Below are 72,089 nucleotides of genomic sequence, written 5' to 3'. Positions count from 1 at the left end.
AAATAACATATCACATAGCCGGAAATGGCAAGAGTTGGAGTTACAAGTATGGAAAGTTACATCCGGGGTGTTACAACACTCCACCACTACAAGAGGATCTTGTCCCGTGATCTAGGATGGCACTGGAGAGAAATGGAAGAGGAAGAGAATAGGTAGAACTAAGTTGCTTCTTCGACCAATGAGCGAAACCAAAGAACCTTGAGAGGTTGAAAAGTTCAAAGAAAGAACATAACAGAGTTGAACACAATTGAGAGCACTACGGTAGAAATAGAAACAAGGAACACCATGTGAACCTTGGAGGTTGCATAGCTATGAATGACGAGTACAATGGACAAGAAGGAATTGAACCCGCTCTGGTTGAAACGAGATAAACAAGGAACAAGGAAGATCAAATTCGGACAACACTCCGGTTAAAAAGAGATGCAAGACTTGATAAGATGAAAAGAACTTGAAAAGAGGATGCACCACTCCAGTTAAATGGATAAGCATGGAAAAGAACATGATCTTGACAAAACAAGATGATGAGTGAAGAGAGCAACATCACAATGCCTCCAGAAGAAAGAATAGAAGATAGATCATTGGAATAACAGAATGGAGAAGAAAATGCCAACTTCTGCCACAAATGAGCTTGGAAAGCACCCTTCCAAGAAGGTTATACCGGAGTTGTTGGAAAAACCAACAACGAAATGAATAATCTTGTAGTGGGCTTATGGAAAACATCTCAATATTATGAGGTGACAACCGGCCACTAAAGGAAACAATTGCTTGCTTGAGATCAACGAAGAGATGAAAACTTCTTTCGCCGAGAGGATAGGAGAAAACTTGGATCATTAATAAGCACCATAATAGCAACATTCCTTAGGGAAGGCTTTAGGTGAAACATGACACAAGATAACTCCAACGAAGAGATTGGTGGATTTAAAATATCTCATTCTTGACAACATGTGAATCGTGAAACACGAACTCAAATTGTCAAGAATGACATAACACCACCTCAAATGATAAGGTAGAACGAATTGCACTTTGGAATGCAAGATGAAGATTACTTGAACTCCTCAAAACAAAACATGTGTTGAACATCATGTTTATTTTAGAGTATAGCTTGGCGGATCATAACTTCGAGAGAAATCTTGAAGAACAATTGAAGAATGAAAAGAACCCTTGATGAACCACCATGTAGAGCCTTCATGAAGAACTCCGGTAATAAAAGGATCATAAAAAGAAAGAGAAGTTGAAAACACAAGGTGAACCCTTGCAATGATTTAGATGGAGCTTCGCGACAAGATAAAGCGTAAAACTTGGAACTCCGGAAAAGAAAAGATGAAGCATCTCGAACCGAGAAATTTGACATGATGAACAACTCTGGAAAGAAGAAACTAGATCACTTGGATGAAACAAAAATAAGAATTATGTTATGCGTATCCTTCACCAATTTAAATTGCTGACAAGCAACGGATAGGCGTGCTACTTATTCTCGTTGAAAGGATTACGAGAGATATAGCGTAAACTTGAGAAGGTATTGATGGAACCACCGGTGGGATTTGAAAACAACGAATGAATTGATATGATAACGAAGGAAGTGAAATCTTGAACGAACCACCGAAAGAATTAAAAACGAAAGTAGCAAAGGCACAATTCACCGGGAAGAACTGGAAAACGAATGAAGATACTTGAGGGGATTTAGATCCATGAGAACGAAGAGATCATGAACTGATTAGATGATATTTGAACGATGCATCGGAAGAATTCGAGAATGAGAGTTGAAAGCTGAGAATGAATAATTCTGAGATGATAGGCTACGGAGAATCAATCTGAAAAGACTCTTGAATTGCTCCGGATGGGTGAAAAGAATTCTCACAATCGAAAACAATTATGAGAGGATGGCGTCAAGCTTGAACTACGCATCTTTAAAAGAACGGAGCAAGATTTAAGAGAAAATCTTCTTCAGTCTTCAAATGCAGAGAATGACGATGAGAAACACCACCACGAATTGTTAAGGCACTCCGGAATGATAAATAGAAAGATTGAACGAGCGATGAAAAGAATTTGAAAGATCTTGGAGAAAGACATTTGACTAATGATAACCCATTCTTACGTCAAACTTTGCAATGAAATTGAGAACAACTTCGAAAAAGTTAGAAGAGTCAGGTAAGATCCTGGGAAAATACCTATGGGTTAGGGCCCACTCGAAAGAAACATCGTTGAAGGACTGCTTGAAATAGAGATTGCATCGGTAGAATTAAATAGCTAGAATAAGAGAAAAACCTTGAAGTAACTCGAACGGATTAAAAATGGAAACATGATTCTTCTAAGATATCTTGGGCACTCCGGATAAGAATAGAGAGAGATGAACAATTAAGAGGTGCACCGACATGGAAAAACATTTGAAACGAGGAAAGGGATATGATCAACACCGAAAGCTTGAATTAAATCCACCGGAGAAGAAAAATAACAAAGAATGGTGAACTTGAAACTCCTGGCCAACTTAATGATAATTACCAGGTAAGAACATTGATTGAAAAGAATGAAGAGACTTCACATGAATAAAGTGGATAGTTGACTGAGAAATCTGAGTCCTTGAAGAAAAGGGTGGGAGGGCGGGAAAAAAACAAAGGCAACTTGGGGCAGATGGAATGGATACCGTTGAGAAAACTTAGAATTGATCTCGCGAATGTTGAAATGATCGAATCCACTTGAAGGGAAGCACGCCGGTTGGAAAAGAATTGACATGACGATCTCGATGATCGAAAGGATTACTACTCCCATAGCAATATGAGAACACCGTTTAGGAAAGGTATGGATTCAACATTTGACTTCGAAGCAACTCGAATAACACAAATAAAACAAAACAAAGGATTTGGCTTGCAGAATAAGCCGGAAACAAACATATGATAGAGATTTCGTCCGAAGTTTTCATGGTGGGGCCCACACGGGCTCGATCGTACAGCACCATCATGTACAAGGCAGTGCACATGACATAAGAAGTGTCCCCGAACCAACATAGCCAAGGGCTCTTTAAGACACAACGAGACCACTGTAAAAACGACCGTGGATAGGCGGACCACTAGACGTCGAACCCCAATCTCATATCATGCATCTGTCGAAAAGAAAAAAAAACTAGAGCTACTTGAATTCCCACCTATAAAACTCCCGAAACTTTCTGGTTATGCAATCTGGTGTTGGGGATACAGGGGAAGCAATATATCTCACCCAAACTAACAATCCCTACATCCAGCTATATCCATCCGTCAACACATAACCAAGAAAACTTCGGAAATCGTGTACCTCAACCTTTGAAAAGCATCCGCTATACGAGCTATGGTAATACTCCCGAACTCCCCAGTACTGGGTGGCGTCGAGGTTATCTTACCACTAGCTGCATAAAAGAGATTTTCGATGTCGGCGAAACTCGGGTATTCAAAACTGCAACGATAAAATTCTGACGACAACACCTCGGAGCTCAACTCCCTGGGACACTGTCACAACCCCTAAATGTCAGGAGGCGCCAAGAACAATGTTCTCGTCATAAGAATATCATAACGATCCCAAGATACCCGCGTGATCCTAAAAAAAATTAGTGAAATTTAAGGAGAGGAAAGACAAAACATCTACGTCAGGAGGCCTCACCAGAGCGACGAAGGGACTGAGGAGTAAAAAGAATCCTACTCTCCGATATATATAATCCTAAGACTCAAAACATTTTTGTTCTAGACTCAACAACGCCAGCGATTCGATCAAGCAGGGGGCTCCTAAGTCGGGGATGGCTCTGATTACCAACTTGTAACACCCACAATGCGGCTATATCTCCCACGTGTCGAGGCACGACTTGGAGGCATAACCGCATGGTGGTTTTGTCGCAAGAAGGGTCATCTTCACACAATCCCATGTAATGAACAAGAATGGGATAAAGAGTTGGCTTACAATCGCCACTTCACACAATGAACATATAATTCATACATCATTCAGAGTACACACATAGTCCGACTACGGACGAAGCCAAAAGAAAAGAAGATAACCCAACTGCTAGATCCCCGATCGTCCCAACTGGGCTCCACTACTGATCAACATGAAACGAAACATAGCAACGACCAAGATCTTCGTTGAGCTCCCATCTGAGCTCGGTTGCATCACCTGCACTGGTATCATCGGCACCTGCAACTGTTGTGATAGTATCTGGTGAGTCACGAGGACTCAGCAATCTCAAAACCCGTGAGATCAAGACTATTTAAGCTTATGGGTAGGAAGTGGTAATGAGGTGGAGTTGCAGCAAGCACTAAGCAAATATGGTGGCTAACATACGCAAATAAGAGCGAGAAGAGAGGCAACGGAACGGTCGAGAAGTTAGAAGTGATCAAGAAGTGATCCTGAAACTACTTACGCACAATCATAACACAAAGACCGTGTTCACTTCCTGGACTCTGCCGAAAAGAGACCATCATAGCTACATACGCGGTTGATGCATTTTAATTAAGTCAAGTGTCAAGTTCTCTACAAACGGATATTAACAAATTCCCATCTGCCTCATAACCGCGGGCACGGCTCTCGAAAGTTTATACCCTGCAGGGGTGTCCCAACTTAGCCCATCACAAGCTCTCATGGTCAACGAAGGATAATCCTTCTCCTAGGAAGACCCGATCAATCTTGGAATCCCGATTTACAAGACATTTCGACAATGGTAAAACAAGACCAGCAAAGCCGCCCGATGTGCCGACAAATCCCGATAGGAGCTGCACATATCTCGTTCTTAGGGCACATCGGATGAACACTACGTACAACTAAAACCAGCCCTCAAGTTTCCCCGAGGTGGCGCTGCAAGTGGCTCTAGTTTGGACGAACACTCGGAGGAGCACTGGCCCGGGGGGGGGGGGGGTAAAATAGATGACCCTTGAGTCTGCAGAACCCAAGGGAAAAAGGCTTAGGTGGCAAATGTTAAAACCAAGGTTGGGCCTTGCTGGAGGAGTTTTATTCAAAGTGAACTGTCAAGGGGGTCCCATAAATCACCCAACCGCATAAGGAACGCAAAATCAAGGAACATAACACCGGTATGACGGAAACTAGGGCGGCAAGAGTGGAACAAAACACCAGGCATAAGGCCGAGCCTTCCACCCTTTACCAAGTATATAGATGCATTAATTAAATAAGAGATATTGTGATATCCCAACATAATCCTGTCCATCATGGAGCAATCTTCAACTTCACCTGCAACTAACAATGCTATAAGAGGGGCTGAGCAAAGCGGTAACATAGGCAAGCAACGGTTTGCTAGGAAGGGTGAAAAGGTTAGAGGCTGACATGGCAATTTGGGAGGCTTGATAAACAAGTGATAGGTAGCGCAGCATAGCGATAGAACGAAGCAACTAGCAAGCAAAGATAGAAGTGATATCGAGGGTAATGGTCATCTTGCCTGAGATTTCGCTAGGAAGAAGACTGAAACCATGAAGAAGACAAACGGATGTAGTTGAACGAATCCTCACAACTCCAGAACGAAACCAAAGCTACCGAGAGAAGCAAACCGGAAAGAAGCAAACAACATGGTAAACAACCATCACATAAGCATGGCACGATGCATAACCAAGTATGATGCATGTCCGGTTTAAAGAGGCATGGCATGGCAAAGTGCACAAACAATACTACAAATTAAGTGGAGCTCAATATGCAACAAGTTGCATATTAACCTAACACCACATTCGAGTTATTTAGTTCGCCCTCGTTTAGGTACCCAACAATATTAAATGTTGTTAAACATGGCAAGTGGTGAAGCATAATTAAACTAACTATTTAGGCAAGTTTAAATGAGGCCGGAAACAACAAACAACAATTCCGGAAAATCCCCATGTCCAGATTTCGAATTTGGCACCGTTCTGCCTATTACACGATTTTACAGTTGTTAAACAGTAAAACAAAGTGCACAAAGTTAATCTATGCATTTTTTCTAGACAATTTACATATATAGTTTATTTAATTTGGAGCTACGGTTATTTAGTTATAAAATAAAGCATTTTAACATGGCAGTTGAGCAAATTTAAGCAAACAACATTATAAACATTTTTAACATAGATGAAAGTAGCAGATTATAAAACTAGATGAAAAACTAAGCATTTTTCATATATAAATCATTTTAATCCGATGCACGGTTGTTTAGTTATAAATGCATGAACATGAGGGTGCAATCTGTAAACATGCAGTTTACTTGATAAATAAATAAATTCGCAGCAAGGGAAAAAACATGCACGGGCCGAATCTGACTAGGCCAAGTGTACAGGAGAGGGCTCGAGGGGGCTGCTCACCCATGGGCCAAAGCCCGGTTGGTGCAGCAGGCCGGCTGAGGAGGCGCTGCGGCAAGAGGTTGCTGGGCCACACGGCGTTGGAGGCGCGGTCAACGCTCGCAGGCCACGCGCGGTCGCGCTCGAGGCGGGGGTGTCGACCTCCTGCTCGAAGCAGAAGCAGAGGAGGAAGCGGCCCGACTTGCAGGTCGGCGCGCGAGCCGGCAAGGAACTCCGGCGACGGGTAGCTGATGGGGAACGGCAGAACGGGGCGCCACGGAGCGGATCTGGATGGACTCGAGGGCAGGGAGGCGGCTTGGCGACACGGGACTTGAGGCGCAGGGGCGAGGCGAGCTCAAGCAGATCCGGCGGGTGGCGCTGCTCGGAGGTCACCAGGCGAAGCAGGACGACGGCGGCAGCGGCATGGAGCGAGGGCGAGCTCCTGCTCATTCCTGGAAAGGAGAGAGAGAGAGGCCACCGTGAGAGAGAGAGAGGGAAAAACAGGAGGAAGAGAGGAGCGGGACGGGGCCGGTCCTGGGGTCGAGGTCGCCGGCTGGCATGCTCGCCGGGGCGGCGCGATGACGAGGGGCTAGTGCTCCTGGACGAGAGGACGCTCGGGCCTCGGGAGCAGAGGAGGTGGCGATGAAGGCTTCGGTTGCTAGGGAAGAAGCAGCGGAGGAGCTCAGGAGGTCTCTGTTGCGGGTAGGAGCGGCGCTGCAAATCAATGGAGATGGTCGGGGCGAGGTGGATCGAAGGGGGTGCTGGTTGGCCTGGTGCTGAAAACGAGGGACGGAGAGAGTGGATGCGGGTTGGATCCCGAGGAAGAGGAGTGGCGGCGGCGAGGAGGATTGGTGGATTGGGCAGGAAAGGCTAGGGTTTGACTGTTCAAATAGCTAGGGGACTAGGGTAGGGGTTAACTCGGTCCGTCCGATCATAATCGGGCGGTCGAGATTAAATAGGTAGGGAGTCCAAATACGAAAACGAAGATTTTTTATAGATGTTTGCGGATGATCCGAACCCAACGGTGATGACTGAGCGGGTCGGGTTGGGACAAGTTTTCGGGCGCGCGCAAGAGGGGGTGGTGGTTGTGCAGAGAGGCTAGGTGGTTTGACAAGAGGGAGTCAAAACCCGGTTGGACTCAGAGCGGTCAACGAAGGCAAGGGGGTAACGCGGCAACTACGAACGGATGCAAGCTTTATGAAATGATGCTATGAGATGAGATGCATGACATGAACAAAATGCAAAACGAAAGACAAAAACCCAACCACGAAGGAAATAACATATCACATAGCCGGAAATGGCAAGAGTTGGAGTTACAAGTATGGAAAGTTACATTCGGGGTGTTACACACCTGTCCTTTCAGCCCCCATATCCAAATCACTTGCGGGTACTCAACGAGCCAACCTGACTTTAGTCACCATCTGTATAGTATGTATATATGTATAGTATATACCCGTGATCACCTCCCGAGTGATCACGGCCCGATAGTATAGCAAGGCAGACTGACAAGAATGTAGGGCCACTGATGATAAACTAGCATCATATAAGCATTTAGGATTGCGGGTAAGGTATCAATAACTGTAACAACAATGACAGACTATGCAACAGAATAGGAGTAACCGAACAATAACATGCTACACTACTCTAATGCAAGCAGTAGAGAGAAGAATAGGCGATATCTGGTGATCAAGGGGGAGCTTGCCTGGTTGCTCTGGCAAGGAGGGGTCGTCAACACCGTAGTCGATCGGGGCAGCAGTGGCGTCGGTCTCGTAGTCTACCAGAGAGAAGAGGGGAAAGAAACAATAAATATAATAGAGCAATCAAAGCATCACAAAGCATAACATGACAATACACGGTGCTAGGGGTGACCTAACGCAGTACTAGGTTTTACTCACGAAGGAAGAAAACATCCAGGAAAGTATTCCCGGCGTTTGACGTTTTCGGGCAGATGAAATGGAGGTGGGTTGTTGCATGCTCGCTATGCTAGGTATGTGCGGCGGACGAACAGACTGCGTACTCAGATTTGTCTCGTCGTTCTGAGCAAATTTCATGTACAAAGTTTTTTCATCCGAGCAACGGATTATTTTATATGATTTTCTGAAGTTTAAAGGATTTCCTGGATTCTTTCTAATTCGAAATAAAAACAGTGAATACCTTTTGTACACAACACCTACCCACTATTTATGACCGGTGGGGCCAGGGGCTGGATTGACTCAGTCAACAATTGACTAGTCAACCAATGAATAGTACAAGTGGGTTGACTCAGTCAACTAAACAGACTTTTAGTTAGGGTTTTTTTAAGAAATAAGATAGGCCCACATGACATAGACTACATCTAGACCAAATCAATCAATTTAGTTAATTTAGGGGGATTAGCACTAATGGGGACTAGTTCCTAATCTCAACAGGGGCCGACCCAGGTGGTAGTGGCCTAGGCAGCCACACACACGAACACACACCACACACACACGACGCATACACACACTGGCCATGGAGGAGAGGAACATCACTTAGCTAGCAAAGCATCAGCCAACAACAGCAGTATTGGCTACGAGCGGTAGCAGCGTAGAGCAGCAGCAGGAGGGCACGGGCGGCCAAGGCAGCAGAGCAGAGAGCACCAGCAGCGGCAAGCAGAGCAACTGCAGCGGCACAACAGCAACAGCAGGAGCTGCAGCGTCAAGCTGAACCAGCGAAACAGCAATGGCAGTAGGCGGAGCAGGGACCGTGGGCCGCTGCGGGCGCGCCTTGGACGCGGCCAGCGCCGGGCGCGGCGGGGAGCAGCACGGGACAGGCAGGCGCGGCCAAACGCTGCCCAAGGCGAGGCAGGTCGCGCGGGCGACGCGAGCTTTGGCCATGGCGGGCGAGCACGGGACAAGCCAAACGGCGGCCGAATCAAATGGAAAAGCGGGGGAACGAGGAGAGGCGCTCACAGCGGAGGTCGCCGGCGAGCTCGACGAGGCCGGGGTGGACCGGAGCGACGGATCGACGGCGAGGTCGTGGCGGCTGTGCGTGGGGAGGAGCCGATGACGAGCGATGGCGGCGGCCTGGTGTCAGGACCCTGAAGTTCAGACGCAAGACTCTGAAGAAGTGAACATCTTAACTGAAGAAATGAACAGCCAGGATGAAGCGTTACGTACCTGGGAAATGGAAGGCCAGGATTGGAGTTGGTAAGTGAAGATCAACGGCGCTCCTCACCAACGGTCACTGTGCTTCGTCACGCCGTTGCCGTCAACAGCTGGATCTCAACAGGACGGAAGCAGAGCACGGCGTCGCTACCTGCCCCGCCAGCTATATATCCCCTCCACCAAGCAAACGGATCTCATCTTTCCCCATTCTACATTTGTATCCCCTAGCGTAGCTCTAGAACCCTAAGAGTACTTGTAGAATTCGGGATTGATCCTTGATCAGTACCTGTACCAGCTACTTGTTTCCGCTGTTAATCAAATCGGGGCTAGTTCGAGTGGATTTGTGTGTTTCCCCTTGATCATAGTCCTGTCAATTGGTACCAAGAGCCAGTCGTTCCTCAGAGGCGGATCGCTCGGAACAAGCTGTGGTTGGGTCTCGGCTTGGTAAAATCCCACAGTCTGTTGCCGATCGCAAGAAGGAGTGCTCAGCGAAGGCGAATTTTTCGACGGAAGGGAGAGGTCGCCGGCGAGGGTTTCAGACTCGTTCCGTAGTAAAATTCCGGAGCAGCGCGTGACGCTATGCCTACCCGTACCAAGCACATGGATGAGATCGCTGAAGAAATCGACACGCTCCGCGAGGAGGTGGGCGTTTTGAGCCACAAGCAGGACAAGATCCAAGATCAAATCGATCAGGTCAACACCAGGTTACTCTCTATCGAATCCCTGGAAAAGCAATCGGGTAAGGTCGAGTTGCTAGTGGAAAAGAATGCAGAAGTCCAGCAAGAGATTTTCTCCATCTTGCGCACCATGCGGTCTGAAAATCCCAGCCCACCCTCCCCTGAAACTCAGGTTGCAGCTTCAGCGACAACACTTCAAAACCAAAATCAACACCAGCAAGCAGAACAGGGAGAGCCAAGAGTGGAGTAGCGTGTGCAACAGTCACAGATTCAAAACAACGCTACTAACACAACAATGCAGTTTCAGGCAAACCACACGGCACAGTACCAGTCTGACCGTGCTGCTCAGTTCATGAAGAGTATTTCCAAATGGCCCAAACTGGATTTTCCTTGTTTCAATGGAGAAAACCCCCTGGGTTGGATTCGGCAGGTCACCAAATACTTCCAACTTGCTCAAACACCGGAGAAATGTAAGGTGGATCTGGCCTTGACTTACTTCACAGGAAGAGCAGACAATTGGGTTAGGAGCACTCAACTGGATAATGTAAAAACAACATGGGATGAATTTTGCAGGATGATATGTGACAGATTTGCTGACCACAATATCTATGAAATACTAGAAAAGTTCCACAGCCTCAAACAAAATACATCGTCAATTGCTGCTTATACTGACAAATTTGAGGAAATTATGGCCATTATCAGAGCTGAACATCCTTACTTGCAAGAGCAATATTATGTAGTCGGTTTTGTCAATGGACTAAAGCCCAACATAAGATGTAACTTAAGGCCACAGAGACCTAAAACCCTTAGCCAGGCTTATTGGTTAGCAAGGGATTATGAAAGTGGAATACAGGCCAACTACCAATCCTATGTGAATCAACAAGAGAGATTGCAAGCTCACTCTGGCCAGCAAAAGCACACTATAACACCAGCTCCAAATTTACAGATTCCACCTGCAGCTCCAGCAGCAAAGAAGCCAGGTATATGTTGGAGGTGTAATGGACCATGGGTGCCAGGCCATAAGTGCAAACAAGCACCTTCAGTACATGTTATAGTTGGACCTGACAGTTCTGAAGAAGTAACCCCTGAGGAAGAGGCCCAACTTGCAGTTCTCACAGCTGAAGGCCAATGGACTGAATCTGATAACCAATGTATGCACATCTCTGCCCAAGCAATATCAGGAAACACTTCCCCTTCTACTCTAGCAGTGAACATCATTGTAGGAGGAAGACAAGGTGTAGCTCTGGTGGATACTGGCAGTACTAATACATTCATTGACAGGAAGTTTGCTCTCAAAACTAACTATCAGTTGTTAAATACACCAACAAAGAAGGTGACAGTAGAAGGTGGGGGAACATTAACTTCAGGTGCTTATGCCCCCAAAACCAGTTTCAAGATCTGCAATGAAACATTTTCCAATGACTTCATAGTGTTGGAACTGCAAGGTTATGATGTGGTGCTAGGTTGTGACATGCTCAAGCAACATAATCCCATAGCTATGGACTTTGAGGCTAGGACTGTTACCATGACAAAAGATAAGCTGACTCCAGTCACATTTCCTGATTATACAACTACTGCTGTTCCAAAAATTATATCAGCAGAAAAGTTGGAACAAATGTGCTCTAAAGGTGCAGTAGGTTTTACAATGAGCCTTCAGTTCATGTCAACTGCAAGCAGTAATTTCATTGCTGCACAAAAAACACCAGAGGATATACTGCAAGTATTGGGACAGTATGAGGAATTATTCAAGGAACCTACTGTGTTACCCCCTCTAAGAGAATGTGATCACTCCATTCCTCTTAAGGAAACTTCCACACCCCCAAATGTGAGACCATACAGAGTGCCCCATTTACAAAAAGATGAAATGGAACAGCAAATCAAGTTATTGCTCTCCAGGCACATAATTCAGCATAGCCTGAGTCCTTATGCATCACCAGCAATTTTAGTCAAAAAAAAGGAGGAACTTGGAGACTATGTATTGATTACAGAAAGTTAAATGCACAAACAATCAAAAACAAGTTCCCTATACCGGTTATTGAGGATCTACTGGATGAACTCCAAGGAGCAGCAGTTTTTAGTAAGTTGGACTTAAAATCTGGTTACCGTCAAATTAGAATGAAAGCTGAGGATGTGCATAAGACAGCTTTCAGGACTTACTCAGGGCACTATGAATTTTTGGTGATGCCATTTGGATTAACTAATGCACCTGCAACCTTCCAAGCATTAATGAACAAACTCTTTGGCCCATATCCGAGGAAGTTTGTTTTGGTTTTCTTTGATGATATTTTGATATTCAGCAGGACTCCAGAGGAACACAAGAAACACCTAAAAATTGTCATGGATATCTTAAAAGAAAACAACTTACTTCTCAACAAATCCAAGTGTACTTTTGGCACATCCACGGTGGAATACCTGGGCCATGTCATATCTGCTCAAGGTGTGGTAACTGACCCTGAGAAAATTACTGATGTGCAGCAATGGGCCTTGCCTGCCAATGTCACTGAATTAAGAAGTTTTTTGGGCCTAGCTGGATACTATAGAAGGTTCATTAAGGATTATGGAGTGATTTGCAGGCCACTGCATGATCTGTTAAAGAAGGACTCATTTCTTTGGACTGAACTGCAAACTGAAGCTTTCAACAAGTTGAAATACAGTTTAACTCATGCCCCAGTCCTAGCATTACCTGACTTCTCCACCCCCTTTGAGCTAGAGTGTGATGCTTCTGGAGCAGGTATTGGAGTTGTGCTTATGCAGAAACGTAGACCAATTGCTTATTACAGCAAGTCCTTGGGGCCTAGGGTAGCTGCTCTATCCACTTATGAAAAAGAAGCAATAGCTATACTGGAGTCTCTCAGGAAATGGAGACACTATTTTCTTGGGTCCTCTTTGGTCATTAAAACAGACCACCAAAGCTTGAAATATATAACTGAATAGAGAATATCTGAGGGAATTCAACACAAACTCATGTTAAAGTTATTGGAGTTCACTTATACAATTGAGTACAAGAAAGGTAAGGAAAACAAAGCTGCTGATGCTCTTTCTAGGAGACCTCAAGTAATGTCTATCACCATGGCAGTTCCTAGTTGGACAGAGAGAATTGAGGACTCCTACAAGACTGATGATAAGTGCAGAAGCTTGATAGAGCAACTGACAGTTGGAACAAATACTCTGCCCCAATATACTTACATGGCTGGTGTGTTGAGATATAAAAACAGAATTTACATAGGATGTGACCCTGAATTCCAAAAGCAGTTGCTGTCCACTTTCCACTCCTCTCCTATGGGGGGGGGAACTCAGGAGTAAGAGCAACTTATCATAGAATAAAAAGGATTTTCTATTGGCCTAGTTTAAAACAACAAGTGAGAAATTCATCCAACAATGTCCAGTATGCCAGAGAGCAAAAGGAGAGCATTGCCACTACCCTGGTCTATTGGATCCACTGCCAATTCCAGATATGGCTTGGAGACACATTTCAATGGATTTTGTAGAGGGATTACCTAATCTCAGGGCAAAGATGTTATACTAGTGGTAGTAGACAGATTTACTAAACACTCCCACTTCATTGCATTATCACGTCCATTCACTGTTGCTCATGTGCTGCAAGCATTCATTGACAATGTGTTTAAATTACATGGTATGCCAGTATCCATGGTCACTGACAGAGACACTATATTCACAAGCAACTTTTGGCAGGCCCTGTTCAGATCTCTAGGAGTGAAACTCAACATGAGTACAGCACACCATCCACAAACAGATGGCCAAACTGAAAGGGTCAGTCAGTGCCTGGAGGCTTATCTCAGAGTTATGGCATTTCAAGAACCTAAGAAGTGGTGTTCTTGGCTATCACTGGCAGAATGGTGGTTCAATACTTCTTACCACACAGCTACTAAGTTTACCCCATTCCAGTGCTTATATGGATTTCCTCCCCCACTCATTGGAGAAGTTTCCATTCCTGGCCCTGGAGATTCTGAAGCAGAATCCTTTTTGCAGCAAGGAGAAGTAATACAACAGCAATTGAAACAAACCCTCCTAGTTGCACAACAACGCACGAAGAAATATGCTGATGCAAACAGAACAGACAGACAATTCACAGAGGGAGAAATGGTATATCTTAAAATGCAGCCATACAGATTAGCTGCCTTCGGAATACGAACTGGATTGAAGCTTGCAACAAAATTCTATGGTCCTTTCAGAATCTCACTAAAGCTGGGAAATTCGAGTTACAAGCTACTGCTCCCTGACAGTGCACTGATTCACAATGTATTCCATGTGAGTCAGCTCAAACGCCACATTGGACCTACTGTTGTCCCGTCCCCCAGACTGCCACTTGTGGATACCACTGGCAAGATCAAAGTAGCCCCAATCATGGTCTTGGAAACGCGTGCGGTACCTCGGCCTCCTCAATTGGTCACACAGTGGCTCGTTCAGTGGTTGAATATGTCTCCTGAAGAAGCTACATGGGAGGATGCGGACTTCATCAAATTCACATTCCCAGATTTCTTCAATGCCACAATTCGCGCTTGGTTCCCACAGAATGATCCTCGGGGACAAGGATCGTCTTCTGGAGGGGGCAATTGTCAGGACCCTGAAGTTCAGACGCAAGACTCTGAAGAAGTGAACATCTTAACTGAAGAAATGAACAGCGAGGATGAAGCGTTACGTACCTGGGAAATGGAAGGCCAGAATTGGAGTTGGTAAGTGAAGATCAACGGCGCTCCTCACCAACGGTCACTGTGCTTCGTCACGCCGTTGCCGTCAACAGCTGGATCTCAACAAGACGGAAGCAGAGCACGGCATCGCTACCTGCCCCGCCAGCTATATATCCCCTCCACCAAGCAAATGGATCTCATCTTTCCCCATTCTACATTTGTATCCCCTAGCGTAGCTCTAGAACCCTAAGAGTACTTGTAGAATTTGGGATCGATCCTTGATCAGTACCTGTACCAGCTACTTGTTTCCGCTGTTAATCAAATCGGGGCTAGTTCGAGTGGATTTGTGTGTTTACCCTTGATCATAGTCCTGTCACTTGGAGACGAGCCGAGGGGCGTAGAGGAAGGAGACGATGACTACAGACCGCTTGGAAGCCGTGCCGTAGCTCGAGGTGACCGGTGGCCGCGGGATCGACGAGGGCGCGACTACGATGGCGTCCGGGTGAGCTCGGGTTTGAGCAGAAACGGGGCGAGGGGGAGGAACTGGGACGCGACTCATCTGACGTACGGCCCACACACTGACATGTGGGCCTGGACCCACCTGTCAGTGGCCCAACGTCAAGGGGATCCGGCTCCGAGGAACTGGGGCTAGGGTTCGATGTGGGGGGGAGGGGAGGGGCTTGGGGTGCTCTTATCCATCCCCTCGACCACGGGATGAACGACAGCAGCGGGATCGACGGCCATGGCGGGATGATAGGGACTGGGCTGGCCTTTTACTGGTGGTCTTATGGCCCAGTCCACAGTGGGGTCTTTTAGTTCCTGATATCTTTTCTGTTTTATACTTTCTCCATTGTTTTCTATTTTTAGCTATTGTTTGGTATTTATTTGAGCGAGCAAACGATTTTTCTTATAGAAGAAACTTGGCACATAAATACAGTACGTTAAAATAGGGCCACACACAAAGTCTCTTGTGATTAGGGAAAAGTAAGAATATATGTTGGAATTTAAATGACCAAACTGAATGTTGCTGGTCCACCAAAATATTGCCCTGGCCAAAATAAAAATCCAATTTGAGTAGATTTGTTCATGACAATTACTTGGCGAATACTTGCATCCCATCGAACATTTTTATTTGACAGATTGAAGAAATAAGAATTTGACTTGTATTTCAAATGGAATTTGGATTCGATGTTGATTTGGAACAAAGTGATGATTAGCAAAAATTAGTTATGATAGTGTGGCACCATTAACAGGAGTTTACTGTACCATGACACCGGGGGCTGTTACAGTCTTCGACCGGTTTATTCGTCCTGGCCTTCTTGCTGGGCTTGGCTTTTCCACTGCATGAGTCATAAGAGTTCACTATGAGTATACAAGGATCATAAAGAGTAAATAATAAGTAAATCGCCATTACCCAGGAGCGGTCTTGAAAGTCGGCAGATTAGATTGAATTGACTCGCCGGAAGAGGAATGGGATGTTTCCTGATAATTTGAATCGGAAGAATTGAACGGTTGACGAGTGAGACTTGTCAAAGGATAAAAAGAGTTTAAGTCAGGGGTGACCTCATTTCGACGCTTCCTCGGAGTGTTCGGTAAGCCGGAGGATAGTTCTACATCCTTGCTGGTCCGGGTCTGCCGCCGGCTCTCGAGCTGTTGTTGCTTCAAAAGAAAGTGAGGATCCAGATAAGCTAAGGGGTGTGAAAATCTTACTTTCCAGGTTATTCTTCGAATTTTTTGTCTTGGCAAGGGTTTGGAGTCGGAAGAAATGATATTTACCTCTTCTTCAACCGCCTGACTTGTTCCCGTGTCATCCTGATAATAATTAGTGTCAATAACATGGTTGAAAAAGGAGCCAAGAGAATCAAGAGCTACCTCCGACTCAGAGGTGTCGTCCGGTTGAAGCAATTCAGAAGCGCTCGGTTTCTTTCCCCTCTTTTTGCTAGCTCTTCTGGCGGCTTTTTTAGCCTTCCTAGCTCTCTTTGCAGCTTCATGATCATATTCTTTTTTCCAAAAGTCGTCATCAACCTGTGAAAATCATCAAGGTTGAATTAAAACAAAGTATTAAGGGTGAAGGTAACATAGCTAGTTCGGCGTCTTACTTTTGGTGTCGGGTTAGACTCGCAGAAAGGGCTTAGGCCCACCTTGCTGCAATCAGCTGGGCTCTCATTCAGAAGAGACTTTGTCATCTCATTGATGAGGTCATCATTTAGCTCCTCGGAGCTGTGGCGCAGTGGATCCTTTGTGCTACCAGTGTAGGTGCACATTAAACCATAGCGACGACTCAAGGGGGATGATCCGCCATGCCCCCAGCATCGAACCAAGTCAATGCCAGTTAAGTTGTTCCCCAACAGAGCCTTGACTTTGGCAATGGTAGGGGTGAGCTTCTTACGTTTAGCAGCTGCCAACTTGTTGGGAAGAGGATGATTTGATTCAAGATGCAAGGCGCGAAAGCCGGGCAGTCCGTTCTCATCAGCCGGAGAGGCATCCTTGCAATAGAACCATGTTTGATTCCAATCCTTGGGATGACTCGGTGACTGCGCATAAGGGGAAATGGTGTCTCTTCTTCGCTGGATTGAGATCCCACCAAGTTCCAAACTAGGTCCATTGGAGTACTCATTCTGGCGGTTCAAATAGAAGTATTCTCTGAATAATTCCACAGTGAGCTCCTCTTGAAGGTAGACTTCACATAACACTTGGAAATTGCAAATGTTGGACACGGAATTGGGTCCGATGTCTTGAGGATGAAGGTTGAAAAAGTGCAGAACGTCCCTAAAGAACTTAGAGCTGGGCGGTGAAAAGCCCCGGTTCATATGATCAGTGAAGACAACGACTTCGCCTACCTTTGGCTGAGGTTTCTCTTCTCCCGGTTTAGGGGCGCGGTAAGACATGACAGACTTCTTTGGCAGATAACCGGTTTTCACAAAGTCTTGAAGAGTGTTCTCCGTGACGATGGAAGGAACCCAGTTACAGGAAGTGGTTGTTTTGGGCGGCATTATGAAGAAATAAACCTAAAAAGGAAAAGAACAAAATTGTCGGTTCAAATTTAAGTCAGAAGAAACGTATTACAGCACATATTCAGAATGGCGGCTTACAAAGGGGCCTAATGATATATGGCTAGTTACAGCGGGTTATATAAGCCACCATGAGCAGTTTTATGTCTATCAAAAGAAGAATCTGTTGAGCATTGCAATTAACTACAGCCGGTGATATGAGCCGCCATGACTAGGTGGATCTATTAAGATGTCGTTTTTTGCTAAGTACCGTACAAACAAGTTTCACATATTGCAATTATTATTTCGGATCAATGGCAGTTCAGAAAAAGGAAATAAATCAAGACCTAAAACCAGCACAGGGGAGTTCATAAAGATCTAATGAGATCTCTTTTCAAGGGGAAAGGGTCTGCTGGTATTAAAGGAAAGGGCAAAACTCCTACTGCACAAGTTTTATGCCGTCTTCAGATCAAAAGGTGCTATGGTTGAAGAACTACGAGGAACACGAAAAAACTCAGAAACCCTAATGCAGATCTGGGGTACAGGAGAGCGAGTACTTACAAAGGCAGATCAGCTGCGGAGGAGCGTCGCCGTTCTCTGGTTCGATCAGGGTGATGCAGCGGCCAAGGACGAGGACGACGGCGTGCTTTGCGACAGCGACGGAGCTCGAATAGCAGAGAGTCGCGAGAGGAGGAAGACGATGGAAAGAGGGGAGAATGGAAAGAGGCCAGTCGTGGCTATTTATAAGGAGAAGGCTAATAAGTGGGTGCGAAAAACGAGGAGGCCAAAACATGGTTATCCAGCTGCCCAGGCGCCTCGATTCTCAGGACAGTTATTAAGATAAAGATCCGTTGAGATATGTTGGATAATGTGTGAATTAGTGGCAGGTGACGTCATGGTGGGTTATCACAAATCCAGAAGCTGACGTCATGGCGGGTTATGAGCTCCCGCACAAATGAAGAAGAGAAGATTTTTCTAAGTATTGAAGATTGACATGAACCAGTTCTAATCAATCTGGGGCCTAATGTTGAGGATATAACTATTAGGAATGACCCGCCCAGGAGGGGCCGGGTTATACCTATGGTGATTCATCATATAAAGCCCACGAGGACATTGAAGATGGCGGTTTAGTTAAGGTCCCAAGGCCCAAAGGCAATTTAAGGCCCGTAGGGGTAAACCGCCATATATGTAAAGACTTGTATTGTAAGGTATGTAAAGATAGTCACCAAGCCGGACACGTTATCTATGAGCCGGCCGGGACTCGTGAGTCGTTGGGCGTCAACCTGTGTATATAAATGGATGAATCGGCGGTGGATCAGGACAAGAAACAACAGATTGAAAGCTAGGTCAAGTGGATTCGCTCCCTGGTAATCGAGACATAGGCAATACCACCTCAAACTGGATTAGGCATTTACCTTCACCGTAAGGGGCCAAACCAGTATAAACTCCCCTGTCCTTTGTCCCCTTTGACCCCTTTAAGCTACCTAGTTGCAATGGCTCCACGACTAAGTCCTTGTGCTAGGACATCTTCCGTGACCTTTCCACGACAGACTATGTGGGATGTACTTACAACCGGAAATGATTTCGCATGTATAATTGTATTTTTTGAGCACTACTGTATGTATAACCGTATTTGGTCGCTCTCCGGTCGCACATGACCTCATTTTGCCGAGCGTGTGTGCCAGGAGGGCATATCCCCGACGGTTTCTGGGTCGTGTGGGAAGGACCCCCTAATCGCCCACACTCACTAGGCGACGGTTCCAAATGCCGTCGCAGAAAGGGGTTTTAAACCATTTGTATAGCACTGATGCGTACCAGTGTGCTTTGTAATGGTCTATCACATAGCGTCTCCACATCGATTCTAAACTTAGTATTATCCTTTGACTTCCCCTCTATGCCTAACAATGTACCAAAAAGTGCCTCGGCGATATTCTTTTCGGTATGCATCATGTCAATGTTGTGTGGGCAAAGAAGGTCTTTGAAGTAAGGCAGATCCCATAAGCATGTCTTGTGAGTCCATGCGTGTTTTGAAGTATACCCCTTGAAATACCCTGGACGCTCTGGATCTGGCTCAAGAGCGTTTAACTAATCTAGGGTCTCTTGGCCTGTCAACGCGGGTGGTGCAGAGTTTTTGACAACTCTACCTTTGATGAAGTTCTTCTTGTCTTTCCTGAACTTATGGCGAGGATCCAGGAACTGTCTACGCAAGTTGAAGGAAGAAAACTTGCGATCGGCCTGAAGCCAACAAAACTAAAGAGATCCCTTCCATGTGGGGCATAGGAACCTTCCATGCACACACCAGCCAACGAATAGCACATACACCGGCAAGTCATGTGTCGAGTCATGTACCAGGCACGCATTATGAAGTTCTATTTGCTAAAGGCGTCGTATGTCTTGAACCCATTGTCCCAAGCTTCTTGCGATTCATTCTTAAGCGGCTGCATGTACACATTCATATTCTTCCCTGGATAGTTGGGCCCTGGAATTATCAATGTCAGGAAAATGTTATTTCTTTGCATAATCTGTCCGGGGGGGAGATTGAGTAGAATGACAAATACGGGCCGACAACTATATTGGGCTGCCATCAAACCAAACACACTGAACCCATCCGTGCTGATGGTGACTCGCGGATGACTTGGATCTACCGCTTTTGCCGCATGTAATGCATCGAAGCACTTCCACGCTTCACCATCCATTGTGTGCACCATCATCAGCTTCCCATCTGCATCTAGTTGGGTTCTTTTGCCTGTTTTGTGCCATGTCATCTGTCTGGCCGTCTCTTCGACCATGAAAGACATTGAAGTATTGGTACAATTGGCATGTAGCGAAGAACATTAACGGGGATTTTGGTCTGCGTCTTCTCACCCATACCGTTGTTTACCACAACATACCTGGATGACTTGCAAATGGGACAATAGTTCAAGTCCGCATACTGAAGCCTAAATAAGCCACATCCTTTCTCACAGGCATGTATCTTCTCATAGGGCATCTTAAGAGCATGAAGGATTTTGTCTGACTAGTACATGTTTGCAGGTAGTACATGGCCTTTGGGTAGAAAACGTCCAAATACTGTCATCATCGCGTCGTAGCATTCTCTTCCCAAGTTGAATTGAGCCTTCACAACCATTATTTGTGAGATGGCATCCAGCTCACAAAGCTCAATGTGATCATGGAGAGGACGTTTTGAAGACTCCAACATTTCATTGAAGGCCTTTGCAGATTCCTCCATCTCATCGTCTGAGTCCCAAGCATCATCAAAGTTTTGCACCATGTCTTCCATCTCGGTACCATGCTGGTCGGTGCAACGGCAAAGCACCTCAGCTCTGGGACATTGGGCGGTCTCACCATGAAATGTCCACACTGTATAACCAGGCGTAAAACCCCTCTTCTGCAGGTGTTTGCCCATTTCATCCTCTATCCTCTTGTGCCAATTGTCGCACCCAGCACAGGGGCACCAGGCTATCCTCTGGCCATTTGCAAATGCAGCTATCACAAAGCCCTTGGTTTTTGTTAACCATTCATTGGTCATGTCTTTCTGACTAGTGTGACCAGTGTACATCCACGCACGATCACTCATCCTACCTAGCTATTGGACACATAAGATATATATATATATAATATTAGCATGTATATATTCATCAGTTAATGGAGTTTGTCACTTTTATTACGTAGTAACCTAGACGTTAATAGGTAAAAGATAGGTCCTAATCCCACCCGAGTATGTGTAGATTGGGTTCGTTTTCCCATGCTCTGCTCTGGATCTGACGCAAAATTTCGGCAGCACCTCCCCGCTGTTCTCTTGATAGACATCTCTGCAATAAGCAGAGAGGATGTGTACCGGGAGAACAATAGGGAGGCACTGACGAAATTCTGCATCGGATCCGGAGCACAACATATGGGAAAACAAACCCAGTCTACACATACTCGGGCTTTCCATGGATAACGTTGGACAATTCGAAAGAATCACAGTTATAAATATGCAAATGCATGCATATTTATAGATGTAGCCCTTTCGCGGGAGACGCATAGTGGTCACGCATACTAATGATTGAAGACACCTATAGCTAGCAAGTTTCATCGGCACGAAGACCGGAACAGAGCAAATGAAAGGGGGAGGAGGAGATGTCATTTGTGCTCACCCACGATCGCAGGGGCGGAGCTCATCGAACGCACGGGGAGGTCGTCGAACACCAGGCCCTCGCAGTGACGAAACAACTACACATTTAAAACCACCTGATCAACACAAAGATGATGTTTTTTATAAAAAAAAATCAAAAAAATATATGACCTAACTCATAATTCACAAATATATGACCCGTCGGCCTCTGAAAGGCCGAAGAGCACCTTTTCGGGAGGTGTCGGGGGTCGGGGTGTTGGGGGTGTCTTGTCGGGGCCGGGGGGTGCCGTGTCGGTGTCGGGGTGCTGTGTCGGGGTCGGGTGTCGGGGTGTCATGTCGGGGTCGGGGTGTCGGGGTGTAGTGTCGGGGTCGGGGTGTTGTGTTGGGGTGTCGTGTCGGGGTCAGGGGGTCGGGGTGTCAGGGTCGGGATGGCAAACCCTCGATCCCTCGGCGACCCTCGATCCTCTACCCCTTGACCATCGACCCCTTTTCACCTCGACCGTCGACTCCTCGACACCTCGACCCTCGACTCCTTTTCCCCTTGATCCTCGACCCCTTGACCACTCGGCAACCCTCGGCCCGTCGGCGACCCTCTTTTTCTACTTTTCCTACTTCTTTTTTTTCATCATCTTCTTCTTCTGCTGCTTTTTTTTCATCTTCTTCTTCTTCTTCTTTTTCTTCTTCTACTTATTGTTCTTTTTTCCATCTTCATCTTCTTCCTCTTCTTCTTTTTACTTTTTTTCATCTTTCTTGTTTATTCTTAAAAAACAAAAAAAAACTAAACTAAACTAAACTAAACTAAACTAAGCTAAACTAACCTAAACCAAACTAAACTAACCTAAACCAAACTAAACTAACCTAAACTAAACTAAATCTAAAAAACGAAAAAAACACAAAAACTCACCACGGGGAGGGGCGTGCGGGTTGAGGAGGTAGGCCATGGGAAGGGGGCACGGGTTGAGGAGGCCGAGGGGAAAGGCGGCCGGCGACGGTGCAGCTCCGCTGGCGGGGTGGGGCGGGGCGGCGCGGCGCGGCTCCGGCAATGGGGCGGGGTTAGGGGCAGCCGCCGCGGCCTGTGTCTGCTGGGCGGGCTGGCGACGGGGTGGGCTCCAAGGGGCGGGGCTGGCCGACGGCACCTCGGGCTCCGGGGGTGGCGCAGGGCGGCGGTGGCTCGGGCACGGGGGCGGCGCGAGTGAGGTGAGGGGAGAGTCAGAGGGGTGGGGCGCGGGACGCTGACCTTTTTTAGTTAGGGCAGATTTCTTTGGCGAGCCTAGCTAGTGGGGTGAGGCCGGGGGAAATGGTCGTTAGGTTGGCCACTTTCTTTGCCGTCTGCTAGCGAACGGCAAAGAGGGGGTTGTAAGGTTGTTCTCGTTAGTGGGCCAACCTCCCTCTTTGCCATCAGCTAGCAGATGGCAAAGCTTCTATGTCGTCCGCTAGCAGATGACACAGAACTGGCTGACGGTAAACATGATCTTTGCCGTCAGCCCTTTCTTTGCCATCAGTTTTCTACAAGCTGATGGCAAAGACCTTCTTTGCCGTCATCTAGCAGACGACAAAGAACAAGCTGATGGCAAATATCCTGATTCCAGTAGTGCATGCTCCATTAAAAGAAACTATGTTAAAACTGATTTATGTGATCTTGGAGCCGGTGTTAGTGTTATGCCTTTCTTTTTATATCGTAGACTTGAATTGAATAAGTTGACACCTACTAAAATCTCTTTGCAAATGGTTGATAAATCAGTCATACCCATCGGTATTTGTGAGGGTGTGCCTGTTGTGGTTGCAAACATTACTATCTTAACAGACTTTGTTATTCTGGATATTCCCGAGGACGATAGTATGTCGATCATCCTTGGTAGACCCTTTTTGACTAATGCAGGGGCTGTTATTGATTGCAACAAGGGTAATGTCACTTATCATGTTAGTGGTGATGAGCATACGGTACACTTTTCGAAGAAACAACTCAAGTGAATAACATCAATTCTATTGGAAATTTTCAACTATTGTTGTTGGAGGTTTTGAATTCCCTATTCCTACTATCAAAAATAAATATGATATTCTTATTGTTGGGGACATGCATATCCCCGTTGAGGTAACCTAGTGTTATTCGAAAGTTCTCCAGTTTCATGTCATTCGGAAGAAGTTTGTTAGTAAGACTTGATCAACCTTGTTAATGGATTCCTTTTGATGGGCATGAGATGGATGAATTTGGTAAACACAACTTTTTATGCCCACTTTTTACTTTCTGTTATTTAGAATAAATAAAGCAAAAATACCATTACTTTTCTGTTTTCTGAATAATTTGTGCAATAGAAAAATGACCCAAAAATAAAAGTTCTCCAAATGCCCTGAAAATTTAGTATGATTTTTATATAATATTTGAGAATTTTTGGCACTGAGAACACAACAGGGGGCTGCACCTGTGGACCACAAGGGGGGAGGGCACGCCCTACCCCCTGGGCGTGCCCCTGCCTTTGTGGGTCCCACGTGGGTCCCCTCACTTATTCCGGCACCCATCCACTTTGTGTTCCTCCAGAAAAAGCATCATGTTGCTCAAAACCGTGTTCTAGCTCATCTTGCTGCCATTTTTGATCTCCTTGTGCAAAGCTCCATTTGCAAAATTGTTTTGGGGGATTGTTCTTCGGTATGTGACTCCTTCAATGGTCCAATTAGTTTTTGTTCTAGTGCTTTATATATTGCAATTTTTTGCTGTTGTGGTGACCCTTTTCTTGAGCTTGCATGTCAAATTTATATGGTCCAAAGTAGTTTTAATGCATGATATAGCCTCTAGACACTTGTAGGAGTAGTTGCTATCAATTTTGTTGAGTTTGGTTCACCTTTATTTTTGAGTCACTAAAAATTTCAAAGAAAAGAAATGATGAAGAGATGGTTGAGAGGCTCTTCAAGTCGGGGTTCAAAGGAAAATGAAAATGAAGAGAAGAAGAAGCCCAAGCACAACCTTCCTCGCACCGCGGAGGTTCGGCCGTGTGAATGGCCAAGTGATGCATTCTTGAGGGCGGTCAGAATTTATGAGGATTTCTATTATTTGGCGGAGAACGCAGCATCACCGACTTCCTTCACAATAAGTGTGATCAATACCTCCTACTCACTAATACCTTCGTGCCAAATTTTCACTTTCATGCTAGGACATCACCATCCACAGTAGAGTTTTATTTATATGATGAGCATAAGGAGATGACACTTTATGATTTTTGTGAGGTTTGCAAATTACATTATGAGGGCAGCATCAGTGAACCACGTCCTAGAGATGTGGAAGATTTTATTAACAAAGTTACCGTAGGGGAAGGGAGAGGAGTGTCGGAAGCGAGAGTGGCTAGTTTGCATTTTTCTGTTTTGCGCTATTACTCAATATTTGCTGGGAGATGTTTAATTGGTCGGGGGGAGAGTGGAGGCCTTAGTGCCCCTGACCTCGCTAGTTTGCGCCATGCTTTACTTCGTGATAGAACTTTTTGTTTAGGCGCTATTGTTGCTCGATAGTTGAGTTTAAACCGTTCGAGGGGTCCTATCTTTGGAGGTATCTATGCCTACCGCCTTGCTAGACGCTTCGAGATACCTATTAGGCACGATGAGGAAGAGGAATGCTGCTACCCACTAGATACTTAGACTATAACAGTATGGTAGCGCATGATTTTATTAGCAATGTTAAGGACAAGAGGCTCATCTATAACCTAGTATTCAGCCAGAAGACTTGTCAGATTATTACCTTGCCTGCACCTTCTTTGTTCGATATTCATTCAGGTAGGTACCTCATTTTTCCCGAGGACATTTATGCATACTGGGAGCGGACGCGGTCCCCAATTCCTAAGCCAGAACCATCACCTGATTTGTATGAGGATCTATTTATCAGTGTGAGCCACAGGAGCTCGCTAACTAGTGGAACCCTCAGGATCCTCCTCAATACCCAGGAGAGGGCTACTTTGATCCATGGTCATAGACCAATTTAGGCCAAAAGCCTAAGCTTGGGAGTACGTATTTTTCACCGACATTACATTCATGTTCACACACTCATTCCAGTTGTCGGTGTTCATAATTTTTCATTGTATTATCCATGTTTTTATTTTTTTTCTCGATTTCTTTTTGTGTGTTTGAAAAACTTTGAGAAGAATTTAAGAAAATAGTTGTAGCTTCTTTTTAGTTTTCCTTCCTTGTTTAGTAGTAGTATTAAAGAAAACTCAAAAAGATTTCTCGTTCTTCTTTTGCTTGTTGGGAACTTTCTCGTGAAAATAGTTTTTCTCGTTCTTGTTTTACTTTCTTCAGAAAAAAAAACTCCAAAAATATTTCAGTGTGTTTCTTTGAAATTCTTTTTCCTTTTTTTGGGTCGAGAGGACAAGACCACGATGAAAATGATGAGTGGCTCTCATATGCATTATTGTTGATCTAATGAAGAGCCATATTACCTTGTCTTCACCTTTGATTAAATGCTTGCAGATTCCAGCTTAGTCCAATGCACGAGCACGCTTATTATTATCCACATTGTTCGGTTGTGCAAGTGAAAGGCAATAACGATGATATGTGATGAAATGATTGGGATAAGGAAAAGTTGGTATGAACTCAACCTATTTTGTTTTTGTAAATATGATTAGTTCATCGTTCTTGATTCAGCCCATTATGAATGAAACATGTTTGCAATGACAATTAGAGATTATAGTTACTCATGCCATGCTTAATTAGCTAGGAGTTTATAATGGTTTGTCTTGCGTGTCAACATGCTTTTTAAATGGTTGTGATGTAGTGTTTTAGGATGGTATCCTCCTTTGAATGATTCGAGTGGCTTGACTTGGCACATGTTTACGCATGTAGTTGAAACAAAATCAACATAGCCTCCATGATATTTATGTTCATGGTGATTTATATCCTACTCATGCTTGCACTCAATGTTGGTTAATCTCAATGCATGTTTATGACTGTTGTCGCTCTCTAGTTGGTCGCTCCTTAATCTTTTGTTAGCCTTACTTCTACTAAGCCGGAATACTGCTTGTGGATCCACTTCCATAAACCCAAAATTATTCCATATGAGTCCACCATACCTACCTATATGAGGTATTTACCTGCCGTTCCAAGTAAATTTGCATGTGCCAAACTCTAAACCTTCAAATAATAATCTATTTTGTATGCCTGAATCGCTCATGTAGCAACTGGGGGCTGTCAGCATCTTCCATGCTAGGTGGGTTATTCTCACGGTGAGTGTTGATTCACTTGTCATTCACCAGAAAGTGGCTGGTAATCAGAATGCCCAATTCCATGCTCAAATCAAATCAAAATATAATTTCAAACAAAACTCCCCCAGGACTGTTGTTGGTATGGACGGTACCTGTTGTTTCGGATCAGCTCTGGAGTGTGCTTGTTGGTGGAGGAGGAGTAAAAACTTTATCATTCTGTTTGGGAACCGCCTATAATGCATCTAGTATGGAAGATACTGAGATCTCTTGGTTGTTATGTTGACAATGAAAGCATGCCGCTCAAAATTATATTCATCTCTGTTTTAAAGCTCGAGCTCTAGCACCTTTGCAAACCCCTGCTTCCCTCTGTGAAGGGCCTATCTATTTACTTTTATTGTTGAGTCATCATCCTCTTATAAAAAGCACCAGTTAGAGAGCACCATTGTCATTTGTATGCTTTGCTATTAATTGATATTTAGTATGACTGTGACTGAATCTCTTTTACCATTAATTACAATGTCTAATCAGTCCTTGAACTTCACGGGTGCTCTACATTTATGTTTTGTGGTCTCAGAAAGGGCTAGCGAGGTACCATTTTGTTATATTATATCATGATTGTTTTGATAAAGTGTTGTCATCTGAGATTTATTATTATTACTCGCTAGTTGATTATGCCATTGATATGAGTAAATGTGAGACCTAAATATTATTGAATATGGTTAGTTCATAATCTTTGCAGAAAACCTGAATGCTGGCTATACATATTTGCAACAACAAGATCATACAAAGTTTGTAAATGTTTTTTCTTTATCACTTTTAGTTTGTCAACTAAATTGCTTGAGGACAAGCAATGGGTTAAGCTTGGGGGAGTCGGTACGTCTCCATCGTATATACTTTTCCAAACTCTTTTGCTCTTGTTTTGGACTCTAATTTGCATGATTTGAATGGAACTAACCCAGACTGACGTTGTTTTCATCAGAATTGCCTTGCTGTTATTTTTATGCAGAAATGAAAGTTCTCGGATTGACCTAAAAATTTATGGAGAATATTTTTGGAATAAATAAAAAATATTGACGAAAGAATCAACCAGAGGTGAGCCACCAGCTGACCACAAGGGTGGGCGCGCCCTACCCCCTGGGCGCGCCCCTGCCTTGTGGGTCCCCTGGACCTCCTCCGACCCTAATCCAACTCTATATATTCACGTTAGGGGAAAAATCAGAGAGAAGGATTCATCGCATTTTACGATACGGAGCCCCCGCCTCCTCTTGTTCTTCATCGGGAGGGCTGATCCGGAGTCCGTTTAGGGCTCCCGAGAGGGGGATCCGTCGCCATCATCATCATCAACCTTCCTCCATCACCAATTTCATGATGCTCACCGCCGTGCATGAGTAATTCCATCGTAGGCTTGTTGGACAGTGATGGGTTGGATGAGATTTATCATGTAATCGAGTTAGTTTTGTTAGATTTTGATCCCAATATCCACTATGTTCTGAGATTGATGTTGCTATGACTTTGCTATGCTTAATGCTTGTCACTAGGGCCCGAGTGCCATGAATTCAGATATGAACCCTTTATGTTTCCATGAATATATTTGTGTTCTTGATCCTATCTTGCAAGTTGTAGACACCTATTACGAGTTATGATCTGCATACCCCAAGGTGACAATAATTGGGATTCTTTTCGGTGATTACTGTAGTTTGAGGAGTTCATGTATTCACTAAGTGCTAATGCTTTGTTCCAGTTCTCTATTAAAAGGAGGCCTTAATATCCCTTAGTTTATATTAGGACCCCGCTGCCACGGAAGGGTAGGACAAAAGATGTCAAACAAGTTCTTTTCCATAAGCACGTATGACTATATTCAGAATACATGCCTACATTGTATTGATGAATTGGAGCTAGTTCTGTCTCACCCTAGGTTATAACTGTTGCATGATGAATGCCGTCCGACATAATTATCCATCACTGATCCATTGCCTACGAGTTTTTCACATGTTGATCTTTGCTACGTTACTTTTTCGTTGCCACTGTTACAATTGCTACAAAACTGCTACTGTTACTTTTGCCACCGTTACAGTTACTTCCATACTACTTTGCTACTAAATAGTTTGCTGCAGATATTAAGTCTTTCAGGTGTGGTTGAATTGACAACTCAGCTTCTAATACTTGAGAATATTCTTGGCTCCCCTTGTGTCGAATCAATAAATTAGGGTTGAATACTCTACCCTCGAAAACTGTTGCGATCCCCTATACTTGTGGGTTATCAGTAGCTCCGACCCCTCCAGCACCGCCTTGCCCTTCTCGATGGCGGAGAACCTCCTCATGGGCGCCATGGCTGCAGTGGCAAGGGTTGGAGACAGAGAGGTAAAAAGACGGAAATGGGTCGAGGGCTCCACCCCTTCGCCCTCTTATAAGCATCGAAGAAGGCCAACCCATGCCCCTTCACCTTCAGAGCAATGATGGCCCCGCGGCGTGCTCCAGGCTTTTTGTTAGCCGAAGCGGTTGCCGAGGCGTCGTGGTGAAGTGAGGGCGTCCTATGTCCAATTGTGTGCCACGCGTCGAGCCTGGCCCACAGGCGGTTGGGGCCCGCGTCGCTTCGCCCTCCCTTCTTCGCCTTTGCCTTGAAGCAAGGCCAAGCGCGCCATGTGCCCGGGGGCTACTGTCGGGGATTTGGACTGGGGGTACGCAGACCCGTCTGCCTATGGCCCAACGTGTAGCTCCATCAACGGCCTGACGCGACCCAACGTCAAGGCTTCACGAGCAAGACCCTCGTGAGGGCCCCTGCCTCGCGAGGCGAACTACTTCAAGCCCCCCAAGGAGCGGCCTCCCGAGGGGCAGACATCTCTAGGCTTCACCCACCTCACGAGGCGCACGCTGACGTGAGCCATGACGAACAGAGCCAAGAGGGCGCCAACGGGCGCAGGCAAGGACATTTTCCTCTTTGGTGCTAGAAGGACAAAGCCAGCACGCGAGTTCCCAAGGAATCCCCAAAGCTTACCTCTTCGGTGCAACAAGACCAAGAACACGAGCTCGGCAGGACGGAGGTCATCGCCGAGTCCACCAGCGCGTCTGAACCGGAGACATTGCAGACGAAGACCACCTTTAGTCAGCATAGGGTGTACTGCTGCCCCCTTCAAAATTGGCCACTGTGGTATCCCTTCCCGCCTAGGCCATGAGGGAAGAGGACCATGCCAGTATAAGTATAGGCCAGTCTCCACCGTAGAGAGTGGGTGGATCCGGGGCAAGCACTCTTGCTTCCCTTCTACTAGTTCATCTCCATCCTCCTCGTGAGGCAATCCACCACAAAGTAGGAGTAAGGTTTTACACCGCAAGGTGGCCTGAACCTGGGTAAATTTTTGTGTTTCATTCCTCTCCCTTATTGCCCGAGCACGACGGAGCATCGTCGTGGGGTAATGAGTAGGAACCTGTAGCTTAGCGGAGTTCTTCACGCACACACCAGAGTTCGAACCTTTCTTTGGGTCTGCGGGGCCCCGACTCTGACATCTTCCATTTGAAAGGGACACAAATAGCGGTACTTAAGGCCATAAAATAGCGAAAGCTGGTGCAGGTGTGTTGGATATGCTTGTTGCACTGAAGGGAGTTGGGATAGGATTCATTTCCAATTTAGTCGGACGTTAGTCACGTCCAGAAACATTTACCGATGAGCCGCCTTGAATGACTGAAACTGTCTGGACAACGTTTGAGAGGTCAACCAGGCGATCCGCGTTGAAGTTGCCATTAGCCGTCCGTTGTCCAAGTCTCCGCGTCGTCTCCACGAGACCAGGACTCCACTTGCTGTAGTTGGTACTGCTGCTACCATCCCATTACCACGCGCCTCTTTCTCTCCTCGCCGAGATCGATACACGGATAGATCTCGCCTCGCCGGCGAAGCGGAAGAGGAGAAGGACGCCATGGGGAACTGCTGCTCTGACGAGATGGGCGCCGGCCGCCACTCCGTCGGCCCCGCCGCCTCCTCCGCCGATGCCGCTTCCGCCGCTTCCGCCGCGGCTGATCGCTTCCTCCGCTCCCGCGGCGCCGGCGCGTCCACGCAGATCGAGGTACGGGGTCTAGGCACTGCTAGTCTGCTACATCTCCTGGTTCGACCTCGTTCGGTGGTGCTCTTGCGTGTGTATGGTGTGGGCTGAAGTGGTTTGTGCTTGCCGGGATCGGAATTCCCATTTGGCATAAGTCAGTTAATCCTACTCCACTAGCGCCCTTTTTTGGTGCCGTGTTCGCATTTTTGTTCTTGGGCGGGGGATTTCTGCAAAAAAAAAGAAGATGTTATACCATTTGCGTTATGCAATCTACAAGCTTACACTGAATATGCTAGGGTAAATGCGATGAATATGATTTACGACAGACTTGTACTTGCACTCTGCAATTTTCTGATGTTCTTCTAATCGAAGGCTTCACCAGTTTAAACCTACACTGAATGTTGCTATTGTGTTATGTAGGGTTGTCTATAATATACTGCATGGTGTACCTAAGGCCAGTGATAAACTGATAAGTGGGTCCCTACCTTGTTCGTGGGCTCCAGATTGGGATACTTTTAGCCATGGGGCAAAGCAGTAGATACATTTGTTTTAGTCATGTCATGGTATTTGGTATTGAATCCCGAACGTTCTTAAGTGTGTTTTGTGGGGGTGGAGAAACATGTCTGTTTTTATGTGTTGTTTTGGTTTATTGCTTAATCCATCAATTGTAGCAGTAGAATTTCAATTTCTGAATTGATCGGACCTGTTAACTTTTGCTGTATTATTTAACTTTGGCTCTATGTGACATGTTGAAATAGTTATCTCTCTCCGCATCAAATTTGGGCGATCAAGAATATTTCTTCAAGGTACACTTCTCTTTTGTTGTTCTCGCAATTGTGATTTTGCCCTGTCTGAAATTCTATTGTCATTGGCATCTCAATGTGTTGCTATGACATATCACATGTTGAATATTTGAAATGATTCGCTACTAAGTACCACTTGTATTCCATCTCTGGTTAGTTACATAGTAGGATATTGTATATCCACAACTGCAAATGTGCGCAAGTGCAACAATAAATTTACACTTGCAATTACATCGTACCATTGAAAGGGATGAAACGGTTTATTTGCCACTGCTAGCCTCAGTTTTCAAGAAAATGTTGAATTTATCCTCAAGGTGGAAAATGCTGACTTGTGGTAATAAAAGGACATGCCAAAGTATGACAATTGGCATCTTAAAAAACAGAGCTAGATGTACTTCATGGGTGAAGTGTAAATCCTCAAAATTTTAGCGGAAGTATGTTGATGTAGGGTGGAACCCTAATGGCCGATCTTTCATGAATTGAAGGGGTATTCCTCGAAGAACACGACGAACACGGGGAAGAACGGGGAGAAATCACAAGAGGAACACTCAAGAACAAGTCCAATCATACATCCACTAGACTAACAAACACATGGATCCACAAGGTACATGAACAATCAAAGGGAAAGATACAAGGTAGAGTTCATCCCAAATCCAAAGGAGATGGGGTCTTGATGATCTAGATAGATCCTTCCCACAAGGGGGTCTTGAATCCCTCGGGATCTTCTCACATGCTCACATGGAGGTCTTGAACTCCATGGGAGTGGTCTCTCTCTCTCTCTCTCAAGAAAAGAAGGTAAGGACCAAAGCTCAACTAAGATGAGCTATCATATTGCTAACCCTAGAAAGGAGGTGGAGGAGGTCTATTTATAGTCTAAGTCACGAAGGGGTAAGTGAGGGGGCGAAATGGGTACATGGGCCTCGGCCCAAGTCATGCACGCAGCCATGGTTCGGATGATCCGGGCGTCAGGGTCTGGGTGATCCGGCTTTGTCCGGGCTCATGCTGTTGTCTTCGGGCGCGTAGCCGGATCGTCCGGGCCAGGGGCCGGATCATCCGGGCGTCGGCCAGATCGTCCGGGAGGGGATCCGGATGATCCGGGCAAGTGCAGACTTGTACGTTCTTCGGTCTTCTTCCGTCTTCTCTTCCATGCTTCCCTCGTGGACGGTGTAATCGTACACATGCGCTCGCACTCCCTCTCATTAATGGTGAAGCTCCGGTAATACCTATGCATGCACACGAGAGGAGTGTCAAGTAGTATACTATCCTCAAAGGCGTCAAGTGAACACATGTAAAGGAGATGATTCACCTTTATGTATGTGAAGTAGAGGTCGCATGTGTCACTTGCCAAACAGAAACTTGACATGGTGATGTCCGTAGGATGCTCCACATCATTCCCTCCCCCTTGGGAAAGATCCGACCTCGGATTGAAAACCAAATCACCATGGGAAAGAGATGGCGTCGCCGTGTAGAAGTGGACGATCACCAAGTACTTGTCATCTTGAAGCTCGAAATAGGCACTCTCCAATGTCGCATCGTCTTGGGATTCCTTCAAAAGGAGCAAGGACGACAAACACTTGGAAAAACAAATGTGGTTAGCGTTAGTGCAAAACCAAGCATTCAAGTGGTGATTCACTGAACAAGTGTCATCATCAAGCATAGCATATGGTGTGACATAGGATTGTGGCATGGCATATAAAGCACATAATGTGAGCAAAATCAAGGTCATCATGGAAACAAGCATGTAAACGTGAGGTAGTGATGCAAATATGTGTGAAAAGAGAATAAGCATCTACCTCAAGTTCATAGTAAGCATGCATAAAACGCTCAAGAGATGGTCTATGGTATGCATATGGATAATTCACAACACCAAAGAAAATGAAGTGTCTAAACACATGGGGCAAGACAATCCAAGCATAATGTGCATATGGTGTAGTGAGATAGTGTGGCACTCAACGCAATGGAAGGAGCAAGTGTACATGGCATATGTGAAGAAATGACATTGTTGCAACCAAACATATGATAGGAGCAAGTAACCCACAAGTCGGATGCAACACACAAGGCATATATATCATGAGACATGGAAAGGTGAAAATGATAAGTCATAGCAAGATCTCTAACATGTGCGCAATCAAGTGGTCCAAGATGACCAAGAAGTCTCATGGTGCAAGCAACACAAGTAGTATGATCCACAATATCCATGCTCAAGAAGGATGTCACCTTGAAAGCGTGTCCTTGTGCATCCTTCACAATGCCGAAGCACAAGCAAATGCGGTGTAGAAGCGAGTCGTGGTAGAATGTATGAGGCTTGCTCTCAATAGTTCGAGTGGTCTAACTCATGTGAAGTAGAAGTTGAAATGAAGTCCAAGTATCCTACACATGCACAAAACAAAGCAAATAACATATGCGCATGGTAGATAAACACATCATCCATCATGATGGTTCTTTTCTCTTGCACATAACCATTAGTAGTAAAAGTGCATGCATAATATGATGCAACAATCTTAATGTTCATGGCACGAGGCATATGGTGCAAAGAGAGAAGACAAGCATGCTTCACAAGAAATATGTCAAAAATCTCCAAATATATGGTAGATAGCTATGGGGGCTATCTCATTAGCAAGACTTGTAGCATTGTTGCACTCAATACATGGAAAATCATCTAGCATGAAAGAGGTAACATATGGAGATATATGACAAGAAGCAATATGAATCATGTGCAAAGCATGGCAATAGTGGCTATCAACCGCATGAAATGAGCAAGTATGAATCATGGGTGATGCACTACACAAAGCAAACATATCAATCATGTCGTGTAAACTAGTGGAGTGAAGATGCAACTAGGGCAAATCATGGCAATCATGTCATGTGAGCAAATAGTAGGCATATGCAATGCACATGACATATCGCAAGCACGAACACAAAGCAATATCAAAGTATCATCATAGGCATGGGGTACAAAGCAAACATTGCAATAACAAGCAATATCTTCACGTAGCTTGCAATACACATACGAGCACTAGAATCATGAATCATGTGAGATGCAAAGCATGGGTAGCCAAAGCATGTCATCCAAATGGAAATGAGCATGTCATGCAAAGTGAACATGAAAGATGGGCCTAGAATATGTAATGGACAATAACCCATAACCATGTGAGGGCCATGTAGAAGAAATGCACGAAGTTCTTTCGCAATGTAAACGGTGTGAAAAACAATCCATGGGATCCCAAGTCATTGTTGCTCTCAAGAGCTCATTTCGATAACTCATGGGATTGCGAGGTTGACGAATATGTGTGATGACCTACACAAAAGAGACACAAACCAAAGAAAGTGTGTGCATGGTAAATGTACACATCATCCATCATGATGTATGTGCACGTGCGAGTTAGCACAAGATAAGCAATGCTCAAAGAAATTTGAGGCATGGTATAGGAACATGTCATCCATCATGAAAGAATAGTTGTTATGTATAACACGATGGGGACACATAGAGCGTGCAAGTATATGGCACAACAATAGCATTTTTATTCATGGGGAGCATATGGTGCACACACTTATTGAGATCATGCAATGGATGGGATGGATCAAAATGTCCCAACATGTATGAGGAAACTATGTGGGTCTCATGAGGAATAGCAGAAGCATAACATGGAGAAAATTGACAACATGGCAAACAATGCATGTCCGAAGCTAGGTGGTCATGTCATGGCATACGATTGAAATGATGCAAAGGGAGCATACCAATATCATCACAAGAGAAACAAATGTCAATAACCATGGGCTTGTCATCTATGCCATATGTGCAAATTGGGTTTATTTTGACGGCATATGCATAGTTGCTATGATGAGATTGCAAATATGACATATGGTTGATCTCATGCATAGCATATGACAAGTCAAGCGGATTGTCAAACATGATTTGACCGAGAGAATTATCACAAGAAATCGTATGCAACATGGCATCACAACTAATAGACTCCACATGGCAATCATCAAACTCATCATAAATGGGTAAATCATGGCATGGGGAAGTCGAACTAGCATTAAGCATGGCAATAGGTGGATCAACATCATGCAAGCAATCAATGTCAAGAATGTCCACTAGTGGGACAAGAGTATCACCTTCACCTATGTTACCTTTCTCATTCCACTCATGTGGTGTAGGTGAAGTGGTAAAGACCAAATCGTGGTCATCATCTTCATCTTGATGGAACCATGTGGGGGCACATCATAGTCCACCATGGCCATCGTCTTGTCCAAAGGAAGGACGAAGTCGTCGAGGATCGGGGCGTCATCGTATATGGGACCTACCACCAAATGAGAAGACACAATAAATGTAGTGGTTAAGTTGTTATAAGTGCAAATGGCCTCACAAGACCTATCAACTATCTCACTCTCTCTATGTGGTGGCTCACTCACTCCCTCAAAATAGGTGCACTCAAAGTCACATATGGTGGAATCACTCATCTCACTCAAGTGGTGGGGGTTGTGGCTCTCCTCACATGGGAATTGTGGCATCTCATCATATATGGGGATAGTGGTGAAGTCACTCTCACTCTCAATATGGTGACACAAGTCTCTCAACTCATCATCATAGGCCGCCATGGTCGAAGGGAAAATCCCGTGCTCAACCATCTTGTCACTGTCGCCGTGGATGAAGGCCGAAGATGGAAGCATCATCACTCTCGTCTCCAAAGATGGAAGCATCATCCTTGCTCGTCATTATGTCGCTGGCTTCCAAAGCATGTTCCTTGAAAGGCTCCGTAGTCGTAGTCGTCGCCGCACCGTCTTCAAAAAGAGTTGTGGTAGACTCGGCATCGTCAATGCCACAAAGAGGGATGGCGGTGAAGTCGAACTTGGGAGCGTCATCTTGGAGCTCGTCGGGGTTGGACATCTTGGTGGTACTATCCTCATGCTCGTTGTCGTGGAGCTTGGTCGCCGCGATGTGTGCTTCGGGTGGAGAAGCCTTGGTGAGTTCTTGTTGCGCCTTGAGAGCACCAATATAGACGTCGTCGAGAGACTCGTAGTTCTCGAGGAAGATAGTCTTGGAGATGTCGTTGTTCAAACCCATCATAAAGTGGAACTTCATCCAAATGGGGTTGTGCACGCTGGCTCGTCGCAAGGCTTTCTTCATCTCCTTGAAGTACTCGTCGATGGACTTGGATGGTGTTCTCCAATTGGCGAAGAAGATGTTCCGTGTAGGTGGAAGGCAAAAACTCTCGCCGCATAGCCTTCTTCGTCTTGGGCCAACTCATGTCGAAGCTCTTCGAAGGTGTGTGAAACCACCATGTCGACGCGTAGCCGTGGAAGTTATTTGTGGCGCACTTCACTTGATCTTCGGAGGGTACTTGATGTAGCTTGAGGTAGGCGTCCATCTTGCGCTCCCACTCGAGATACTCCTTGGGGTCTTGAGTCCCATAGAAAGGAATCTCGTGGTCATTGTCGAGGTCGCCGTAGTAGCTCGTGAAGTCGCGGACTTGAGCTTGGGGAGCTTCTCTTGAGCGTAATCTTGAGGTGATTGTCGGCAAAGATGCCGCGTATCCAAAGGCGAAGATGCCTTGAAGTCGCTTGGCGAAGATGCCAATGTAGATGGTGAAGTCGTTGAGCGATGGTTGGTATTGAGCTCTTGACCTTCACGTTCTTGCCGATGATGGTGTCGATGCCGATGTGACCTTGCCGGAGATGGTAGCTCGAAAGCATGTGCACTTGAGCGTCTTCTCGAAGATGATGAAGACCTCTTGCCGGTGTTGATGAGGGCTTTGAGCTCCTCCATTAGAGCATCCATCTTGGCGTCGATGAAGTTTTCCATGGCATCAAACTCGTCGTTGTTGTTGTAGACCGAAGAAGATGCGCTTTGCCTATCCATCACAAGACTCGAGCAAAAGTGAGTAGGAAATGAGATAAACAATACCAATATACCTTTTCCCAAAGTTGAGGATGTATCCCGTATCACTCAACATGAAATGACAGAATAGCGGAATTGGTACTGGACTTGTTCACTCGCACCTACAAAGTAAAGCTTATCGAGTGGCTTGGTTAGGACAAGTGGCACAAAATTCAAGCAAGTGTTAGTCAATTAAATCGATAATGTTGAGAAAGATTCTCAAAATTGCAATGTAAAGCAAATAGATCAATAGCTATGGTGGCACAAAGGAACACACACACAGATAGATAAGTGGGATCAACGCAAGCAAGGAATGAGCACAAAATGTGTTGCCACGCAAAAAGTTCTTGTTGCACGGATACTAGAGAGACAATAGCTCGATTGCTCAAATGGGCTAGATACGCTTGTGCACCAACCTATGTGAGAAAGTGTGCCGTCTTCAATCCCAAGTATGCTATGTATGGATACTCCAAGATGATATACTATGCAAAATGGCTCAATGCTATTTCTATTGCTTACAAGCTCTTTTGTATCTCCTCTTTTGCTTAGAAGCTTTTTCCTCTTTTTTTTGTATGCTTTTTCCACTATGCTTGATGCTCGAGCCAATATATGAGACAAGTATGTAAGATATGCATGGGAGAGACTTAATGGCACAATGATGATAGCAAGATGATTGCACGCTAAAACTAGCTATGCGGCGTAAGCGTATCACTATGCTTGATGCTCGAGCCAATATATGAGACAAGTATGTAAGATATGCATGGGAGAGACTTAATGGCACAATGATGATAGCAAGATGATTGCACGCTAAAACTAGCTATGCGGCGTAAGCGTATCACTATGGTGCACAATGAGCGTGGCCCGACAATTCTCAACTCGCTAGCCTCGGTGGGAAAGATACACAATAGGCTCGGGGCTATCAATGCAATGGCAAGGAAATGTACAATGATGTCGTCGAAGTTACCGTCGGTGGTTTCTTGTTTGTAAGCAAGGACGGATGATGATGAAGTGGACAATGTCGATGTCGAGTCCGTGGAGAAAATGAGTGGCGATGTCGAACCGCTCCTAATTAGCCGAAACACCTTAGGAAACGGGAAAATCACAACTCAATATCTCAAATGTCAAATGTCAAATGGTGGTAGCGGAAAGCGGTGCTGGTGTCAAAGTTGGCAATGCGGAAGTTGAGGTGGTGGTTAATGAAGAAGTAACTGTCCTTAAGTAGCCTAAACACCTTAGGAGACTCAAATCACAACTCAAACAACCACAAATGCAATGGGGATCAAAATGGGTTAAGTTGCAGAAGGCTATGGTGGTATTGCGGATGTTATGGTGGAGGGCCTAGGCAAAGATGCCAAAATGTCAAAATTTTAATGGATCAAATGATGGTGGTAGTATTTTTGTGGGATGGGGGATGTCAATAGCTATGAAACGAGCTAAAGAACATCGAAGTCGGACTCCGGATGAATTAGTTATGACCGAAACAAGATTTCAGCCGTGTCAGTTTTAGGGTTGCCCGGACATCTGGTAGTAGGTTCGGATGGTCCGGGTTCGTCAACTCGGGTACTGATTTTTGTGTGCGTGGGTTAGCTGGACGTCTGGAAGAGGGTCCAATTGATCCGGGTGATGTCCGGATGATCCGGGAGCACATCCGGATGATCCGGGCAGGTCAAACTGCTCGGGATTTCCTCTTCGGGACACGATTTGGGCGGAAACTTTTGATTTTGGAGGGTCAAAATTGATGTGAAAAGTATTTTTTTGGAGGGATTTCATGGTGGGGAGGTGGGGAAAGCCAAGATCCACTTGCTAAACAACAAAATCGTGGATCAAACACAACAAATCTCACAAGTGCCAACAAAATGCAAATTTTTTGGTGAGGCTATTTTTTGTGGGGATTTTCGAAATTGGGCAAGAAAACGAAGGAGAGGATTCCAAATTCGTGATCATCATGGCTCATAATACCAAGATGATGTAGGGTGGAACCCTAATGGCCGATCTTTCATGAATTGGAGGATTCCTCGAAGAACACGACGAACACGGGGAAGAACGGGGAGAAATCACAAGAGGAACACTCAAGAACAAGTCCAATCACACATCCACTAGACTAACAAACACATGGATCCACAAGGTACATGAACAATCAAAGGGAAAGATACAAGGTAGAGTTCATCCCAAATCCAAAGGAGATGGGGTCTTGATGATCTAGATAGATCCTTCCCACAAGGGGGTCTTGAATCCCTCGGGATCTTCTCACATGCTCACATGGAGGTCTTGAACTCCATGGGAGTGGTCTCTTTCTCTCTCTCTCTCTCTCTCTCAAGAAGAGAAGGTAAGGAGCAAAGCTCAACTAAGATGAGTTATCATATTGCTAACCCTAGAAAGGAGGTGGAGGAGGTCTATTTATAGTTAAGCCACGAAGGGATAAGTGAGGGGGCGAAATGGGTACACGGGCCTTGGCCCAAGTCACGCACGCAGACATGGTCCGGATGATCCGGGAGGTAGTCCGGATGATCCGTGTCGGGGGTCCGGATGATCTGGCTTCGTCCGGGCTCGTGTTGTTGTCTTCAGGCGTGTAGCCGGATCGTCCGGGCCAGAGGCTGATGATCCGGGCAGGTGCAGACTTGTCCATTCTTTGGTCTTCCTCCGTCTTCTCTTCCATGCTTCCCTCGCGGATGGTGTAGTCGTACACATGCGCTTGCTCTCTCTCGTTAATGGTGAGGCTCCGGTAATACCTATGCATGCACACAAGAGGAGTGTCAAGTAGTATACCATCCTCGAAGGGGTCAAGTGAACACGTGTAAAGGAGATGATTCACCTTTATGTATGTGAAGCAGAGGTCGAACGTGTCACTTGCCAAACGGACTCTTGACATGGTGATGTCCGTAGGATGCTCCGCATCATATGTCCATCTGTGTCCTGTACAAAAGTAGAAAATAATGGAGGGTTCAACACAACAACTGTGTCTAAACATTTTTTTCATGCATCACATAGATGGACATACTTTTCGCGCAAAATTTGCAGCTTCACACATGACACATTATTGCACTATGCATATCTTGGGAATTTTCATGTTTTTTTTTAAATTTTGAGAGCAGTATGGTCAGTAAGGGTTTATTTGATTTGCAGGATTTTTGGAGAATTTTCATAGGATTTCTTCCTACGGGATTTCTTCTTATGTATGCCATTCGTTTCATAGGAATGGGGGTACTAGATTTCTTATGATGGTGTCCATATTGGGCCAGTTCCTAAGGATTCTTAGTATTAGGTGCGACCTTATGGAAAATTCCTAAGAATTGGAGTGAAGAGGGCATCTTAATCTTTTACCCTTTCTAGTCCTTTATTTGGAATCCTGCAAACAGAATGAGCCCTAAGCCTGGACCATGGTCAAACTTGTTTGCGCAGGTCGAGTGTTCAACATTAACTATTTCACCTGTTTACAGTGTTAACATAGAAATCACACTGATTATAGTGGCAACTTTACAAGGAAAACCTGGTGATCTAACTACAAATGTATGTAAAACTTAAGGTACAGATTTAGTCAAGCTCGTTCACTTGTCACCAGAGTTAAAAAAAAACCCTATCCCCCATGTTTTCAGTGTTACCAGAGCAATTACATCCATTGATTACGAGTCGAAGGACTAGTCGAGACTAGTTGATGGACTAGTCTATGAGTCGCAACTGTGGTGTCGACTGCGAATCTCGTGTAGACTAATTCGATGAGTCGAGCTGTCGAGAGACTAGTCTACGACTAGTCTGGACTAGTCCTGCTGTCTGAGTCGCTCGACTCAAATTTGGGAGGGGGAAATTGGAGAGCGAGCTATGAGAACGAGCCGCCTGGACGAGGCCACCACCAGCACCTACTGACCCGCCGCCGGGACGGCGGATGGCGAAGCAAGGCGCGGCAGCCGGCCGGAGCTCGTGCTCGGGCGGCGGCCATGGCCGTGCCCCGTAGGCGCGTGTGGCCCTATGAGAGAGAGAGAGAGAGAGAGGAGAGGAGAGGAGAGGATGCACGCCGGTGGTTTGCGGGCTCGCCGGCGGCGGCGGTCGGAGGCGCGGGTCGCGCGCGCGTGCTTCTGTGCGTGATGACGCAGGTGGCGGCGACGGGATCGATCGGGAGCTAGGGTTACAGAGACTGGGATGGGAAGTAGGCTAAGTAGGCTGGCTACTTGGGCCCAAATGGGCCAGCTGGGGGTGGCGTGCTGAGCGGCACTGGGCTGGGCCTGGCGAGCGTTGGCGAGCAATGCTGGTTTTATTGTATATACTACTACATACTACACATACTGCTACTAGGTATTAGTAGTTGACTACTACAGTACTTTGTCGACTAGTCTAGCACTAGTCTAAGACTAGTCTGATTAGTCTATGAGTCTCAACCTCGGAATGACTCAACGACTCGTCGACTCGTAATCCTTGATTACATCACTTCCAAGATCCAATGGTAATTTATACTACCAGCAAACGCTAGTGGTATATGTACAATTCCCCTAATAAAATAAGGTGAAATTATTAGACCTTTTACAAACCCATGCGATATTTAGATGATGGACTATAGAGAAGAGTGACATGTTACTTATAAGCAGCCTTTAACAAAGCAACACTGCACTGCTCTCAAAGTTCAAGAAGGCGCTGGGCGTTACTTATGCGTTTTGTGACCTACTTGCGCACAACCCGCTTATGCGTCGCCTAGGCGCGCCTAGGCGTTTCCACTGTAGCATGAAGAAACAAGGTAGATGGGCTGATCTGGCCCATTAAACCACTGGCCCATCTATTCAATTCTCCTACTAAAGCCTCCCATACGTGCACAGTCGACAGAAAATTAGGGATCCACCTCACGCCGCCTCTCTCCTTCCTCTCTCCCTTGCTGCACATGGGAACCAGTCAGCCAGTGAAGCTCGATTTCTCGCCGGAGATGCTTGATCCCTCGCCGGAATCAGTCGATTTCTCACCGGAAATGTTTGATCTCTCGCCGGAATCAGTTGATTTGTTGCTGGATTGGTTGAATCCTCGTCGGGGAGGATGGATCTTTGCTGGGGAGGTCAAATCCTGGCTGGGGAGATTGATTTCCTGCCTGAGAAACACGATTTCTTGCCGGAGGACCTTTCTGGGCGCTTTTCTGAGCGCCTAGGTCCAAAGCGAGGCGCTATGCCAGCGCCCAGAGCTTAAGCGCGCCTAGGCGAGCGCCTAGTAGCGCCTTCTTGAACAGTGACTGCTCTAAGATATCACTTAATGCTAGCCCGCTCTTCAAAGAAAATACATAGCCCCCAAATATCAAGTTCTTTAAGATTCCTTCATATGCTGCTATAGTTATGTGTCTATACAGATCCCTTTAGGAGGAGCATTGGGCAAAGTTCGCATGTATATTGAAGAATGCTATTGTCATGTGGGGCATCCCGTATAGGCGTAGGGGGAAGCCAGCGAGCCAGGTTAGGGCTGTCAGCCGATCTAATCAGGGATTCAATCCTAGTTAATTAAAGGAAGTAATAATCACTTTTGGAGAGTCCTAGTTGTGTACTTATAGGAATCAGCGGTCACTATTAGGAAAGCATAAAAGAATTTTACCGTTAACAAACCTCGCTGTCCCCGCGAGGCCGCAACACCTCCAGGTTACGGAATAGTCCTGCTCAACTAGGGCTCTTGCAATTTGATATCAGCCTCCATGTCTGGTCGAGGGGAAAAGGCTGACCCTACCGGATGCCGCTGCACCCTGGGTACAAGACCTTGCAACCATCCAGCAATAGGGTGTCAGTACTAGCGCACTAACCGTAGTCAGGAAGCAGAGGACAGGGAGGAGCATCGCCAAGAAGAAGACAGAAGAAGCGAGCGGGTGATTCAAATGGCGAGTTGGGCCGCAAGCGTTGACTGGGTGTTGGGCCGTGGGCCGGCTCGGTCTTGTAAACGAACCGTGCATATATAAGCAACGGTCGACTACTGTAGCAAGTCATCGAGAAAATGAAATCAGTTCTGAACCTCTCGTTCACTCTTATCCCCTTTGCTACCTTCTCCTACATTCCGACCCCTTCCCTGATCTAGATCCTCTTCTCCGGTTCCGATTCGGTCGCCGGCGAAACCCAGCTGCCCCTAGGGCGTGCCAATCTGGTATCAGAGCCGCCGCTCCGCTCGTGCTCAATTTTTTTCCTGAATCGTACCCAGCAAATCCGAGGCGAAGGTCGCGGATCCCCTCAGGTTGATCTGCATAATTCCCGACCTGAGGTGGGTTGATTTGGGGGGAACGAGTCGCGACCACGCCGACATTCAAGCTGAACCCGCAGACGCGCTTCCTCGCGGATGAGATGGAAGCACTGCAGGAGCGGATGTTGCTGGAGTTCGCCGATCTGCACGCGGCGCAGAGCAAGCTCACGGTCGTCGACGGCATCAGCGCACAGCTCGAGGCTCTCGACGCCAAGCTCACCGAGCAATCTGCCCGCATCGACCAGGTTCAGATGAAGGTGAATCTCTCGTGCGACACCCTGGGAAACGTTCAGCAAGAGCAAGCGCATGCCGCGCAACTGGGGAAGCAGCCGATGCCTCAAGGATTTGGAGAGAGTTCATCCCTAACCGCATCAGAGGTGTCGAACGGTATACTGGGCGCCATGCCGGGTCTGCCACCTCGAGCACCTCAGCGTTTCTCTCAGGTACAAAATCCACCACCACCAATAGATCTCACTGCACTGCATGGGGCTGAGGATCAGTCGTAAAGACGACAGTGGATGCCCAAGATGGATTTCCCTAGGTTTGATGGCACAGATGTCCGAATTTGGCTCGACAAGTGAAGCATTTTTTCGCCTGTACCACATTCCGGACAATTTCAGAGTTACATCTGCTTCTCTATACTTAACTGACAATGCAGCGCACTGGTATCAAGCGTTCAAACAGCAGAGTGCCTTCCACACTTGGGAACAGTTCTGTGTTGCTGTTCTGCAAGAATTTGATGTCAATATCCACAGGGAAAGGATGAAGGAGTTGATGTTGCTTAAGCAAGGGGGTATGGTGGAGGAATACAAGCAACAGTTTCAGCAATTGGTATATCATATCAGGCCCTACGAGCCCACCATCAGCAACACTTTTCTGGTCACTCGTTTTGTTATGGGGCTGAAGGAGGAGCTGCGTTCAGTTGTAGAAATGCAATTGCCAGCAACAGTTCAGTTGGCAGCTATGTATGCTGTAGTACAAGAAGGGCTGCTACATCAACAGAAGTCTCTCAAGTCCACATATCCAAAATATACAGTTCCCAGGAATGATAATAAACAACATATTGCTCTTTGGAAGGCTAGGCAGCTGAAAGAGCATCGACGTGCAAATGAGCTGTGTTATGGGTGTGGAGAGAAATATGTGCCAGGTCATGCATGTGAACCACCAGTTGCTCCTGCAGCCCAGTTGACAGCAGCAGAGTTAGTGGATCCTCATGAAATTATATCAGATGCAGTGTTAGATGCACTGGTGGACAACTATCAGGAGGAATGTGCTACAATTTCTGACACAACTCTGTCTGGAGCATCACATCCCAAAACCATACAGCTGAGAGCACTGAGGAAACCAAGTTGTGCTGATACACATTGATTCAGGAAGTACTCACACCTTTGTGGACCAAGCACTGTCGGACAGAGTTTCAGTACCTGCACAAAAAATGCATAGACCCATGCAAGTGAAAATGGCAAATGGAGGACTGGTAGAATGTACCAAATTTGTTCCTAAACTGACTTGGTGGACTCAGGGACACAATTTTTCCAGTGCCATGCAAGTGCTTCCTCTAGGAGGCTATGATATTATATTAGGCATGGATTGGTTGGAACAGTGGGGTGTGGTGCAGTGTCACTGGGCTGAGAAGTGGATTCAGTTTGAATATCAACAGCAAACTGTGAGGTTGCAAGGAGTAATACCTGCTAAGGCAGAGCCAATTAAGGAAGTTTCTAGGGAACAACTAAAGAAATGGGAAAAAGGGAATGACATATGGGCAACAACTATGCTACATCATATTGTAGTTAGCCCTCAATCTCAAAGACCTGAGGAAGTTCAACAAGTTCTGCAAGCAAACAAAGCTGTTTTCAGTGATCCCAAAACCCTACCTCCACAGAGGGATTTTGATCATGAAATACGCCATATAGATACTCACCACAACAAAAGGATGAGATAGGACGGCAAGTAGCTAAAATGCTACAGTCAGGGCTCGTTACACCCAATTTAAGTCCTTTTGCATCTCCTGTGCTACTGGTCAAGAAAAAGGATGGGACCTGGAGATTTTGTGTGGACTAGAGGAGATTGAATGAACTTTTGGATGAGCTAGGAGGGGCTAAATGGTTTTCCAAACTGGACCTCAGGTCAGGGACCATCAAATTCGAATGGCAGAAGCAGATGAATTTAAAACAACTTTTAAAACCCACAATGGCCAGTACCAGTTCAAGGTGGTGCCATTTGGATTGTCCACAGCTCCTGCTACCTTTCAGTGCTTCATGAATTACATATTTAAAGGCTCTAACAGGAGATTTGTGTTAATATTCATGGATGATATCTTGGTTTTCTGTGGAACATTAGAAGAACATATCACTCATTTGCAGTCAGTATTTGATACACTGAAGTAAAACAAATTGTCTGTGAAGGAAAGCAAATGCTCTTTTGCACAACAGTCTATGGAGTATTTGGGTCATATAATTTTTGACAGAGTGAGTACTGATCCTGCAAAAACTGCTGCAATGTTGGACTGGCCAACTCGCACCAATGTGACTGAACTGAGGGGCTTTCTGAGTCTCACTGGATATTACAGAAAGTTTGTGCAGAACTATGGTCTGCTGGCAAAGCCACTCACAACATTGCTCAAGAAAGCAGTCCTTCCAGTGGTCAGAAGCTGCTGAAACAACATTTCAGTTACTCAAACAAGCTATGGCCACAACACCTATGTTGGCACTGCCAGATTTCACCAAAACTTTGTTGCCAGAAGCTTGCAACACTGGCATTGGTGCAGTACTCACACAAGCAGGACACCCTGTAGCTTACTACAACAAAGCTCTGGGAGTGAACAGTCAAAAGGTGTCCATATATGAGAAAGAATTTTTGGCTATAATGATGGCCATTGACAGATGGAGATCTTACCTGTCCAGTGCTCCATTTGTGATCAAAACAGACCACCAGAGTTTGTGCCACCTGGGAGGCCAGAACTTAACATCTGATCTACAAAGAAAAGCAATGACAAAGCTAGTGGGACTAGATTTCTCTATTCAATACAAAAGAGGTTTGGAAAATACAGCTGCAGATGCCTTGTCTAGAGTGGCACACCTATTTTCAGTACAAGCACTGTCTACCAGCAAGCCTGTGTGGGTCCAAGAGGTCTTGAACTCTTACACTGTTGATCCTGCTGCTCAGGAAATGCTCACCAAATTGGCTCTGGACAGTCAAGCTTGTCCTGGGTTTCAGCTTCAGGAGGGCCTCATTAAACAGGAAGGAAAAATATGGGTGGGAGCTAGTACTGGGCTTCAGACCAAGCTAATCCAATCTTTCCACTCCTCTCCCATAGGAGGTCACTCTGGTATGTTGTCAACTTATCACAAGGTGAAACAACTATTCAGTTGGATTGGTCTCAAGAAAGATGTGGAAAATTTTGTGAAGCAATGCAATGTTTGTAAGCAAGCAAAACATGAACACTGCAGAGTGCCTGGTTTGCTCCAACCTTTACGTGTGCCTGATGGTCCTTGGCAAGCAATCAGCATGGATTTTATTGAGGGTTTGCCCAAATCAGAAGGGTACAATGCAATTCTAGTGGTTGTTGACCGTTTTACCAAAGAAAGTCACTTCTTACCACTGAAACATCCATTCACAGCAGCATCAGCGGCAAGTGTTTTCCTCAACACTGTGGTCAGACCGCATGGGCTACCTCTGTTTATAGTTTCAGATAGACAAAATATTCAGCAGTGCCATTTGGAAAGAATTGTTCAGAATTTGGGGCACTGAGTTGCAGATGAGCACAACATATCACCCTCAAACAGATGGGCAAACAGAGAGAGTAAATCAGTGTCTAGAAATGTATCTCAGGTGTGTTGTACATGCTTCACCAACTAAGTGGGTCGCATGGCTACCTCAAGCAGAGTTCTGGTACAACACCACCTACCACTCTTGTCTGGGTTGCACTCCTTATAAAGCTTTATATGGATATGAGCCACATGTGGGAAAACTGTACAGTCAAACTCAGTCTCACAATACTGAAGTACAGCATTGGTTGTCTATACATACTGAACACACACCAGCAATAAAGGAACAGTTAGCTAGAGCACAGAGCAAGTACAAGCAGTTTGCAGATCGTAAGAGGACTGACAGACAGTTCACTGAAGGGGAGATGGTCTATTTGCGACTGCAACCGTATGCCCAATCGTCTGTGGTCAATCGTCCCTGCCCTAAACTGGCCATGAAATACTTTGGTCCCTTCAAGATTCTCCCCAAGATCGGTCAAGCAACTTACAGACTGGAATTGCCGCGCGGAAGCTTGGTTCATCCGGTCTTTCATGTCTCTCAATTGAAAGAGCACGTGCCTGACCACACCCCAGTGTTCACTACTCTGCCAATGCCATTGGACTTGTCTGATCCTGATATGCAGCCAGAGGAGATCATTGATCGTCGCTTGGTCAAGAAAGGCAATGCCGCTCATCAACAAGTGCTGATCAATTGGACAAAGTTTCCTACAACTGAAGCTACGTGGGAAGACTACCAAGTACTCCGTTCCAGGTACCCGACTGCACCAGCATGGGGACAAGCTGGTTCTCCAGAGGAGGGTACTGTCAGTACTAGCGCACTGACCACAGTCAGGAAGCAGAGGACAGGGAGGAGCATCGCCAAGAAGAAGACAAAAGAAGCGAGCGGGTGATTCAAATGGCGAGTTGGGCCGCAAGTATTGAGTGGGTGTTGGGCCGTGGGCCGGCCCGGTCTTGTAAACGAACCGTGCATATATAAGCAACGGTCCGTGCATATATAAGCAACGGTCGACTACTGTAGCAAGTCATCGAGAAAATGAAATCAGTTCTGAACCTCTCGTTCGCTCTTATCCCCTTTGCTACCTTCTCCTACCTTCCGACTCCTTCCCTGATCTAGATCCTCTTCTCCAGTTCCGATCCGGTCGCCGGCGAAACCCAGCCGCCCCTAGGGCGTGACATAGGGGCAAGCACTCGCGACCATCCATGAGCAGCTTCGAGACATGTCGACTCAGATGGTGGTCGGCTGTGATACCAAATGTTGTGAACCTTGATTCACAAAGGGTGAAAGGGATAACTACTGGGCTGAAGATACCCAGCTGGCATGGCTGCGAGGGATTGGGTAGACAGTGCATGCAACTAGACTTAGATAACTTGGGAGAATAGATTGATTGTTCTTGCTTGCCTCCAATGTGAATGCATATGTCATCCTTATATATGCTGAGGCCCTTGACCTCTCCTAATACAACTAGACTTAGATATTTCCTTATACAATTGGACTCTTTCTTAATCTTATACTTTACTAGTGGACTCTTAGGATACTTCTCTCTCATGGACTCCTCCCATGCTGCTACTCTTGCCTTGATACTGTGGACCCATGTCCAGAACAAATCTATTCTATCATATTATCTCATCCAACTTTGTGTTACACTTCTCAATCTCCCTCTTTCTTTTGCAGAGCAATCCCATAGTCGTTGTGTATTCAAGCAATGATGGAGCACTTGAAGAAATTGGGCGCACTGAAGTTATTGTAAATTCATCGAGCCCGTCATGGAATGCAAAGATCATTTTGCAATACCAGTTTGAAGTTCTTCAGCCATTGGTGTAAGATTCCACTGTTCACTAAATCACTTCAATTCTCCCTTGTTTCTATCTTAGACTACAAGTGTTAAGAATGAATTTTACATCTTGTCAATCCTCGGTTATAACAGATATATTTCCTCACAGGTTTCATATTTATGATATTGATCCGCAGTTTCATGAAGTCGGTGAAAAGGTAATTATGTTTTGTCATTTTTTCATTTTTCTTCTCAAAATACTCGTACCGATGATTTTCTGCTAGAGAAAGCCTTCGATGTGAAAGTTGACATTTCATGACAACTTTACTTTTTTGCACTGTCCCAAATTGGATTATGTAGCAGTAGGCTTAGTTAATTTTTATTTATAACGGTGTAAATTATACAAAAAGAAATATTTGATTGTTCCGTGGTTTTTAGTCTGTTGGTTACTGAAGTTCTCTAGAAACCACAGAGTATCTTAAAATTGTGATTCTGCTAGATTTCCCAAATCCCAAAATAGAAGAAAGATATCTGTACTATGTTCTGATAACTGTCAGTTCATTTTATTTGTTTCTTCACTTTATTCCTTTTTTTCTACCATTTCTTTTTGCTGATATGAACAACCCTAATCTACATTCCATCAAGGTTTTTGAGTCGCGACTTGGCGAGTCGCCGCGAGCCCTGCGGCTCGGCGTATAGTCGACGAAAGTCGCTGTATAGTCGCCATAAGTCGCTGTATAGTCGCGAGTCGCCCTGATTTTTGGAAAACGACTTGGCGATTAGTCGGCGACTATACAGTGACTAATCAGCGACTCAAAAACCATGCATCCCATTGCACACACTTAGTTTTGGCAAGGATACTGGCAAATATGATATCTTGGAAAGTCTTCTCTCATTCCTCCTTTCATCTGTCACTACAGTTCTAATGTTAGCCTGCCCTGAAATGCAGATGCTTAAACTGGAGGAGCAACAGTTTCTTGGAGAAGCCATCTGTAATTTATCCGATGTATGTTTACTATGGTTAAATCATTGCTGCTTTTCATGGCTATTGTTTCTTTCCTTGACTAAATACTTAAGTGCACAAAACATACTTGTGTTGAGGAAAGAGTAACTATTTTGGACCTTCTGCAATGAATACGTCAAACTGTGCTGTAAAACTTAAAATAAGTGGTGAAGGGAGGAAAGGACAAAGTAAGAAATCCTGCTTGTATTAACCTGGTGGCCAAGTTTATCTTATCATCCGGATTTTCAGCTCTAGAACTGGTTGGTAGTTCCAGTTCCACGACATATTATCCTAGGTTCATCATAAACATACTGTTTTGTGGTTGCAAAGTAGTGTGGCCAGCACTTGCATATTTTGTTTCTTGAGATCAAAGTTGATTTTGTAGGTTATCACCAAACAGAATAGATTGTTCACCCTAAAGCTTGGTGTTTCTGAGCACAACTTACCAAATCGTAGTAAATTTGGTGAGTTAACTGTTCATGCCGAAGAAAGTGCTGGTTCAAAAGCATTAATGGAAATGGTATTCCACTGTTCAGATCTTGAAATCAAGGATCTTCTTTCAAAAAGTGTAAGTTTATGTTTTCATCTTTTGCTGGGTACTTGTTTTACTGTTGTTGCACTTGCAATTTGGTGAATGGCTATCTATGCTTTTGCATGTGGATTGTTGGTTGCAGAAGAAAATAGTTTTTCACTTTTCTAATCATGCTTATTACAGGATCCTTTCTTGCTAATATCCAGAATGTCAGAGAACGGAACACCTGTTCCAATTTGCAAGACAGAAGTAAGGAAGAATGATCTCAATCCTAAGTGGAAGCCAGTGATTATGAGTCTCCAACAGGTCGGAAGTAAGGCATGAGATCTTTCCACTTCCATTTTCTTTTGTACTTTCTGCTTAGGGTGCAATTAGAGCTTATATATACGAACTTTCATGCCCCTCGAGTCAGCATTGCGTATATGTTTATTTGAAGTTTTGAACCACTAGCTGGTGGTGTTAGTTCTTTGCAAGCGCATGGGCGGTGATAAGGATTGGCTTGACAAGTTCAGGAAACTCAGAAAATTCAGAAGATTCAAAACTCGCTTAGATTAGCTACAGGAGTTCTTGCCGGCATGCGAACAGCGGCGGCTTAGGGAAACCCTAGCAAAATAACATGCCCTTACCACCCTAAATCTAGGCTTATGTAGTCAGAAGGTCGCATGTGAAAAGTAAAGCAACAAAAAGTAAAAGAAGACGGTAGAAGGGCGCAGAGCTTGACAACGACGAGTAGCCCAAAATTGTAATTTAAATGGAGTCGTCCAATGTGGAATCGATGGCTGAGCTTCACTGGAGCATGCATGAAGCGGTAAGTTAGGTAGCCAGCCTTAGATCTTCATCAGCCGGCTCCCTTTGAAAGATAACGCTTCGACAGGCGTCACAGGCGGCTGCTCTAAAATGAATAAAGAAAAAATCCACTTTCTTTGTTGCCTAATGGCTTTTGTATGTGTCTAATCCCTCTGTATTTCTTTTCTCGTGGCTGTATTATGTTTCAGGAGAATCCCCTCATGATAGAATGCTTCAACTTCAGTAGCAATGGCAAACATGACCTAGTTGGGTAATTGTCCCCTTTTGTAACTCAACATGCTACCTGCACTCGCTTTTGTTGTTTATTAGTTGTTAGCATGTAATGGTGCCTTATAGCCTATGCCATTAATTCTCAAATTCATGTTTTTTCTGATTAGATACCCTTTGTAATTTGACAGCAAGATGGTAAAATCAATCGCCGAATTGGAAAACATGTACCATAGTGGGAATGGTGAAAATTTCTTTGTTCCTGCCAGCAATGCACATGATTGTCATAGTAACGAGGTAATATTTTTCTTCTTCTGTAGAACCTCTGCAAGTGTTATACTGTATTAACCGAATTTTATTCTGACATGCAGGTATTGAAGAGCCAGGTATATGTGGAGAAATATCTTGAGAACAGTAGACATACTTTTATCGATTATATTTCTGCTGGGTGTCAATTGAATTTGATGGTAGCCATCGACTACACAGGTATGCACGGATGTGCTACTGCAAGCTGGCCTTGCTCAATTCTCATTAACTAGTTTGTAACAGCACACTTCCTATTTTTTACTGTCAATGTTTATGCTTTATAGCTTCAAATGGAAACCCTCGGCTTCCAGATTCCTTGCATTATATTGACCCCTCCGGACGGCCAAATGCATATCAAAGAGTGGGCAACTGATTTACCATTCTAGTTTTGTATTCTGATGAACCTTTGAGCACAAATTGATATTAGGTTCTTCCTTTGCTGTTTTTGTGGCAGGTAATACTGGAGATTGGAGATATACTACAGTACTATGATCCAGCTAAGCGTATCCCCTCTTGGGGCTATGGAGCAAGACCTATTGACGGTCCTGTTTCACACTGTTTCAACTTAAATGGCAGCACTTATCAGCCTGAGGTATTTTACATTATTTCCAACATTTGAATGGAGTATCGTCTTCAGATGAAGAATTTGTGTGCTTTCTCTGGAAAGCTAATTGAGAATCCGCTTTTTCACCTATCTTAGTTAAGTTTAGTGAACTTGTTTGTATTTGCAAAATGAATGAACCCTTGTGCCGCATTCTCCTCTCTTTTTTGGGTGTCTTCTTAAGGTTTAAGCTTCCATTTATTCATAGCCTACCCACATAATCTTCCTCAGGTTGAGGGAATACAGGGAATTATGTCAGCTTATACCAGTGCGCTACGCAATGTGTCATTGGCTGGTCCTACACTCTTTGGTCCTCTACTTAGCACCGCTACAGCAATAGCAAGCCAATCCCTTACAAGCAACCAACAGAAATACTTTATTTTGTTAATAGTGACGGTATGTAATACCTCTAGGCCCATCTTTAAAAACTGCACCATGTTTTTCGTTCTTACCCGTTAATCTTTTGTCCAGGATGGTGTAGTGACTGATTTTCAGGAGACTATTGATGCAATCATAAAGGCATCCGATTTTCCTTTGTCCATCATTGTTGTTGGAGTTGGTGGGGCTGACTTCAAGGAAATGGAGGTAATGGGACTGGACAAGTTTTCACAGTTTTATTTGTGTAAATTCATTTGTATATTTCCTTTTAGACATAAAAGTGGAATGCTAAAGTAACAGTTCTGTACCAATTGGAAGGGTCTACTACTGACATAACCCTAATCACTGAAAAGTAGATAAAATCAGACGACAATATTCTTTCACTGTGCAGTTTCTGGATCCAAATAAAGGGGGAAGATTGGAAAGCTCAACGGGGAGAGTTGCATCAAGGGATGTGATACAGTTCGCCCCAATGAAAGATGTGCATGGTATGTGTTTTAGTAAAGCTGTGTTCGATGTAGTTTTGGCATTAGAGGACAGATCATTCTGTTTTCATGCATCTTGCCATCTGTATAATATTTATTCGCTGTCTCCTGCATATGATTTTGCTTTCTTGACCTTCACTTAGAAAATAAAGGAATGTGATAATCCATCGTATTTCCAGGTACCGGGATATCCATAGTTCAGTCACTTCTTGCTGAAATACCTGGGCAGTTCATGACTTACATGAGAACAAGAGAAATTCAAGCAATTAGTTAATACAAGATTACATCTGGCGGCAAGTCTTTAGAAGATATCCTTCGAATGTTCTTTGTTACTACTATAATTTAGCGATTCAGCCACATCATTGTGCAAATTTTAAGCCTTGGTTGTGAAAAGAAGCAACAAGATGGATTCTGAAGATGTTGAAGACAAAAGAGATCGATCTCATGTGATTATAGCCTGGATCAAATATCAATGGCATATTCTCCATGCTGGTTGCTGCTTATCTGGAGATCCTAACCTGGATCAAATATCATTTTTCACACTCTCCATGCTATTTTATTGCTTGTCAAGTCTACCATGCCCATGCGGGTTCAGGGTGGTTTGTGTCGAGGCAAGTAACTGCCAAGGTACTGCAGCTTGAAGATTGTTGTTTCAGAAAACCCATCTAAAATTCTGAATTGTGTATGATCTGCATACAGGCTCAAACAAGATGTTCAATGTTTAGTTCCCGTTTTTGTTCTGGTTGTGAGTTGAGATTCTACAAGCTCCGTTTGGTCCTGTTTGTATTGTCATATACTGATGTGTTAATATAGTTTGTGCCGTTTATTACCCTTGTGGACTAAAGCATTTCCTCATGTGTGTTCTAGTACTTGGCTAGAGTGTTGCTTGACAATAAATGAGGTCACTATGATACAAGCTATGATACTATGCACTGTGGAGGTTGTAAGCATTGGTGATAGAGGCGGATGTTTTGATGAGAGGTAGCTATCGTTTTCGGTGAAAGTTGGCTTTGACGATCCGACAACAAACATGTGAAGACGTCGCGCCTTAGTAATTGTTAAAGTACAATTAAAGCAACTTCGAGAGGTTATTGACCATGCCACATCATGATCAATATGACCACATGGGTCTATTTTCTGCATGCAAACGAAGAACATGTAAGAAACTGATATTGCAATTTGAATATTGCGAATTTAAGAGGAAAGCTTTACTAATCAAGTGGGGTTCTGTGATGTCTTAGTCTGATCGTTGAACACATCTCGTCGTTAAACATAAACGAAGGACGTGAGTTGCAGCTATGATGAATTTAATCCAAACAAAACCCAAGTCTAAAATGACGCCCTAAGGGCTGCACAAATAGGAAGGTAGAGGGGAATTTCATCCACACTTGGCAAGATGGGACTAATTTCCATCCTATGTCGTTTTCCCCTATTAATACCGACTCTAAAAACAGGCTACTAAGTGTATTTCGAAATTACATGGGCCTGGCCCAAAAATAAGGTGACGCAACACCTATATTAAACTATGGACGTAATTTATGAAATGCCATCTTGTATATTTCATCTATGTACTTGTATGTCATCATTGTGGCTCAAAAGTGCTAAAAACTCCACCAAAAACTCCGTTTTTGTTCCCCTTGCGCGCGCCATTATCTCCATGCTTGATCATGCTCCAATGTTCATCCTTCTTGTCCATGTTGACCCTTCATTTGCAAGCAAAATAAACGTTCAATTTAGGCAACATCATATTCTCATTAACATTGGAATCGTTACCAAGAAACAAAAGTACCTAGTAATTTAATTGGCATGCGCGAGCTCTAGTAATTGGTCCAGTATGTGTAGCAGCAGGGTTTGTGGGTGTAACTATATTAGTGATTTCCTCCTCATCTCTCCTTGAATTGAAGTCGTCCTCAACGGAAGCTCATATTCCTCACCCACATAAGACTTCAAATCTGCAGTGTTAAAAGAGGGATTAACCCCAAAATTTACATGCAGCTCAAGTTTATACGCATTATCATTTATTTTCTCCAACACCTTAAAAAGATCATCAACACGTGGCATTAGTTTAGATTTGCGCAAATCAGGAAACCTATTTTTTTGCATAAATGTAACAAAACAATATCTCCTGGTTCAAACACAATATGTCTTCTACCCTTATTGCCAGCAAGTTTGAATTTAGCATTCATGCGCTTAATGTTTTTCTTAGTTAACTCATGAATTTTTAAGATCAATTCAACACGTAGTTTACATCAAAATTAACCTTCTCCGAAGATGGAAGAGGCAAGAAATCAATGGATGCACGAGGTAGGAAACCATACACAATTTTAAAAAGACACATTAATGCAACGAACGATTATAAGCAAATTCAATATGAGGCAAGCATCCCTAAGCATAGTAGACAGTGTTCTATTAACTCCTTCAGTTTGGGGGTGACATGTAGTACTAAAGAGCAGTTTAGTATCCAACTTAGCCCATAAACATCTCTAGAGGTGTCTAAGAAATTTATTATCATGATCTGAAATAATTGTATTAGGCACACCATGCAAGCGAATAATTTTATGAAAGAACAAATCAACAACATTAGCAGCAGCATCCCTTTTATGACATGGTATAAAGTATGCCATTTTCAAAAATATATCCACGACAACAACTATGTTATCCCTCCCCTTCTTTGTTCGAGGTAAACCTAAAATAAAATCCATAGATATATCCTTCCATGGAACACTAGATACGGGCAAAGGCATATGTAAACCATGAGGATTGAGTCGTGACTTAGTTTTTGACATGCAGTGCAACAAGCAACAAAACGCCCAACATCCTATCTCATCTTTGGCCAAAAGAAATGTGTAGCAAATATGTCCCCCGTCTTCTTCACGCTAGTGTCCCATTAATCCTCCTTCACGCGCCTCCTGCAACAATTGACGAACGGAGCTAGTTGGAATGCATAGCTTGTTAGCACGTAACACAAATCCATCACTAATGATGAACTTGTTCCATGTTCTGCCTTCTTTACAGTTCTACATCACATCAAATTCAGCATCATGCACATGTTGGTCTTTAAGGCTCTCCAAACCAAATATTTTAAAGTCAAGTTGTGAAAGCATAGTATAACGACGAGACAAAACATCAACAATAACATTTTTTATCCCTTTTGTGTTTAATGACATAAGGGAAAGTCTCAATGAATTCAACCCATTTAGCATGTCTACGGTTCAGTTTTGCTTGACTTTTAGTGTGTTTCAAAGATTCATGGTCAGAATGTTTAACAAATTCTTTGGGCCATAAATAATGTTGCCATGTTTCCAAAGTCCGAACAAGAGAATATAATTACTTATCATAAGTAGAATAATTTAGACTAGGCCCATCAATTTTTCAGAAAAGTATGCAACATGTTAACCATCTTGTAATAACACACCTCGTAATTCAATTCCACGAGCATCACATTCAAGCTCAAAAGTCTTACTAAAATCAGGAGTTGGAGTAAATGAGCATGTGTTAACTTATCTTTCAATACCATGAAGGTTTCTTCCTCTGTCGTACCCCAAACAAAAGGCACACCCTTCTTTGTAAGCTCAGTGAGAGGTGCATCAATGGTGCTGAAATCTCTCACAAAACTCCTATAGAAACCAGCTAGGCCAAGGAAACTCCTCACTTGTATGAGCATTTTGGGCTGCATGCAACTCTCAATCGCTTCATTCTTGGCTTTATCAACTTCAATTCCCCATGGAGTAACAACATAGACAAAAAAAATAGATACTCAGACAATGCAAAAGGTGCACTTCCCAAGGTTACCAAACAAACGGATGCAATAAAAATAGCACACAAATGTTCCAAATATTCCTCCAAAGATCTGCTATAAATATATCATCAAAATAGACTACCACAAATCATCCAATGAAAGCACGTAAAACTTCGTTCATTAATCTCATGAATGTGCTAGGTGCATTAGTTGACCCAAAAGGCATGACTAACCACTCATATAAGACAAACTTAGTTTAAATGTTGTTTTCCATCCATCTACGAATTTCATACGAATTTGATGGTATCCACTACGCAAATCAACTTTCGAGAATATGGTAGAGCCACTTAATTAATCAAGCATATCATCTAGCCTAGGAATAGGATGACGATAGGAAATAATAATATTATTAATGGATCTACAATCAACACACATACGTGTATATAACCTTTTTGAGCACTATAATAATAGGAACAACACAAGGACTAAGGGATTCGCTTATATAACCTTTGTCGAGCAACTCCTGTACTTGAAATCTCCTTCGTCTCCTCTCGATTTGTACGGTATGGCACGCGGTTGGGCGACGAAGCATCGGGAATTAAGTCAATCTAGTGCTCAATTCCTCGAATAGGTGGTAATCCCGGTGGCACATCTTGTGGAAATACGTCAGCAAACCGCCGCAAAATGTTAGTGATAATAGGAGGCAAAGAGGGAGGCACGTCTCGAATAAAAATAATGCCTCTTTGCACACAAAAGCAGCAAATAGATTTGCTAAAATCTAGATCGTCAGTATTAGATTTGGTGGCAAGTAAACATCCAATTTTCAATTTAATTTCAGAGGCAACACTAGATGATGGTTTGTTATGCTTATTGTGTTGCTCAAATTCTTTTGCCATAATATGATTTTCACTCTTATTTTGCTCCTGTTTTGCTTTACTAGCTCTAGTAAGATCATCTTTCAAAAATGTGTTCAGGAGACATAGGAAGAAAAATAATATGTTTATCCTTATGAACAAGAGTATACTGATTTTTTCTACCATGGTGGACAATTTTTTATCGAGTTGCCATGGTCTACCAAGTAATAGGAGAGCATTCTTGCATGAGTACCACATCACAATCAACATAATCAACATATGTAGCGATACTAAAATGCACATGAACAATACATGTTACGTTAACCTTACCGCTGTTGTTGAACCATTGTATGTAGTAAGGATGAGGATGTGGTCTGGTGGTGAGAGACAACTTCTGCACCATCTCCATGCTAGCCAAGTTATTGCAACATCCTCCATCGATGATGACGCAAACAAAATGTTCCTTCACAACTCCCTTTGTATGGAGCAGATTGCGCCTATGATTTTGCTCAGCTTGTGCTACTTGCACACTCAAAAGATGTTGATCAATTAAACTTCCACATCTGTTAGCGCCTTCAGCAGCCATGTATTGCATCTCTTCTTCAGAACCATCTCCACCATGTTCTTCACTTGCAATAAGAGCCAAAGTCTCCTCATCATAGTCACTAGCGGACTCATACCCACCATCCTTAGTAATGATCATCACATGCTTGGATGGGCATTGGCTCACATAATGACCTCCACCCTTGCAACAAGGACATATAACATCATGTGTTTGTGAAACCCACAAGTATAGGGGATCGCAACAGTTTTCGAGGGCAGAGTATTCAACCCAAATTTATTGATTCGACACAAGGGGAGCCAAAGAATATTCTCAAGTATTAGCAGTTGAGTTTTCAATTCAACCACACCTGAAAGACTTAATATCTGCAGTAAAGTATTTAGTAGCAAAGTAGTATGGAAGTAACGGTAACGGTGGAAAAAGTAACAGTAGCAGTTTTGTAGTAATTGTAACAACGGCAACGGTAAAGTAACTAAACAAAGATCAATATATGAAAAGCTCGTAGGCATTGGACCAGTGATGGATAATTATGTCGGATGCGATTCCTCATGCAACAGTTATAACATAGGGTGACATAGAACTAGCTCCAGTTCATCAATGTAATGTAGGCATGTATTCAGAATATAGTCATACGACACTTAGTGAATACATGAACTCCTCAAACTATGGTCATCACCGGGAGTGGTCCCGATTATTGTCACTTCAGGGTTGCCGGATCATAACACATAGTAGATGACTATTGACTTGCAAGATAGGATCAAGAACTCACATATATTCATAAAAACATAATAGGTTCAGATCTAAAATCATGGCACTCGGGCCCTAGTGATAAGCATTAAGCATAGTAAAGTCATATCAACATCAATCTTAGAACATAATGGATACTAGGGATCAAACCCTAACAAAACTAACTCGATTACATGGTAAATCTCATCCAACCCATCACCGTCCAGCAAACCTACGATGGAATTACTCACGCAAGGTGGTGAGCATCATGAAATTGGTGATGGAGGATGGTTGATGATGACGACGGCAACGGATTCCCCTCTCCGGAGCCCCGAACGAACTCCAGATCAGCCCTCCCGAGAGAGATTAGGGCTTGGCGGTGGCTCCGTATCGTAAAACACGATGAATCCTTCTCTCTGATTTTTTCTCCCCGAACATGAATATATGGAGTTGGAGTTGAGGTCGGTGGAGCCTCAGGGGGCCCACGAGACAGGGGGGCGCGCCCAGGGAAACTTTTACAAACTCTGTTTGCTCTTGTTATTGCAAATATGTAAAGCGAGCATTCAAGTTTTCAGCAAATATTATGAACTAACCACATTCACAATAACATCTAGGTCTCATATTTACTCATATCAATGGCATAATCAACTAGCGAGCAATAATAATAAATCTCGGATGACAACACTTTCTCAAAACAATCATAATATGACATAACAAGATGGTATCTCGCTAGCCCTTTCTGAGACCGCAAAACATAAATGCAGAGCACCTCTGAAGATCAAGGACTGACTAGACATTGTAATTCATGGTAAAAGAGATTCAGTCATAGTTATACTCAATATAAATTAATAGTAATGGATGCAAATGACAGAGGTGCTCTCCAACTGGTGCTTTTTAATAAGAGGATGATGACTCAACATAAAAGTAAATAGATAGGCCCTTCACAGAGGGAAGCAGGGATTTGTAGAGGTGCCAGAGCTCGAGTTTTGAAATAGAGATAAATAATATTTTGGGTGGTATACTTTCATTGTCAACATAACAACCAAGAGATCTCGATATCTTCCATGGTACACACATTATAGGCGATTCCCAAACAGAATGGTAAAGTTTATACTCCCCCACCACCAACAAGCATCAATCCATGGCTTGCCCGAAACAACGGGTGCCTCCAACTAACAACAATCCTGGGGGAGTTTTGTTTGCAATTATTTTGATTTGAGCATGGGACTGGGCATCCCGGTTACCGGCCATTTTCTCGTGAGTGGGGAGCAGAGTCCACTCCTCGTGTGAATAACCCACCTAGCATGGAAGATATAGAAAACCCTAGTTGATACATGAGTTGTTCAAGCATACAAAACAGAATTTCACTTGAAGGTTTAGAGTTTGGCACATACAAATTTACTTGGAATGACAGGTAAATATCGCATATAGGAAGGTATGGTGAACTCATATGGAATAACTTTGGGGTTTATGGAAGTGGATGCACAAGCAGTATTCCCGCTTAGTACAAGTGAAGGCTAGAAAGAGACTGGGAAGCGACCAACTAGAGAGCGACAACAGTCATGAACATGCATTAAAATTAATCAACACTGAGTGCAAGCATGACTAGGATATAATTCACCACAAACATAAATATCATGGAGGCTATGTTGATTTTGTTTCAACTACATGTGTGAACATGTGCCAAGTCAACCCACTCGAATCGTTCAAAGGAGGATACCACTCTATCATACCACATCACAACCATTTTAATAGCATGTTGGCACGCAAGGTAAACCATTATAAACTCCTAGCTAATTAAGCATGGCATGAACAACTATAATCTCTAATTGTCATTGTGAACATGTTTCATTTGTAATAGGCTGAATCAGGAATGATGAACTAATCATATTTACAAAAACAAGATAGGTCGAGTTCATACTAGCATCTCTCATCTCAATCAGTCCATCATATATTGTCATTATTGCCTTTCACTTGCACGACCGAACGGTGTGGATAATAATAATAGTGCACGTGCATTGGACTAAGCTGGAATCTCCAAGCATTCAATTCAAGGGAGAAGACAAGGTAATATGGGCTCTTGGTTAAATCAATAATAATGCAAATGAGAGCCACTCAACATTTTCATCATGGTCTTCTCCTCTCGACCCCCAAAGAAAAGAAAAAAAATCAAACTATTTACACGGGAAAGCTCCCAACAAGCAAAAGAAGAACGAAAAATCTTTTTGGGTTTTCTTTTAATTACTACTACAAGCATGAAAAGTAAACTAGCTAAAAACTATAACTAATTTTTTTGGTTTTTCTTAAGATTTTTTAAACACACAAGAAGAAGGCTTAGAAAAGAAAATAAACTAGCATGGATAGCACAATAAAAAAGTATGAGCACCGACAACTGGAATGAGTGTGTGAACATGAATGTAATGTCGATGAGAAATGCGTACTCCCCCAAGCTTAGGCTTTTGGCCTAAGTTCGTCTATGCCCATGGATCAAAGCTACTCTCTCCGGTGTACTGAGGAGGGTCCTCAGGGTGCCACTTGTTAGCAATCTCCTCCGAATCCCACTGATAAACAGACTGTCGATAAGGGTCAAGTTGTGGCTCCGGCTCATCCTCTGGAGCAGGTGTCGCACTCAAGTATGCATGAATGTCCTCCGGCAAAATGAGGTACTTGCCTGAAAATATGTTAAACAAATAGGGCGCAGGCAAGGTAATAATCTCACAATATTTTTTTATCAATTATCAAATTATACTTAAGCAGTTTCTTCTTATTTTTAACAATAAAATCATGTGCTACCATACTCTTATAATCTAGAAAAACAGAGGGCAACAACTTTTCTTCTTTCTCATAATGCCTAATAGGTATATTAAAGTGTGCAGCAAGGCGTGAAGCAAAGATACAACCGAAGATGGGGCCCTTTGTACGGTTCAGACTTAATCGCTTAGCAATGACAACACCTAAACTGAAAGTTGTATCACGAAACAAAGCATGGCGCAAAATAACAATATCAGGTGCACTAAGATTTCCACTATTCCCGCGACCAATTAAACATCTACTAGCAAATATTGCAAAGTAACATAAAACAGGAAAATATATGCTAGTAATTCTTGCACCTGAAACTTTCCTCGTTTCCCCTACAACAATCATATCAATAAACCCCCCACATCATTACGGTGTGGTTCCTCTATGCTGCCCTCAAAGGGTATCTTGCAGACCCGACAAAAATCATATAATGACATCTCCTTAACCTCATCATATAAATGAAACTCCACTGTAGGTGGTGATTTCCTAGCATGAAAGTAAAATTTTTGCACGAAAATATTAGTGAGTAGGAGATACTGTTCGCGCTGGTTGTGGAGGAACTCGGTGAAGCCTGCATTCTCCGCCAAATGATAAAAATCATCATGAATCCCGACTGCCTTTAAGAACTCATCACAAGGCCATTCACGCGGCCGAACCTCCGCAGTGTGAGGGAGATTATATTTGCGCTTCTTATTTTCCTCACTTTCCTTATGCTTGAAGCTTCGGCTCGAAGAGCCCCTCAACAATCTCTTCATCATTTTCTTTCTCTGAAAATTCCTGAAATTTTTTAATGAATCAAAATAAAAGTGAACCAAACTCAACAAAATTGATAGCAATTACTCCCACAAGTGCCTAGAGGCTATATCATGCATTAGAACTACTTTTGACCATATAAATTTGACATGCAAGCTCAAGAACAAGGTCACCTTAGCAGAAGAAATTTGCAATAAATAAAGCACTAGAACAAAAACTAATTGGACCACTAGAGGAGTCACATACCAAAGAGCAATCCCCCAAAACAGTTTCGTGAATGAAGCTTTGAGCAAGGAGATAAAAAATCGCAGCAAAACGAGCTAGAACACGAGTTTGAGTGGTGTGGTGATTTTTTCTGGAGGAAGACAAAGTGTGTGGGTGCAGGAATAAGTGGAGGGGGGCCACGTGGGGCCCATGAGGCAGGAGGCGCGCCCAGGGGGGAGGGCGTGCCCTAGACCACTACAAAAGAATACACTTCCGTGATGATACGTGTTTGTCATAGTAGGTCACGTTTTCTGTCATGCATGTACATCCATGATGATTTTATGACAGAATCAAGATAGTCATACTTGTGCTATCGTAGAAGTGTTCCATGACATTACCAAAATTATCATCACAGAAGTGTCCACTTCCATGACAATAAATCGCACGTCACAAAAGTGCTTTCGTCAAGGGTGACCGACACGTGGCATCCACCGTAACGGAACACCGTTAAGCTATCGGGTCGGGTTTTGGATCCGATAACCCATTAACAGCCCCGACCAATGGGGATTTTCCACGTGTAAAATCATCATTGGCTGGAGGAAACACGTGTCGGCTCATCGTTGGGACAGATGTCATCCACTCATTGGATAGAAGGTGCCTATGATACGTCAACACGTGGCACGGCCCAACAGAGGCCCATTCCTGTGAAAAGGTCGGCCCGTTTGACTTGGTCAAAAGGTGGCGGGCCGGCCCATGGAAAGCCTGTTAACGTCCTGTTCGCATATAGCCCATTTACAGCCCGCTAACCCAAGGCCCATTACACCCTATCCGAATTAGGCCCAGTAGCGTCATCTGGGCCATCCAATATGATTCCAGCACGTTTTCACTTCTGGCCCATGTATGGCCCATGACGTCTTTCGGCCCATATGAGGCCCTATGTAACTCTTGGCCTATTAACGACCCATGGTGAAACTACCCCGTAATGAATAGTGTATCACTTTACACCCATGAACGGCCCGTGGTGAAACTGGCCCGTAATGAACAGTGTATCACTTTATACCCATTGATGGCCCGTTATTCCGTTGGGCCGTTTCCAGCCCATGTTATCTTTTGGCCTTCTCAGAGCCCATTTATTCTTGGGCTCATTTCCAGCATTCGTTTACTTACGGCCCGTTACTCTCATTTTCTACTTGTGGGCCAAATTCAGCCCGTGGTTACAGTCGGCCCGTTTGTGGTCTGTTAATACGTTGGGCCGTTTTCATAGCGTCATCAAATACGGCCTATTAACGATGGCCCGTTATGATTGGCCCATGAATGGTCGATTCCAACTCTAGCCCGTTTACGGCCATAATGCGGCCTGTTATTGGCCCATGTTTGGCCAATCGATCATACGGCCCGTATAAGGCCCATTGATGATACGACCCGTAGAAGGCCCATTGTTTCTACGGCCCGTAGAAGGCCCATTGTTTCTACGGCCCGTAGAAGGCCCACTATTTCTACGGCTCATAGAAGGCCCACTGTTTCTACGACCCATAGGAGTCCTAATGTAACTACAGTAAACATTAGCCCATGGTAATTGTGGCCTAGTTTTAAATAATAGGTTATTGCAGCCACTAGCAAACCGCAGAAAAAGAACTGCACTGACTACAAGCAAACAAATAAACAAGACAACAAGGAAATAAATAAGCAAGCAACTTATGCTAGGCTATCACGGCTATTACACATATTACATCCACTGGGCATCAAAGTTCGCCACCAGTGCAAATATAGGGAACAAAGCAGCATATAAACGCCACAGCAAAACAAGTCCAGAACTGAAACCACTTCAGAAGAGTTCAAGAAACAATATCCTGGGTACCCATAATGCTGGCAAGATGCTTAGCAAGCTTATTAACTTTCTCTTGTTTGGCGCTTAAATCCTCCAGCGCTTGCTGTTGCACAAGAAAGTACACATCTGAATTCTGCAGGGACTTCCTCTGTCCTTCGTCTTCTTGGCACAACACAGCTGACTGATGCCTTTCAGCTTGTAGCTGAGACTAAAGAAGCCGACGTGATTCAGGCAGCGAGTTCGAAGAGCTTGTGCCAGCGGTACTAGCCAATAACTCGAACACTACATCAACGCAGGACTGTGGGGTTTTCTCACTGTCTACAAGATCGTTTTTATCACCTTTATTGGAGACCAACAGGGGTGTCTCACTATCTTGAACCTTATGTGCATTACTTTCTCTACCATTGCATAGTGGGGTGCTCTTCTCCAATATTCTGTTTGCATACTACAAGAGAAACAAGCAGACACATCACAGGTTTAGCTTGTAGTATACGAAACTCATTTTGGTAAACCGGTTCAGTAGTAAGGTGGAGAGGATAACAACATGAAACAAACATATATCTATGTACTATGGTCACTGTATTGTCCATACCATTCTAGTTTATGTTCCCTAATCAAGATAGAGACACAGTTCAACTCATATATTTTTAAGACACAACAGCATAGACAGAATATAAGTGTGAGAAACTACACAGCATTGGCAGCACTTGTAATGTGCATCACATGAGAAACATAACTGTTTATACAACTTAAAACTGAAATCAACATAGAGCAAGAAGTTAGAACAACAATCCAGTTAAAGAAATAGGTTTAAAACATACCTATTGCGCCATTGGAGTTTCAATTGGATCCTTCAAATTCGAAAGTAGTTGGTATGAGTAAATACAGTGATGCAACAACAAATAAGTATGGACCATAGCTACGGAGAGAACAGTTGCTCTTCTTCTTTAAACATGGTGTTTGGGTTAGCTTTGGTGGCCTTCGTGCTTTGGGCACTGCAGTAGCTTTACAAACTGCTCATGTGGGGGTACTCTATGGTGGACATGGTGCCTTTTCAACTAGAAGTGGGTTACTATCCGCTGGGGTTGCGGTTAGATGGGTTGTAGCTGGTTCTCTGCCCAACGGTGTAAGTGTGCAATCTGGAAGAGTCTCGATTATGTGTGGTGGGGCTAGTTTGTGGGCCAGTACAACCATGGTTCTATCTGCATCGACAGGTAGCACTGTCTTTTGTGAAGAATAGGTTTTTGCTCCCTTAGATACTGCCATCACCCCCTCCAATTGAAATGGCTGATAAACAAGAAAAGAAATCGAACGTACAGACATTGTATGATAGACAGATGTGGTAATTCACATATATGTTGTCTAACCAAATAGGACAACATGACACAATATTTCACATATATGATGCCTAACTAAACAGGATAGCATGACACAGTTTCAGATATATGATGGATAACTTAACAGGATATAATGGCATAATTCAACATATGATGAGTACCTAAACAGGATGACATGACAAAACTATATGATGTCTTTCTAAAATAGGTCGGGATGAAATAATTCACATACATGTTGTCTAAGTATACATGATGGCATGATATAATTGACACAATTGATTCATATACTAAGCAGCTGGCACTCGCATGTATGATCTCTAAACTAAGCATATGGAATTCAATATTGTGCATGTGATGTCTAAACTAAGCAATGCAAGACACCATATGCATCATATGAGAAATATAAACATTGCAACTTAGAGCATACACCTCAGATGAGATATAGGACTGGTCATCTGTCTCTGAATCCTCCCCTGAGGAGCTCCCTGTAACCATCGAGATATATGCTTCAACAGGTACCATTGCCTGCTCTGAAGACCTTGTTTTCACTCTAGATTTTTCCATAACCGGCTCAAATGGTTGATACACATGAAGAGTAGTTCAATATACACAGATTGTCGACAAATGGAATATGTAATGAAAAAAAAGATGGCATGAGATAATTCACATATATGATGCCTGGCTCCATGGCGGTGCATAATTCACATATATGATAACTGGCTGAAAAACATGGCATTGCATAATTCACATATCTGATATAGAAAGCAAACAGGAGGCATTCACACAAAGCATGTCTAATCTAAGTAGATGGCATGGCAATGCAAGACACCATATGCATGATATGAGCAATATAACCCAGCCAAGTTAGAGCATGCACCTCGGGGGGGGGGGATATGATTGGTCATCTGTCTCTGAATCCTCCTTCGAGGAGCTATTTGTAACCAACAAGAAATCTGCATCGACAGGTAGCACTGACTGCTTAGAAGACCTTGTTTTCACTCCAGATTTTCCCATGACCGACTCAAATGGCTGATGCACAGGAAGAGTAGATGAATGTATAAACATTGTTGACAAATGGAATACATTATGGAAAAAAATATGGCATGATACAATTCACATATACGATGACTGGCTAAACAGGATGGCATTGCATGAATCACGTATATGATGCCTGGCTAAAGAAGATGACATTGCATAATTCCCATATACTCCCTCAATTCCTAAATATTTGTCTTTTTAGAGATTTCAAATGGACTACCACATACAGATGTATATAGACATATTTTAGAGTGTAGATTCACTCATTTTGTTCCATATGTAGTCACTTGTTGAAATCTAAAAAGACAAATATTTAGGAATGGTGGGAGTATGATATAGATACCAAACAGGTGGCATTCACAAAAAGCAAATCTAAACTAAGCTGATGACATATAAGATGTATAATGTAAGCAATGCAAGGCGCCATATGCATGATATGACCAACATCAACATGCCAGGTTAGAGCAAACACCTCAGGTGATAAACAGGCGTGGTCGGCTCCTTCTGAATCTCCATCTGAACAGTTATCTTCCTCTGGAATACAATCTGGAAATGCAGGAGGGGGGAGGGCACTTCGCCCACCATGGAGCGGCGTCTGCATGACATTATATTCCCACGCAACGGTCTTCTCTTTTTCTCTACATGTTCAGTACGATTGTGTACAATATCTGACATGCATAATAAAAAAATAGTTAGATTTTGTAAGGCCTAAGGGGTGCATGCAAAAATCAAGACTGATGGTAGCAAACGAGTGGATGGATCCAAAACTAATGATAGCAGGTAGATTATAGCTTCAGTTTAAAAAGATAGACAATGGATCATCTATTGTTTGTTGCCCACCCAACATGAACCACATAGAAGACCCCATATGAACCAGATAGTAGACAAATACTATTCATTGCTGGCTCGATATGAGACCCATGGGAAATTCAAAACTCAAGTTTGAACGATAAAGTAGCAGGTAATAATAACCGATGTATAACGTAAGCAAACACGAAAGACTGCGACCTCTCTTCCGGAACTGTGTAGTCCTCAGGTTCATCTGCTGAGTCGATGATGGTAATGCAGTTGCCGTGGCTGCCGACAATGGGGAAGATGATCTGAGGCGGCGAAAGAAAGTCTGCAGGGGGGATCTCTGCTGCAGCGAACGCTTCTGTCGATGGTGCACCTCAGGTGGGGTGGATGACGACACGACAGGAGCAGGACATAACACACAGAGTTTTCTTTGACGCCTATCTGAAAATGAAGTATATCTATAAGGGCTCCTTACAATTGGAGGATTCTATAAACACAGGGACAGGAAAAACACAGGAATAGGATAGGAATGCATGTGCAAAATAGAGCATTTGGAAACATAGGATTTCAGTCAACCTGGGTGTTTGGCTCACATGAATTGGAAGAACACATGAATGGAGAAACGTGGTCAAATTAAAGTCAAACCACATGAAAATGAAAAAATAAGAATCTTATTATGCCAGTAATGCAATTAGTTCTGTTCTTCGTGCATATTAATTTGAAAAGGATGTCCAAGTGAATAAAATTCCTATGTTTTTTCTTCGAAAGAGACACTAAAGGAAAAAATTCTCCAGTTTTGCTTTGCTCCACTCCTTCTAACAGATTTGCACGAATAGTAGTTCCATAGCAAAGGATCCATGAGGGATTGACATGAATGTGGAGTAACAAAGTGATGGGACGAGTGTACAACCTCTTTGGCATAGCCTTGTGGACCTCAACATCATTGGGTTGGATGTGGAGGATGGTGATGATGCTGGTGTGACTGTCGGAGGCAGGGAAGAAGATCCGAGGCCTCTGGAAACGGCGCCGAGGGTACTGCTCCGCTGTGATGGACAATTCCGTCGTTGGAGCAGCTCCGCTAAGGTGTATGACGACGAGGCTGAAGCAGGACAAGACAAACAACGTTAATCTGAAGTGGGACCCTAATATCATCTACAATAGATGATGTAAAATACATCACCAAAAAGTGCTAGATGTAAAACGCATCAGCCGTGCCACGGCCGCTCCGACAGATGCTGTAAGTACTGTTCACTCTGAACTTAACTGAAGAAAATGAACTTTACAGTCGAAACTGAAATTTACTGTCGAAACTGATTGAACTAGTAACAGAGCATTGCAATAGATGTTTAGGGCATTTGAGCACTAGTAGCAGAGAAGTAGTGATCTAAATCAGCAGACGCTCGAGCAGGGAACGCACTAGCAGAGAGCAAGTCGTGCAGTAGCACCACGAGCGAGTGCTAAAGCAGCAACTCCTGTAGCTGCCGGAGGTCGTGCAGCAGCAGCAGCAGCAGCGCAAGCGAGAGCAAGAGTAGAGCAGCAGCACGAACGAAAGCAAGAGCAGTGCAGCAGCGCGACCGACAGCAAGAACAGAGCCGCAGCGCGAGCGAGAGCCAGAGCAGCTGCAGCTAGTGCCGTTGTGGAAGTCGCTACCGAGGAAGCAATGACATGGGGGAGAGACGTCGTGGATGATGTGGCTGGCGACAGCACCGTCGATGGAGACCCGCCATGTCTGCTCGGTATCGAGCACCGGCAGCCCCGTTGTAACATCCCAAATTTTCAATTTGGAATGTTATACATAGATCATCATTGCATATCATAATTTGTTGCATTGTTGGCTCGATCCTAGAAATTCTACGCAACTCAAGGACCCACGAAGAGAGTTGGGGATTTCGTTATTTTCATATTTGAGTTTTCTCAAATTTTGAAAATAGGATCATTTGATTTTATTTATTTTATCTTCAGTTATTTCTACTACCAAAATTTCAGAGAGGGAATAAAATTACTTTCCCAAAATAAAGAAATAATGAAGATTTAATAAAAAAAATCAAATAAGATTTATTTTGGAGTTTTTCGCCTTTTTATTTGAATTTAGGGAAAATGCGCGTTTTTCAAAATTGCATTTAGGCCCCAAATAAATGTTCATCTTGTCCGGCTTGATTTTAGAAGCCGGGGAAAATTTATTTCGGGATTTTTGGAGTCCGTTTAGTGTTTCTTTCGTTTGCTTTTCTGCACGTAATTATTAAAAAAACGCGAACCGCCTTCGGGCCGTACCCGAGCGGGACTCCGCCCGGGGGCAGCTTATAAAAGCCGCCGCCCGAGCGCCCCAGCCCACCAGCCGTCGCCCGAGCGCCCCAGCCCAGCCGCCGCCACCGGCCCACCCCGTCGAAACCCTAACCCTAGCCAGCCGCCGCCGCCGCCAGCCGCCGCCGGAGCCGTCGACCTCACCGGCCGCCGCCGTCGCCGTCGATCCCGCCGCCCGAGGTTCGCCGCGCCTCGTAATTCGTGCCACCGTTTTTTTTTCAAAAACCGATCGGTTTTCTTTGGTTTTTGTTTGTTTATTTTTTTTAGTTTCGGTCTATTTTATTAGATCAGTTTTTTTTGGTTTAGGTTAAATAGCGAGCGTTTGCTCATTCGTTCATTTTAACGAACGTGTTCGTCAGATTAGATCTAGTTAACGAACGTTCGTTCGTTAACCCGTTCGTCGTTTTTCTTTTTCTCGGATTTAATCTGCGATTTTTCTGATCGCGACTCCTGATCCGATTTTCGTTTTAGTATAACTTTTCGCTCGTTTATCGGAATCAGGCAATTCAAGCGTGTGGAGTTTCGTCTCGAAACCCTCTTTCCGAATAACCAACTTAAACAAGTTTTTGCTTTTGTAAAATTTGACTTAGATCCAGATTAGTAAAACGAAGCTGTTTTCTTTCGCCGTTTGACTTCCGTTGCTTCATTTGTTTTGTTTTTTTTGCAAACCGGAGTTCTTAAGTTGAACTTTCTGGTTCGATCTTCTATTTGAGTTTTACCTGTGAATTAGATGAGTACTTATTGTATATTTGTTTGTTTGTCTGCAATAGAATACCCGGAGTGCGCCGCCTGTTACTTCGAGTCTCTAGGTTTCGCGGATCATCAGCAAGGCAAGTAACACTTTGATCATACCTTTTCTCATACCCAGTTTTTATGCATTAGATCAATCCTCAAACATTGCATGATTAGGATCTAATTAAAATGTGGGTTATGGGAATTAGTTGAGGTAGTACCTATTACCTGTTTTATTTTCAAACCCCTGGGAGTTACTTCTACGTTTGCTTATTATGCCATGCTATGCTAGTAGATGTGGATTGGGTGAGTGTATCCATGACAGATGTGAGTTTGTTAATTAATGGTTTATTTAAGGTGGCAACTTAAACACACATCTGGGTGGATTGAGGCACCTGGTTTCCAGGACTTGCTTGTTTTTCTTCGGACCGCCACCCAGGCTCAAAGGGATCATGAGATTATTCATACTAGAAACTTACGTGTGCAGCCACAAGCCATTATGGGCTCTGGCATAGTTGATTAAGTCGTGCGAACTCTTACGGGTGGACTAGCAGATGTAGGGGAAAGTAGGTCTACCGGTCTACCCTTTATGTAAGGTGCTAGCGCTTCCAAAAGACTCTGTCTCGGTCATCCGTTTCTCAAACATCTTGTATTGCGAGAA

General features: G+C 44.2%; 1 protein-coding gene across 1 annotated transcript; it reads left to right on the top strand.

Annotated features, from left to right (window-relative positions):
- Positions 1–30,650: 30,650 nt before the first annotated feature.
- Positions 30,651–54,589, top strand: LOC123137283 (protein BONZAI 1). The gene is made up of 16 exons (XM_044556977.1): positions 30,651–31,056; positions 31,791–31,838; positions 49,342–49,487; positions 49,611–49,659; positions 50,391–50,447; positions 50,830–51,012; positions 51,160–51,294; positions 51,972–52,033; positions 52,182–52,287; positions 52,362–52,476; positions 52,581–52,657; positions 52,751–52,888; positions 53,129–53,293; positions 53,369–53,482; positions 53,667–53,763; positions 53,940–54,589. Exons 1-16 carry the CDS (start codon positions 30,910–30,912, stop codon positions 54,032–54,034), a joined length of 1,734 nt encoding a protein of 577 aa, XP_044412912.1. The 5' UTR covers positions 30,651–30,909; the 3' UTR covers positions 54,035–54,589.
- Positions 54,590–72,089: the final 17,500 nt, after the last annotated feature.

The sequence above is a fragment of the Triticum aestivum genome, chromosome 6B (genome assembly GCF_018294505.1).
Source record: "Triticum aestivum cultivar Chinese Spring chromosome 6B, IWGSC CS RefSeq v2.1, whole genome shotgun sequence".
Taxonomy (NCBI): domain Eukaryota; kingdom Viridiplantae; phylum Streptophyta; class Magnoliopsida; order Poales; family Poaceae; genus Triticum; species Triticum aestivum.
Note: the sequence above shows the minus strand (reverse complement) of the source record. Positions and strands in the feature narration are given on the sequence as shown.

What these genes read in the sequence shown, in the direction of transcription:
- LOC123137283 (XM_044556977.1), top strand. Translation starts at nt 30,910, where the DNA reads ATGGGGAACTGCTGCTCTGACGAGATGGGCGCCGGCCGCCACTCCGTC. An exon ending in GAAGTTCTTCAGCCATTGGT is followed by an intron (nt 49,488 to 49,610) that starts GTAAGATTCCAC and finishes ATTTCCTCACAG; the next exon opens with GTTTCATATTTATGATATTG. An exon ending in CTGACTTCAAGGAAATGGAG is followed by an intron (nt 53,483 to 53,666) that starts GTAATGGGACTG and finishes TTCACTGTGCAG; the next exon opens with TTTCTGGATCCAAATAAAGG.